The 72,089-nt window shown below is 40.8% G+C and overlaps 1 protein-coding gene across 1 annotated transcript; it reads left to right on the top strand.

The window, feature by feature from the left end:
• The first annotated feature begins 17,303 nt into the window (after positions 1-17,303).
• pwwp2b (PWWP domain containing 2B) lies at positions 17,304-27,447 on the top strand. Its single transcript, XM_012840455.3, has 3 exons — positions 17,304-17,712; positions 20,649-22,314; positions 25,494-27,447. Exons 1-2 carry the CDS (start codon positions 17,576-17,578, stop codon positions 22,312-22,314), a joined length of 1,803 nt encoding a protein of 600 aa, XP_012695909.2. The 5' UTR covers positions 17,304-17,575; the 3' UTR covers positions 25,494-27,447.
• The last annotated feature ends 44,642 nt before the right edge of the window (positions 27,448-72,089 follow it).

Genomic DNA, 72,089 nt, shown 5'->3' on the forward strand with positions numbered 1-72,089 from the left:
AAGCTTCTGCCGTCCCACAACTTACAACTGAACTATGTGGTGCATAGCCTGGGCGGCTAGTGAGAACGATAGTTGTTTCTGTCCTTCATATGACCATATAGAATCAACATCAGTGTGACCATGATACCAAAATCAGTTTCCCCATAAAACCACAATTGAAATGTAGAAAAGCACTGCATAATGTTGCTTTAAATTCAATATTAACCTAGACTTTCGGATTCCATTGTAAAAACCCATCGGATATTTGTCCAAGGAACCCGTCTCTAAAATGCTATCGCTAGCTAGCACGTTAGATAACGTTATCTGAGCAGCCCTATGCTAACAGACTAGAGTGGACTTAATTTCATTGTTAGTGGTCTTTAATTAATTATATGGCTAAACAAACATAAACGTCTACACGAAATACAAACACAACTTAGCCTGTGTCTTATATTTCAAGATCATGTTATGTAATTAGCCAGCTATGCTATATACCTGTTAACCTTAATTTAATGTACCAATCCTAACGTTAATTGGCGAGGTTAGCTATCCCAGCCAAGTCAGCCTTAACATCAGCTAATAACTTCTGTTAAACTTTAGTAAACGTTAGTTTCGCTAAACAGAGGAAGAAGTGCATAAACTGTTTCAGTCACCAACACCATAGAATAAAGTAGGTTCAAATTACCTTCAGGGAACTGGTATCTAAAATGTAGTCAGGAATGTGTTTAAGCTTCTGCCTTTTTAGGAAGAGACCATTAGGTAACGTTAAATTATAATCAGGAATGGTATCTGCCATAGCCATTTGCTAGTCCCAAATTGACTGTTCTTCCTCTAAAAAAGGTGACTAACGTTACCCTCAAACTGTTACCTAGGATACCTAATAGTTTTTTTTTTCTTTCAAGTGGCAACTACCACCATATCGCGTGCACATTGCGACATACTTCAACAACCAGTCAAATCGGGAGACAGGTGAGAAGTTTTAAAAATGAACAGAGAAACGGCGGCAGCAATGGATTACAAATCGTTGTCTTGAAGGTACAGTCCGTGATTCTAATCCAATACAATTGTTTTCAAATTCAAGTAATTGCTCCATGTTGTGTCTCTACTTTACTAGGATACTGAATTATGCAGAGTGTATCTGTATGCATTGTGCTATCTAGGCTATGGACTTTTATGAAGTGACCTCTTGCTTTGTATTTTGTATGCAGTTAGGCTATGTGTAGGCTGCATGTTGCTGTATATTTTGTACTGCATTTGTAATAATAATAATAATAATAATAATAAACGCTAGTCATCATTGCACACTTCAGTCTTTTTTCAGTCCTGTAAGGTTAAGGTGATCAGGCCAGTTTAAAGACAATATTGCAAATCTTCAAGGTAGCCTTCTTCATCAAAAAAATAGGCTAAATAATAGTAGCCTATTTATTCAGTAGCACACACTTCAGCAAATCAAGTAGCCTTGGCTAGGCTTACAGTTTACTTGATTTGGTTGAGAAAAGTAGGCCTTATCTAAAATTCAATAATAGGCTATTTAGTTCAGACAAGTTAATAGGACAAGAAATAAAATGTGAGTTAATTTTACTCAATATGCAGGTATCATATATATAATGGCAGAGCTTGTAGCACAGGGTTAAGCAGTTTAAGTGCAGTTTACTTTATTTTAATGGTTATTTTAACTTGTAGCTTAAGCTTGTACCACAAACTTAAGCAAACTAAAGCCGTTTAAGTGTAGTTGGCTAGATTTCATTGAGTTTGTTTTTTCACCCAAAAAGTTAATAATAGTCAGTTTAGACAAGTAAACTCAACAAAAAACAAAAACTGAGTCCAATGAATTGTATATTTTCAGTAAGGACAGTTGTTACGTTTTACAGTGCACATTGTTTCATCTTATCAATGTTTTCATGTTAACGTTACATGTACGTTACAATAAAGTGTAATTGTGGTGTCTGAAAACATTAGTGGTAAGCCTCTCAGCTAGCTCAGAAGTTGGAGTACTTGAATGAAGCTCTACAGTGGTTTATTTGCCCCACCTAAGTTCATGTAACATGTAAACAACAATCTGTGTTGATATAGACACTAATGGTCGCTCGGACATCTTTTAACCATATAAATGTTTTCATGCTACATGAAGCCTTAAGGTTCCGCCATCTTGGTCAGACTTTTGAGTTACTCACGCTTCAACTAGAGAATGTCACGTACCAAACACCACACACTGAATGATTGGTTCTCACATGGTTCTTATTTGCATTAAGTTGGGGATTCACCATATCAATTCCACTTGCTTTGCAGGATTCATTCCCATTTCTCCCCATTCAAAGCGAGCTTTGCCCCTCTTCAACCTGAATGAGGGCAAAGAGAAATCCTTTGCAATGGAAGTGTACTGTCAGACTTGCATTGGCATTAATTATGGGGAAATGGAAATGTTATTAGCCTTTACACACCAAGAATGCAATTCGGTATTCAGATTTGTCCTTCTTTGTTGCATGCAAAAATAATTACCATTTCAGGGTTCCACTGATAGAATGACAAGCAGAAAAAGCTGGCAAAATGGATGAGCAGCTTATTGATCTTGTTGCCCAACACCCCGTCTTATATGACTAAAGTAATACAGAGTATTTAGACTCTTAGAGCTCAACACTCCACAGTCCAAAGCCTGTCTGACTCTTTGAGGTAGTCTGACATGCCTTGATATTTTTGTATATTTCACCAAACTAAAAACATTGATGTCATATGGTTACATTGGTTAATGGGTAAGTGCCATATATGGTTATATTTTAGAAAACCTCATTAATAATAACGTAGGAATGTAGTAAATCAAATACCTAACATACCCTTACAAAAACCTACTTTCAGAGGTGCTCAGACTTAATTTTTTTTTTTTTTTAAACGTTGTAAAGATTTCTGGCCAAGACTTTTGAACCTTGTAAACAATACATTAGCTACACATAGGTGATTTCAGCATTCAGAAATTGTATGTGGTTTCAGTACTAAACATTAGTAACTTCAGAGTAACATTTTCTTCTCCAAAACCAATTCAATTTTATTTATATAGCGCAGAACAATAAAATTGTCTCAAGGCGCTTTACAGAGCCCAGAGCCTGGACCCCCTTAGAGCAAGCACAATGGCAACAGGGGCAAGGAAAAACTCCCTGTTAATCAGGAAGGAACCTTAAGCAGAACCACGCCACATAAGGGAGGACCCATCTGCCTGAGGTTGGCCAGGAGGAGATAGGAAGGGGGGATGGTTGTGTGGCAGAAGGGGAAGGGAAACAACAAGCGTTGTTCACAGCATGCATTTGGTAGATGTACATAATATACATGATACATAGAAAAACAGCTTAGTAGTGTGCTCATAGGGTTACTGCTACAGGGGTAAGGAGAGTAGGGACAGAAAAAACATGTTGGTAGTGGCAATAATACACTGCTCAAAAAAATTAAAGGAACACTTTGAAAACAGTTCTCAATGTGAAAAAAAAATATTTTGGATATCTATACTGATATGGACAGTTTAGTGTCTTAGGAACGAAAGGATGCCACATCTTTTGATGGAAATAAAAGTTTTAAGCCTACAGAAGGCTTAATTTTATGGACACCCCGAAAATCAAAGTGAAAAAATGATGTGGCAGGCTAGTCCATTTTGCCAAAATTCAATTTGTGCAACTCAAAATGTTTCTCAATATCTTGTGTGGCCCCCACGTGCTTGTATGCATGCTTGACAACGTCGCGCCATGCTCCTAATGAGACGACGGATGGTGTCTTGTGGGATATCCTCCCAAATCTGTTTAAGGGCATCAGTGAGATCCTGTAAAGTCTGAGGAGCAACCTGGCGGCGTCTGATGGACCGAAACATAATGTCCCAGAGGTGTTCTATCGGTTTAGGTCAGGTGATCTTGAGGGCCATTCAATTGTATAAATTCCTTCATCCTCCAGGTACTGCCTGCATACTCTTGCCACATGAGGCCGGGCATTGTCGTGCATCAGGAGGAACCCAGGACCTACTGCACCAGCGTAGGGTCTGACCATGGGTTCAAGGATTTCATCCCGATACCTAATGGCAGTCAGACTGCTGTTCTCTAGCCTGTAGAGGTCTGTGCGTCCCTCCATGGATATGTCTCCCCAGACCATCACTGACCCACCACCAAACCGGTCATGCTGAACGATGTTGCAGGCAGCATAGCGTTCTCCTTGGCTTCTCCAGACCCTTTCACGTCTAATACAGTGCTCAACCTGTTCCTCCTTGTGCAAAACAGCAGATATCGGTCCTGCTGATGGGTTGAGGATAGAGCATGGATCGGGCCGAATTTTTCTGTCCGAGCCCGACCCGCGTCCGACAGAGTAGTGCCCGAGCCCGGCCCGAGTCCGACAGCCATTCAAATATTTCGTCCAAACCCGACCCGAGACCGACGGAATCAATGTCTCAACTGTTCATACTAATGCCACATTTACGTACGCTTTTTATGAATAGCCTGGCTTTATTAAACTCGGGCATCAACAGATAAATGCTCGCTCACACAAACAAGCGCCGTCAAACGCACAAGCGTGCACAAGAAGGCCAATAAGCATGTTTAAATTAAATGATTCACATTGCAAGACCGTGTTGTAAAATGGTGCAGCTCCTTTAAGAGCAGCACGTACAGGGTTGGTGTGGTAGAGCTAGAGAGAGAGAACGGTGACACTTATGAATAGTTTGGATGTAGCTAGCGACAGAAGCTAAAAACCGTATGTGCTGTAACAATGTTAACCAGTGTGTGAAGAATACATCCTCAGAAAGAATATAGTGGGCATTTATTTACTAACCAGCAGCAGACGGAAAGGAACGGGAATTAACCCCGAAGTTAAGAACATGTAATACTTCGGCCCTGGAGAATTGAACTAAGTGTGAAAGAAATATGCTATATAATTATTATCATGAAGTTGATATTATGTTGTTAAATGGAAGTCTAAGCTGTTCCTTTGTTCTGATGAGAGGAATTCTGAGTTTGTGAGAGATGTTAAACTCAGACCTGTCATTTGATGTTTAGGGTAGGACTGAATTAGGAGACCATGTGTTTATGTGAACTCATTCTGGACTGTTGTGTTAAAGTCTGGGTTTGGGGGTCTTAGGTAAACATTCTTATCTCTGGGAACCAAGGACGAGATGGTACAAGATGGGAGTGTTTTCCTGTATGAACTGTGAACATCTTCTGTGAATATAAAGTCTGTTACATTTTACCAGAGAGTCAGTGATGGGCTGAACAGCGTTCTGAAACACTGCACTCCTCTTGGAGGAGTGTATGTTGATGAGCGGGCTGAAACCATGCACTCCTCTTTGCCAGAGTAAAAGTTTGTTATTTATTATATTCTTGGTTGTGTGAGTCTTAATTCTGAGGTTTAATACAGTCCTGATAAAGAGGGAAAAATTCCCTGACATTGAGCATTGAGTCTCCCCTGCAATCTCCAACTAGCCTACGGTCAGAGACAGACAGCAGGAAAGGTTAACAAACGGAATGAAATAGCCTACACATTACACACGCTATGCCTGAATAAAACTCACGTTATACACCAAAGGAGGCACAACAGACAAGTCTTACCATTGAAGATCTTTTTTTTTTCTTGCACTCCAACGTTCGTTATAAAACTATCTACATAGTCCAACCATCGAGGTTTAATCCATGTTGTTGTGGAGAAAGAGGATTGCATCAATCATATTTCATTAAAACTTCACACTTACATTGGACATATCCAACAGCCTAATTAGAATCCGCATCGACTACTAATCAGAAATATCTCCATACAGTAGATTTCCCTTCGTTTAGTATAGTTTTAAACTCTCCAGATGACCGTGATGCCATTTTGCCACCTGTAATCGCGTTGTCACAGCTAGGACATAAACAAATTCCCGCCACGGGAAGAAGGCTGTTATCCTAAATGTGATTTATTTTATTCTCAAAAACGAACTTCTGCATTATGTGAGGCAGACACGTTGACTTCACTATTTATTAAGATATTTGAAATATGGAATGTTCAATGCCTTATCGCGCTGATGTGTCCGAGCCAGATTATAATTCCTAAATATTTGTCCGAACCCGGCCCGACCGGTCGGGTCCCGTCGGTTTCCAACGGGCTCGGGTCGGGTATCCATCCTCTAGTTGAGGACCTTCTACGGCCCTGTCCAGCTCTCCTAGAATAACTGCTTGTCTCCTGAAATCACCTCCATGTTCTGGAGATTGTGCCTGGAGACACATCAAATCTCCTTGCAACGGCACGAGTGGATGTGCCATCCTGGAGGAGTTGGACAATCTGTGCAACTTCTGTAGGGTTAAGAAATCGCCTCATGCTCCCAGTAGTGATAATGACTATAGCTAAAGCCAACACTAGTGGAAAACCAGTCAAAGAGATCAAGAGGGAGAAACTTGAAATGGCCTCCACATGCAAAACCAGTCCTGTTTTGGGGGTCGTCTCATTGTTGCCCCTCTAATTCACCTCTTGTTAATTCCATCAACACCAATCTAGCTGAAACTGATTAACAACCCCCTCTGGTACTTTACTGACCAGATCGTTATCAGAGAAGTGCAATTGAATTCATGCCATACCCTGATACAAAATTGTTCCTTACATTTTTTTGAGCAGTGTATATATTGCATATAAATGCTAGCATAGGGTATGGGGTCGAGTAAGTGTACGGCAGTACGGTGGTGATGGGTGCATGTGGGCCGAGGGTTTCTACAGGTAGATTGGGTGGAGAGACTACAGCAGCGTCCCATAGCGAAAATAGTCTAGACTAGGAGAGGAAAAAAGACAGAGTGAGTGTGAGTTTGGCTGTCCATATGCGTACATGAGGAGTAGTGGTGGTGAGGAGCAATGTTTCCACATCCATCAGCAATTGGATCATGCTATAAGGGAGAGAAAACATGTTTATTAGTAGACATCAATTTGGGAAACAGATAAGAGATACTTTTAGGTAGTCAATTAACAGTAGGCAATATGGTCATTGTATCAGTATTAATGTAGGCATTAGCAATGTGATGTAAGGAAAGGGAGAGAGAGGCTGCCTTGGTAGGTTTATTGGAATATCAGACCTGCCAACATTGGAAAATGTGTTTGAGTACCACCCCTGGGTGGGGGTGCGACGCGGCGGGGGTTCGGTGTCAGATCATGTAAGTGCGCAAATAACACAATACTAGGGCTGAACGATTTGGGAAAATAATCTAATTGCGATTTTTTTACCAAAATATTGCGATTGCGATTTAATATGCGATATTTTTTTTTTATCCTCTTTTTTAACCAACAAAACGTAATGAATGATTTAAATATGACCAACACAATATTAGATACATTTAGTGTAAAATATTCTTTCCCACATTTTACAGTTTTATTTAACTGCTCATTACAGAAACAAGAACAACAAATCAGTGGCTTTGCCACTGTGCATTTAAGTAATAAAAAAAAGTAATTTTAAGTATAAACACTAGGCATGCACTTTTTAAACACTGTGTGCAAAATGTACCATCTTAAAAAAATATATTTTTTTTTTAGACCACGTTTTTTAATCGTGAACGTTGCGGTTAGAAAATCGCGTTCTATCATATCGCGATTAAATCGCAAATGCAAATAATCGTTCAGCCCTACACAATACACATTATATATTTTGAAAAGACACCTAATATATTTTCAGAACAGAAATTGGTCTACCTGAGAATGGAGGTAACTCTTGGAGGTAACGTAATCATTATGAAATGATAAATACAAATATTAAATAAACTGGGAAAATGATAGCAGCAAAATCCTCCATACAGGACTTCCTCAGTTTGCTCCAAGATTTTCAAACACTTGCAGTCTTTGCAGTAGAATTGGCTGCATAAGTAGCAGACCTGGCCTTTCTTAGCAATGTGTCACTGAAGCTCTCCATGTAGCCCACCTTTTCTGGTGACAAGGGAGCTAAGCATCTCTGTGCTAAGGCTGGCACGGTACTTAGTCTTGTTTTTTGTCACCAAACTGAAGACTCTTTCACAGTCTGCGTTACTGTGAAAAATGACAAGGACACCAAGCATGACAGAAGAAAGGCTTGCGAAAATGTTTCTTCCTCCTGTTGCCATCATACCCAGTTCTCTCCAAGCTTCATCAGACTCTTTATGAGGATACCATCATCCAAGGTTGTGGATTGAAACAGTCGAAATCCTCTTCAACAGCATCCACTGTGACTCCCTTGGGCACCAAGCAGGGGAACCTCTCCATGAAATACCTAGAGAGGAAAAGGTGACAGTTTGGCGTCTACTTATGTCAGCCACTGCAGCATGTTGCAGTAGTTCATCCCCATAGGGAAACTTGGAGACCATGTAATCAACTGCTGTTGTGAAATATTTCCTCACATCGCTGAAGAATCCTTCTAGCTGAAGGTTATCCTGACTTCTGATGAATGCATGTGTCTCATGGCCAATGGACAACTCGTCATCAGGCAGCTGGTATGCTCTCTTTTTGTAAAGAGTGGGCTGACATCCTCTCTTTATCTCGTCCATCATTTTCATCACATATTCTGGGCAAGCAAGAGTTTTTGAAGCTGAAGCTCTAACCCTAACCTTATACACGGTTCTTCCCTCTGAAATTTTGATTTGCAGTTTCAAACAATGGAATGGCCCGTTTTAAAAACAGAGCATATAGCTTTGACTGTGGATCAGTCAAGAATTTGTAAACCTTCTTTGGTTTTGTCAACTCTGTATTTTCTTCTTTCTTTTCTTTCTCTGCCTTTTTGTGCTTTTCTTCTGCTTTTCACCCACCTCTGTCTGCTTAAAAACTAATGAATTAAGGTCAAACACTTTTGGTTTGGCTTGGGCTGACTTTGTGGGGTTGGATGCTGCCTTTGGTTGTATGGGAGTGGCGTGGGCTGCCTTTAGTTGTATGGGAGTGGCGTGGGCTGCCTTTGGTTGTTTGGGTTTGGCAAATGCTACCTTTGCTTGTGTGGGAATGGCAGATGCTGCCTTTGACTGTATGGGAGTGGCGAATGCTACCTTTGGCTGTCTTGAGTTGACTGGTAAGGACGTGTTTCCACCTTTTGACTTGCTGCTGCTTGCTGTAAGAGTGGACGAGGATGTGGGGGCAGCTGGGGTTGTAAGAAAACGAGCTGAGGAGTTTAGTGGCATTGGCTGCTTCTTCGTCCCTGCTGCTTCCTCTGAAAAAAACACGGTCAGGGGTTCCCACTGCTGAAGTAGGCAATTCACACATTGGCCAAGGGATAGCCACCTTGTTGAGCACAATTTAAGAGTTTTTCTGACCTCGACATCACACATCATTTGGACATTACAGAGCACAGCTTTCCTCTTACTGCTCTTGTCCAGGTAGTAATACATTGTTATGAGCATGTCCTCAATGTCAATTTGTAGCTGTCTTGCAGCCTTCTCAGCAGCAATATGCATCAGGTGGCATGCACCATGTATATCTGGAGATTTTTGGCTTTGATAAAGCCTGCAACTCCCCTTTTTAAGCCCTGCATTACTGATGCATTGTCAGCCCTAAAGCTGACACAGCTGCTCCATGGTATTATCAGTGGTGTAGTCCAGGGTATACGTAGGTATACGGAGTATACCCACTTATTTTTTCAGTCAGCATTGCGTATACTCACTTCTCAAAACAGGGCGTTTACCTGTGCTGTATGGGCTGCTTTAAAGAATTGCAAAATTAAGAGTATACCCACTTCTCCAGGGACCACTACACCACTGAGTATTCCCCTTTTGCTTAGCTCGTGGTCAACAAGATCATAAATGCCCTCCCCAGTAGAGCTCCTGCACTCGACAAGTTTCAGCAGCACAACAATAATCTTGCCCACGCTTGGATCAAAGACTCGGACAACCAAAGGATAAAGTTTGGCATCATCCATGTCCGTGCTGCCATCAGTTGCTATGCTGTATGGGGATTAGGTCATAAGGTTGGTGATGGTCTGTTCATCATTTACCAACAGCGTATTGACTATGGCTGCAGTCATCGTTCTTGCACAGCCGTACTGCTTGGCTATTTGGCTATCAGGGAACATTTTCCGAAATAATGGCTGTGCATGTTATACACATATATAATCATACCATATATATATATATTTGTATCCCTAGTATGAGTATATATATATATATATATATATATATATATATATATATGTGTGTGTGTGTGTGTGAATAGATGTAGTACATACATATAGAATCTTTGATATTCTGAAGAAAAGAAACAAATATCAGTTTATAAATAACTTAAGGTCTTTATTGAATTGTACACAATGAACAATACATGGAGGGGAGGACATTAAAGACAAAGGAGCTCCAAAACAATCAGGAACGTGGCAGATGAAATCATACGTATGCGAATAGAACTTTTAAAGGACCCATCGTATGCCCATTTTACCACAAGTTGATATGGTTCCTTGGGGTCTTAATGAAATGTCTGTAACATATTTTGGTCAAAATACCACAAGGATCATTATTAATGGCATCCTTTTTACCCTGCCAAACACAGCCATTCTGTCAGCGAGCTGTTTTGAGCGCCTATGCTAATGAGCCAGCTAACCCCTCCTCTACGGTTTTGGGCTACTCATTCTAACCTTTTAGTTTTTAGCTACTCATTCTAACCAAGTTTAGTTTTGTAAAATATGGCGACTGGATACGAGATTGTTCAGACCCTGAACAAGAAGAGGCTCCCAAACAAGTTCGAGAATTTAGGGTACAACAGGACGTTTCTGAATGGTAAGTACACTTTGTTACTTCACTTGTTTTTACTTTGGCTAAGGTCATACGGTCTAGTCGGTGACGAGAACATCGCAATGCTAGATAATAGTGTGTGCATGTACGAGTATGTCACAAATACAGTGTGTTTATGTAAGTTACTGTTTGTGAAAAGTGTTTATGTAAATGCAAGTAACGGGAACGCCATTATGCCTGCTACACGAGTAAAGCTCCAGCTGTAAAGTAAAATGTTATCTGACAACAGTAATGGACCAAGCAGGTTGTAGTGGCTAAAGTGGCTTCCCTTCTTGTTATCAGGAATTCATTTTCAACATATTCATTCACTTAACCACTCTAGACGGAAAGAACGAGTCTCTACGCGTGTTTAGTGCGTTTAACAACGGTAGAAAACAGTGTTTTCGCTCCGTCTTTATTGAACAATGAAATAAATCGCACAGTTCTTATACATTCCATCAATGCGCGAGCAGACTACGTCGTAGCTCACTACCACGCGCACTCCAAAGCAACTCTTATGTCCCATGCATATCTGGTTATTCTAAGCAATGCATGTACACTAAACATATATTAAACTGAAATGCAAAACTATAAAATACAATTATGCAATCATTATAATGAGCAATCACTAAATATGAATCTAAACAACATAATATCTTAATCTGAGTCTAAATTACAATGTGGAAAATGGCACTAACACAGATGTAGAACATAACGTAACGTGTTTACCTCTGTTTATTAGCGTTCAAACATTGTTTTCTCATTATATCGTTGTATTTGTCAACTTGTGTCTGTAATTGTAACACAACATTCAAATACACTTCACCTGCAATGTTGTCACTTTTTAAAACTCTTTATCTATACAGGCGTATTTGTGCCAAGTGTGAGCAAATGCCTACAGAGCCTGAGAATGGATGCTGCAGGGAGATGCCACAGGTAAAATTATTTCTGAATGACATGGTAATTATGCAGTCATCTTGTTTTATATTCCATGATACTTACACTTTCAATATTCAAGGTAACAAGAAGACTACTGCAGCTTCCAAACCAACCAACGTGCATCATCCGGGACTTTTAGCTGTGTGATTGAATGTGTTCTCACTACAGAATGCATTCAACATCTATAGAGCAGACTATGGGCCTTATGTCTAAGGGGAATATAGCAGTAAGTTGTTTTGTTTTTTATGCATATGAGTCATCAGTGATATCTGCAATACAAATATAACTGGGGAAGAAAATACAATAAATTAATCTTCCCTCTGTCTTACTTTGCTTACTGCTCATCTTGCATGTGTCAACTGTTGACATGTTACATACCAAAACTGTTTCTATAGACTTGCTTCAAAGAATGCCACAGCGCTTTTTAAACATAGTTAATAAATGTACTGGCTAGTACATGGGTAATAAATACAAAAAAGACCAATTATAATAAAAACATTGATTACAAAATCACACTTTGTGCCATCAGTAGCCATACTGTTAACAAAGGAAGACTCAATAGATGTGTGTCACCATTTATTCTCTAAATACAATGTAAACTTTGCTCAGACGTTACAGGTATTTGGTGTACAGAAGCTTTGTTAGCTGGTCTTGGGGCTTTCTGGGACGGAGAATCTGGGTGGTCCTGCTCTCCTGCTCCAGATGCTGCTTTGGAGGATCTGTCTGACAGGCCACATGATGTAGCCTAGGACACTGTTCAGATGTTCTTCCTTAACCACAAGAGCAGCAATGTTATTCATGTTTTTTCCTGAATGTAATAAAAGGAAAATACTCCATACTGTAAATAAAATGTCATCTCACTGACCATTATCCTTGCACTGCAATGCATGAAACATGAACTAAAAGCCAATACATCTCTAGCATTTGAAGAAATGTTGTATTCCATTACACCTAATATCAGTTTCACAACACAGAAAAGTAGGTACAATAACATTGGCATACTACCAACCCGGCATTTTTCTCATAAATCATTATGAAATAATCATACAGTGAACAGTATTTTTAACTTGTGCTGTACTATACACAAAACCCTCAAATGCCCCACATTGACAAACTGTTTTGGTAACTGCAGGTGAGTCTAAGCTGCTTATCAAGTCGTTTATGAATGATGCCTTTTTAGTGCGAGAATTCTCTAACCTTAACAACGGGAATCATACATTTTAGCGATACATTATTATCCGTTGGTTATCAACTACTATTATTAGCTATGATACTGTCTTGAGCAATCTACAGCGCTGTGATATGTTGTGCTGTTGGACGTGACAACAGACGCCAAAGAAACCTAGATGTACAATTGATACAATCGTGAATAATTGCTGTGTCTTCTCTCTGCAGCTAAACTCTCCTGAGCAAGCTAGAGTGCTAATAGCTAGCGAGCTGTATAGCTCTTTTCTATGGGCTTTAGCTACAACTCGTTAGCCCATATTGACACTCTTGCTTGCTCAGGAGATTAGTTTTGATAAGACACAGCACTTATTCACGATTGTATCAATTAACCACCACTAAAATGTAGCGCCCCCTAGTGTACAGCTGACTACGCCACCCCTTGATCTCAATTTGTCTGTGCTAAGGCCAGAGCAAGGGGAACTCTGTCTCAATAATCCGTACAGACACAGGTTCTTGGAAAAGTATGAAAATAGTCTTTTTTATTAATACATGGTATTAAAGTGCTGGTTTGGTTGGTCGACAGTAAAATAAATAACAAGGGAATACAGTGGGGAATCGCCAAGCTAACGGCACAGGAGCCAGAGAAGACAATGAGAACCACAACTAGAAGGGTTAGGGTCCCAATCACACGTGATCACTGTCTATAGACACACTGCAACTAAATGTCACTCTGATAAACTTAATTTAAGGACTTAAGACTTCATGCTTCACAGCAACTTCCTGTCACACGTCTAAGCTACACATTAAGTGCAAGAGGGGGAACTAGGGAGATTGCCTTCTCAAAAGGGCCCTGTATGCTACCCTGGCTCCACCACCACCGAGGCTGGCTACACGAGAGGGAGGGGGGACAAAACAAAGGAATAAAGAAACCACTCTAGCCTGTGATGTACAATAACTGCACTCTCACTACATTACTCGTTACAATCAACAGGCTAGAGGAAAAACAAACCAAAATCTAGTTAAACAATAATCACCACCACAATCATACGTGTAGAGAACAGCAACAGCAACACTCCAAATGCTGGTTGCAGTTAAACAGTCTAAAAACATAAACAGACAATTAATACCGGTTGAATCACATTCCATTGGCAATACAATTCATGATCTAGATTTATTCATCACAACAAACAGGATAAAGATGCCACATGACAAAGTGGTCAATATAAAAGGCAGGCCTACTATTAAATCGCTATAAAGCGACCAGGGAAATAGCATCTATGCACATTCCTCCGGGCAAATGAGCTACACCACTACGGCAGAGCATAACTCAGAGACGTACCTGCCGCTCACGTTTACCGGATGCAAGGAACGCTACGTTTATCGCAGGTACCCACGACAGCCACAATACCAGCGGGTGCTGGGTGAAAACAAAATACACATCATATTACAATCTGTCAGTTAAAAACAGTGTACAACAACGGTTATGCTTGCCGTTACATTATCGTACCTTGTCCATGGAAATGATCACGCAAAACACTGGTACACCGCGGTTCAATCAGCGTCTGCTTCCCCATACACACTATTGAAACAAACATTTCTTAGCATGCTAACCCGCAGTGAATCAGAATCAAGGAAAACCGCTTTGACATACCTTCGTAGTTCGAGACAGCCACCCCATCATTGCTTCCTCACACCAGTGCCAGCAGCAGAGTGATAACATTACCGGCATAAGGACCCAGGTGTCTATATATATATACACGCCTACCTCTACGGCATTTAGGTGGCCTACCAGATGCCTACTCCACCCCCCAATTAGTGACGTGATTGGCACTGGGAAGAGAGCGCACAAAGGAGAGAGAGACTAATGGAGCCTAGTCCTAACCTGGTGCCCAGGCTACAAAAATAACACGGTTCATAAATCACTGTTTGAATTAGTCCCCCTACAACATGCTAACATCTTTAACCACCACACTGAATGGGCAAGTAACAGAATTATTTTTAAAAATACTTACATTTCCCTCGCCTGAAGTTCATTCAGGGACATTGCCTTCAAATATGAATTCAATCCATTTCGCTCGTGTCTTCTGAGGCTGGAACGTGATGTAGAGATCTGTGCAGCCCACCACAGCGCATCTTGAGTACTTAGTTTGCTTCATGCTGCTAGCTAGCTAGCTATTCAAAGTATATCTGAGCTTTGCAATAATGGCTTGCGCTCTGGCAAATATGTAATGAGTGTGTGGGGGGGGGGGGCCAAGGCCATGTAGGGAACCTCCCAATGTGTTGTGACAGGCCAACACACGGGAATCTCATTCGCAGACTCAATCATGACGTTTCTGACCTAGAGGAACCATAACAAAGATCGCCAATGGTTTTTTTCCAGCGTTTTTGGGTTGGTAGACACGCCAGATACCCAAATGAACGTGTAGAAGCACTAAAAAAGTGGAATTTTCATAATATGGCACCTTTAAGTTTCAGGTGTTGCGTAGCAACTCATTACTTGCTGACTTCAAATTACAATGAGTCTGTTATGTTAAATGACCGGACTACTTGCGGGATGATATAAAAGATGTGAATTAGAAGCAAAAAACCTGTTGCCAATGACAGCGGTCAATATCTTTTTGCAGCGGTGAATATCAGGAAATATTCACCTGCGAACGTTGGGATGGCCCATTCAAATCAACGGTACTTTTTGGAACATTCTGAAGAGCCGTATAATAATACAGCATAACCACGCTAAGAGGGTTTTTACCAGACCGTTATCTGATACACTGGACAAGATTTTTGAAGGCTTTAGCTTTGCTCTTGACTGACAAGTGTTAACTCACAACAGATAGTTGAAGCAGTGATCATGTTCAGGATGTCTGTGATTGAAATGAAGGATCTCTATGGTATACATAATGTGTCTTACAATGTCCACCTCTCTCTTCATTTAGCACAAAGTGTGAGAGACTGGGGTCCTTTATGGGTCATTCAGCATTCACATTTGAGTCATATAATCACTCCCTCTTCAAAATGAACAAGGGGTCCCTTTGCAAATAGCAAAAACATTTCAGATATAAAGGGCTCTGTCGCTGTGTGCTAAGAAAACACTGGCTAGTGCATCCTCTGAATGCATTGCAGCCTTTGATGATTTGGTCAATCCTACACAAAGTGCTGTAAGGTGTGAGGAGGTAATTGCGCTGGGAGGCACATGTAAAAAGATGAGACTTGAACTACGTGACTACCTGGCTCTCCACAATGTATCAGATCACATACAGAAGGGACTTCTGGTCAGTTATTGTTGGCGTAAGGGATGAGGTTATTCATTCACAGAGAAACTCAAGAGAGAGAAAGAAAAACTCGCATGTAGTAAAACTCATAAATAACAGTACTTTCAATGTTGGTGTATTTGTTGCAGATTTGGGAAAAGGGGACTGCTGCTATGCTATAGGTCCGTATTTGGAGGTGAAAGGACACAATTTCATTGCTGCCTTACCAAATGCACACCATTTTGTTGCTTGGCACCTTACAGCTGTACTGGCCTCAATTATCTATAGAAAGTGCTTATTTATGAATGTGCTAAGCCTGGGTTAATTACGTTTTTACATTTTCTAGTAGTTATGAATTGACAACTTGAAAACTATAACAGAATGTCAATATATTTGAGGTTTATATATGAACCACCTGTATGCATGAAATTATAACTGAATTTATATTGCTTGATTTGGATAAAATAAAAAGTTTGATAAAACAAGGTGATTAAATGCCTTAATGCTAAATCAAAGTGTCATACTGTTATTACAACAAAGACATAAATACATCTACAAATACATACAATTTGTTTACCATTTTTTTTGTTTTTACAAAAAGTGCTCATCATCAATATGTACATGCATTGCATTATATATGTGCAAAACAAATATGTCTGCCACATATTCACCTTTAATATATGTTGTTCCATATATGTGGAAAATAAATAATGGAATCTAGTCTATGTCATCTTATGTAGACTTTTATTCTTCATGTTTGCACATATAACTTAAAATATTTGAGACAAATATTTTAATCTCAAATATATCCATATATGTTATATGTCCCAGTATTTAAATACATATTTATATATATAGATATATGTTCTTATATGGCCATATATCAGATTTTTGTAGGGGGAAGACATTATGTTGATTCAAGGTGCAAATTTCAATGTTGATTTATAAGTATTCTGTTAACCTTTTTACAACCATTAGCAATAAACATTGTTTCAGCGTTTTTTCAACGTTGAAGGAACAGCAGAAATTATTTCAACCACATTTCAACATTGAAGGTCGGTCATCTGCCAGCTGGGATCTCTTATGTACAGTAGTTTTCCAAAGTGGAGAACCCCTTCAGGCAGCATGCTTTTAAAAAAAATTATTGTCACAAGTAGCAACTTGTGTATTACAGGAAAGAATGAGTTTAACAGTCCGAGATAAGACGTAAGAAGGTTTTTTTTTTTTTGCGTGAAATTCCGCTTTTCCCAGCTCCACGTTAAAGCCTTCTATGAAGCGGGAAATATGGGCGGGATTGAACACCAAACGGGCGTGCTGGTGTGTGTTGTGGGCGTGGTTGTGCGTCTAGCTCCGCCTTGTCGTAGGCCGCAGAAAAGAGTATCTGCAGAGTGGCCGTGTTGTAGTAATTGCTTTGGTAAAACGTTGTTATTCTATGGTCTGGCGAAGTCTTGCTTCTAAGGAAGTAAGAATAGGGATTTAAGGGTCACACAACCGGTTTTGCGGCCGGGTTTGAATTGTACCAAACAAAAAAAAAACACCCAGGGAATTATGGCCTTAGCCGAGGAGCTGCGGGCCGGCTCACGGATGCCGGTGACTATTGAGCAGATACTAAACGATACTTTGGTGGTCACGCTTACATGTCAAGAAAGGAGCTACACAGGCATTTTACTTGACTGTACCAAAAAGTAAGTTTTGTCTTCTCCTGCTAGCATGTCAATGTCTCTGTTCACACCTTTAACGTTAAGATATGCAAACCTCACGGCCTAACTCGGCTGACGTTAGCTCCATGTCTAGAAGGCCCGTTGCAAAATAACCTCACATAGCTGGAAGCTAAACTTTGGGTACATTATAAATATTAGCTACGATAACTATTTTCAACAAAGTAACGTTAAATGTGCACGTATAGGTAATGAAATACGCATCACAAGCTATTGTGTGAAATACGTAAAGCAGCATTGGTGGTCCTCATTGGTTAAACGTGAAGGTTTGCTAGACAAAGCCCGAGCTAGCTGGCTAGTTAACGCAATCGTTACCTAGCATATATAAGTAGCAGATTAACATTAGCTGTCTTATCTTTAAATGTCCTTGACTAACAGAATCGAGCTTAATTTAAAACGATGGGCCAGGAACTGAAACACCGACGTAAAACACATGCCGCAGTTCTGGAGATGACCTTCGTAGAACCCTTAAACCGAAGAGATTCATAGCCCATTGTCGGTCAAGCCAAATAGATAGTAAGCATCTGAAAATAACACGAAAAGGGCTGATGCCCTGAGAAATCTTAAATTTAACGATAGTATCATTAGGTTTCGTAATAACGTGAGGATTGTTAAAAGGCCCTGAAGATTGGGCCACTTTTTAGCAAACCATTTCTTCCAATAAGTTGTGTAGGCCTAATAATGGCAGGAAGTTGACACAATGACTGATTCACAGTCTGGTTTTTTTTTTGTAATTTTATTTATTGTATGTATGATTAGTTTTGGTAGGTGACATTAGTATTTCACTAGCCTATTGCAGGAAAGACCAGGCTGTTTTTACTCATAGGTGGAGTAATCATTTAGTCACAATTCAAGACAATCATTAAAGACACAGTTATGGCCTTATAATATTTAATTACAGTCTGCCATTGTTTGTCATCACCTTGCTTTTTGACATTTTGTGCAGCATACGCTAGTATACGTATGATGATCTTGATTCAGCTTTTGAAGGTCTTGTAAAATAAGCATTCCATTTATTGTTAAGAACTTACAATAAATGGCGATAAAGACTTCTATTCATCTGTTTATCCTGAGCTCTTGCACGTGCTGTAAAACTCTTTGGTTGACATATTTGACCTTTAAGCCTTATTTCCCCACAGGCACTGACTAGAGTTCATCACTGTGGGAGTATTGTAGTTAGGTTCAAGGTGAAAAGGGGTTTTCAATGATGAATTAAAAGTGTAACACAATGTAGACTTATGAGTTTTTTCTGTTTATTAGAATCTATCCGCTTTAAGTTTAATATTTTTAGAGCAACCACATTTAAAAAAAAATTACCTATTTACATAGGACACCCTCTAAAATGTCAGTTTATATATAAAAAAAAACACGTGATTCATGTAAAAAGCCACAGTAACTAGAGATTAATTTCTGCAAGTGTAATGCAGTGAACTTTATATTCAGACGTGAAGAAACAACAGCAAGGATAATCTTTTTCTGTGTCACTGAAAGATAACATTGTTCTGATTGTTGATATATTCCTCCGATGATAAAAACATGATTGGATCAGCTTCATGGTGTGCTGTTCAAAAGACACATTTGAATCAAAGATCACCCCTAAGTTCCTGGAGGAGGATTTACAATTTTAATTAAAGGAGCCTAACAGAGGGCGAACAATTTTGGCTAAATCTAGGACCAAAGACAACTTTCGGTTTTGTCCAGATTTACCTGTAAAAAGTATAAAGTAAAAATATAAAGCTATCTAGCTTGCTAACTGATGTATTTTGGTGATCTCTTTGGTGACCCAGTGTTTCCCCTGTATGCATTCAACAGCAGCATACAGACGCTACTGAATTAGTAGTGCTACTGCTGAAATTTACGTTTATTAGTCATGATGAAACGTACCGTTATGTTTCTTAACAAGCTAAAGACATTATAGTTAAAGGATACAGGCCTAATCTACGGGGCAAATAACTAATGCCAGCCAGAAGTTAAGTCAGTGAGTACTGTATGAGACCAGTGGTGTAGTGGGAATCTTTAAACACAGAGATATTAATGTTAAGTTGAATCACACTTCAGTGTCCAAAACTGACAAAACACTGCTTGTACAAGGAAAAGTTATCCACTACACAGTTCAAGACACAATTAACATTTTCTCAGCCATAGTAGCATACCAGTTTAAAAGCTAGTCTAAAAAGCCATTCCCAGACCTAGCATTAGCATCTCCTCTGATTTGTCCATGTGTTTAGTATGAAATGTTTATCTACCATAAATTAATTTTATTTACCTCTTGTTGCAGACCTGAAATAAACACTCAGTTTAGGTTGATGTAAAAAACAATGGACTTTCCAGTTTTGCGTTCCATGTCATATCTTCTATGAAAACATGATTTGGCAGTGCACCATTAATCAGCGTAGGTCGACACCATCGTACAGTTCTTGTTTTTTTTAACTGAACATGACGGAAAAAATCTGAGTGCATAGCACTCAGTACCGAAATGGTGATTTTAAAATAACACTTGGCTGTGTGTATCTGCTATTTACTATTTGTAAAGAAGGCAGCATTTTGGGTAATATATTATAATATACAAACATAATACGCATTGATTGTAATACTATGAATAATAAAGTAAAAAAGCATTGTCTAGTGTTGCAGACAAAGGAATTTTCAGTTTGGGAGAGAAAAATAAAGAGCATGTAATGTCATGAACTGAGATCATCAATATTGTTCACCCCAGAGAGTTAATACTTTAATTATTTAATTATGCAAAATATATCGTGCTGGTGGCCTAGTTATTAGGATTGTGTGTGTGCACGTAAGATCCCTCTCAAATGCTCCATGCCTTCAACTGCCTCAAGTTGTTGTTGCCCACAGTCTCAAGTTAATGTTTTTTAGTTGTTGTACTTGTGTTTGTTTCTTTGTAGATCTGGGCTGTTCTGCTTACCTGGCGTTACAGTGAATTCAGACAATCCTCCTCTGTCAAGACAGGAATTTGAGGTCCCAAACTGTGCTCCAGACTGTAAACTGCCTCCTCTGCTACTACCACAACCAAAGGATGAAAACAGCCTTCCTGAACCAGATGTTCCAGACGCTGCACCGGTTCCAGTGCCTGCTGGCCAGGTCTCATACCCTCCTTATTTTGAAGGAGCCCCTTTCCCTCAGCCCCTTTGGGTTCGTCACAGTTACAGGCAGTGGATACCCCAACCACCTCCTCGGCCAATAAAGCACAAGAAAAGACGAACTAGGGAGCCAGGAAGGCTGACTGTGAGCACAATTCGTTTGAGGCCGCGGCAGGTTCTTTGTGAAAAGTGCAAGAACACATTAAATGGTGGTGAGGACGTAGATGTAACAGAAGCCGAGTCAGCCAGGAAGGAGAATTCCCTGCAGGGCAGCATTGCTAAGGAATCTCCCTTAAAGGCATTGAAAAAAGAAGATGGAGTCTCCTTTAGAGAGACTAAAAGGAAAGGGGACATGCCCAGTTATGATGGCAAACGGTTCAGAAAGGACAAAAAAGAAGTTGAAAAATTCTCTGCTTCAGATATGGTCCCCCATAGTCCTGTGATCAAGATCTCATACAGCACTCCTCAAGGTAAAGGTGAGGTCATGAAAATCCCTTCCAGAGAACATGGTTCTGTCAAGCCATTCTGCCCAAAGCAGCTATTACAAAATGGACTCATGACTCATGGGCATCATGATCACAACCAGGTGACTACAAAGAACATGCACACCATGGATCCAACCCTAACAGGCTTAACAGTATCCATTCCTAAACTAAAGTTTCCAAGACCTCAAGAGCCAGGCCAAGATATATCTTCACCAAAGATTCACTTGAGTTCACATTGTGTTGGTGAAGAACAAGAATATGATTCTATGTATGAAGCAAAGCTGGTGACTGATGACCACAAGTGTAGTACAAAAGGTACTGGTCCTGAGCATTCACAGTTGGATAATTCAGGAGAGAAGAGCTCACTGGAGCTATGGTCAGACAGCTCGTATGAAGAAGCAGGGCGGCATGGTGACCTCACCCTGCTAATCAACTTCCATAAGAGAAAGGCTGACTCCTCAGGTCTGTCAGTCTGTAGCAGTGACAGCCTGGATGAGTCTAAATCATTCAGCTCAGATGGTACATCACCAGAGTTGTGTGACCTGGCTCCTGGGGATGATGTTGCTGTCTCCTCCACCTCACATGGAGAGAGTAAAACCGTGCCACCCCTCACTGTCCGTCTGCACACACGTAGCATGTCCAAGTTTATGACTGAGGAAGGTCATGCGGTGACTGTTGGTGATGTGGTTTGGGGGAAAATCCATGGGTTCCCCTGGTGGCCAGCAAGAGTACTAAGCATTAGTGGTAATTGTAAAGAGACAGCAAAATGTGAGACTGCTTGGCCCGAAGCAAAGGTGTCCTGGTTTGGCTCACCAACCACCTCTCTGTTGTCTGTCGCCAAACTTTCCCCCTTTTGTGAATTTTTCCAAACACGTTTCAATCGCAAGAAGAAAGGGATGTATCGCAGAGCCATTGTGGAAGCTGCAAAGGCCACTGGCCACGTGAGTCCTGAGATCACCGCTCTCATCTCTCACTGTGAGACATAGGTGAGTCATTTGCTGTGTTGTACCTATTACTAATTATTTGAACCCAGTGATTTTTCTTTTGTGCTACTTGGTTTTATCACTTCCATTATTTTGCATAATTTAAAAATGATTTTACTACATTTTAGATAAACTGATTTATTTGTACCATACAATGCCAAAATGACCACCTTCAGTTTGACATGAACTGTTTTGCTTGGCACTTGGATCATGACTTCAGAGTTGTGTGTTTGTGTTGTTGCAGTGTTATGCAGTTCACTGAAATATAATTTGTTGTATTCTCTTTAGCCTACAACATTTTAGTAAACTATAAAAACATCCTTCTTCTTGGTGCATAGGTTAATTTTGGCAAATTTCAAAGTCAAATTTTCACATTTTACCACCAATGAATACACAGTTCCTAAGATATAGTTCTTGCTTTTTTCCATTTTGTATAACTTAAATAGTATTAAATTGACATAAGGTATCAATGGAAAGGAGAAATAAATCAAAATCTGCCATTTTACTTTTAGAGCTATGTTTTGACCCTCAAAATTGACCTTGTGGGACATGGGACCTCGAGATGACCTTTATTGGAATTAATGGCTGGCATATTGGCAACATATCACATTTGGAGGGGTAATGTTTCTTCACACTTCAAATTGCAGACAAAACCGAACCAAAAAAAAGGTTTTTGAGGGTCAATAAACGTAATGCTAAGCAAAAATCTTTTTAGGTATGTTTTTATAGGCAACTACTTTTGGTATCATATTCAAATACATTTTGATGCTACAGTGGTGCTAAAAAGTTTGTGAACCCTTTAGAATCTTCTGTATATCTGCATAAATGTGATCTAAAATGGTATCATATCTTAATCTAAGTCCTAAAACTTGATAAAGTGAACTCCGTTCAACAAAAAAGATAGAAAACATTCTTCTTTTATAATCCATGCAAAACGATTCAACATTAAATGCCTTGTTGGGGAAAACGTATGTGAACCCTTGCTTTCAATACCTGGTGTGACCTCATTGAGTAGCAATACCCTCAACCAAACGTTTTCTGTAACTGTTAATCAGGCCCATAACACTGGGCCCATTCCTCCTTACAAAACTGCTTCAACTCATGGATGTTGGTGGGCTTCCGTGCATGAACTGATCTCTTCAGGTCTTTCCACAACATTTCTATAGGATTAAGATCTGGACTTTGACTTGGCCATTCCAAAACATTACATTTCTTCTTCTTTAACCATTCTTTGGTAGACTTACTTGTGTGTTTAGGGTCGTTGTCTTGCAGCAGGACCCATCTTCTGTTGAGCTTCAGTTCACAAACGGATACCCTGACATTCTCCTTTAGTATTTGCGGGTACAATCCAGAATTCATAGTTCCGTCAATGATGGCAAGCCGCCCTGGTCCTGAGGCAGCAAAGCGGCACCTGCCACTGTGCTGTTTTTTTTTGTGACCTCCTGGAATATTATACGTCTTGCTCTTGGAGTGATTTTTGCTAGACAACCACTCCTGGGGAGAGTAGCAATGGTACTGAATTTCCTCCATTTGTAGACTATCTGCCTGACAGTGGATTGGTGGAGCCCAAACTGTTTAGAAATGGTTTTGTAACCTTTTCCAGCCTGGTGAGCGTCAACTTGTTTTCTGAGCTCCCTGGGAATTTCCTTTGATCGAGCCATGGCACACTTCCACAAAGCTGTGCGGTGAAGACCCAGATTTATGGTTTTTCAATAGGCAGGGACCACTTAACCCTCTATACCCCAATATAATTCTAGAACACTGCAGCAAATTACTGCGAAAACCAGATAATTCCTTTATTTTTTTTATCCTGTAAACAAACAGTTACAGTTAGAAAACAAAAGAAAAATTACAATTACAAGTTTGTTTTGTTTGAAAAGGCATAAATTGTTTGTTAATATGATATCAAATATGTATTAGTGACATCTACCAATATTAAAATACATAGTGGCGGCTGCTATGGTGATTAGAGGGTTAACTCACACCTGACTGTCATCCCATTGTTTGAAACACCTGATTTCAATTACCCCTTCAAATGAATTGATTATCGTTGGGGTTCACTTACTTTTTCCAACAAAGCATTTAATGTTAGATCGCTTTGCTCAATAAATAAATTATAAAATAATTAGTTTGTGGTTTTTTTAGTTGAACTGGGTCCACTTTAGTTTTAGGACGTAGATGAAGATGTGATCACATTTTGGGTCAAATTTATGCAGATATACAGAAAATACTAAAGGGTTCACAAACTTTTTAGCACCACTGTATACGGTCATGTGAAGGACAGGTCATCAGACCCGTAGTTTCCACTAGCCTTTCAGGCTATGCATTATGTAGGTCTGTGATACGTGACGGAATACCTCAATGACGTAGCTTAAAAAAGGCTTAACCGCACAACAACTATTTTGCTAAAAGACAGCACTTACCAAATTATGAGGCATTTTTCATTGACAGCTGTGGTGTTGGCAAGTTGTGCACAAATCAGTCTCATAAATATCAGTTTCACATCACATCTGTCTTTTAAAATATATGAAACTATCAATTTGCAATTCTGATTAGTAATTAAATAATAATGACTACAACCAAAATGACATCACTAGTTGGTAAAGGTTGAAGGTCTTAGGAGTTTTGAGTAGAACAGGTTTGCAGCGTTCACTCTTCAGCAACATCAAATAGACAGCATATACAATCAAAAGCGTTTATTTAGAAAATGATCAGAAGTAAAACACACAATATGTAATCTAACTACTTGTATGTAATTAATGAACTAAAGGTGTGTGTGTGTGTTTTCGGGCGTGTTTGCTGGTGTGTGTGTCTGTTTTCGAGCGTGTTTGCTCGACTGTGAGCTGTCGGGTGCACGCCAGAAAGAGTGTGTGTGTTCCTTTGTTCGGTCTCTGTACTTCTGCGTGCATGTGTGTGCACTGTCGTGAAAATACATGTGAGGTGGACAAAGAACGAGACAGCGCGAGAAGCTAGTAAGCTAGCAGACTTTCCATTGCAACTGCTTGCACTAAGCTTGTTTACGCTCGGTTAGCAGTGCGTTCTTGGCTAAAGACAAATCTTCATACCATGAAACATTATGATGTTACATCCATATTGGTTTCTTGTTGGGAAATGCTGATTTTTCATTTTAATAATTTGTCTCTTACTTGTTCTTTTGCAATCTCTGGATTTATTTTCTCTAGGTTTACAAGATTTCTGAAGGCCACGTACAGAGGTATCGGTTCTCTCAATGAGTAGTCATCAAGCAAAAAGTGCTACAGTGATTTCCGCAAATACAATAGGACACTCAAGTGGCTGGAAATCAAAGGTTGCCAAATTGTGGAACTAATACTGGGTTTGGGAGCAAAAGGCCAATTTCAAGGTTTTCTGAAGGGCAAAGACGGTATTTCTTTTTTAAGGATTTACCATGTTTTATTTGTACATGTGACAAGACGGTATGAAACTGAATGTATTTATTATCAGCAAAAAACTTTACAATCCAGTAAGATATCTACATTGCTGCTTATTTTTCTTACGGGAGGGTGATGCTAATGTCTGATCCTTTTCTGACCCTTAGGTCATCTCTGGGTTTCAGTCTAAAACGTGTTCCTAGTCCTACTGTTTTCTTTTAAGGTATAAAAAATGTGAAATTAAAGGGGCATACAAGTTTGTAGAACATTAAGCTTTTTATCCATATCTTTGCAACCACACCGTTATGCATATGATGCAGTGGTAGAGTGGCCTGAGACATGGTGATATTTTCCCTGTCTTATTGATTCATGTGATTTGCAGCTACTTAGAACACCAACTATTCAATCAATAAAAATACACTGCATGAGTTTTTGTCAGTTTGCATCTGTATGAGTTACACAAACCGGTAAACTTATTTCAGTTACAAAGGCCTTTCCCACATTCTTCTTGACTTAAGACCGGTGACTTGTGAAGCAGGTAACTAATAACCAAAATGTCCATACAAGAGTATCTCTTCACAGGACAGTGGGCTAGAAGGATGGAAGCATATTTAACAGGTTTTAACATGTACATTCGCCTAAACAGTTCAGAAATTACAGTGATGCTAAACTAAACAAAAAATAATGCTAATTCTTTGTTTAAACTTTTACATATTGGTTAGGGATCTAAAGGCAGCTAACTAATTGCAAAACACGCAGAAGTCAATGCAGTGAAATGAAAATGGCTAATTCTCAAAACTTGTACTAGGAGCCACAGGCAAGCATTATAGGATTGATGTGGTCTTATCTCTATTTATCAGACATGAAGCTTTATATTCAACAAACATCTGTGTGCCTTTAAACAAATGTAGTCTTCATCTTTTATCCTCATGTATACTTTTCAACAGTGCTGTGGTTCATAGTACATTTCTTCTACTGTTGTGATATATCACTGTCACCTGTAAGAAATTTAGTTTGTTCCTTTTTAGTATTTTGTCTGTGAAATGACCTTAGAAATATGTATTCTTGGTATATGGACTTCATCTGTACTTGCTTTAATAATTTAACGTTGTGTAAAAAAAGCACTTTATCTGTACCTTTGTGGCCTGTCATTACAACCACTCCCTCCCCCCCTCCTCCCATAACCTTGGGAAAGATCATGACTTGTGGATGGTAGACTAAAAGGTTTTCAAGGGATGACTACATGCACTGTGTCCTTGTAATGGTGTGTTTTTCATTGTACATCACCACCATGCCAAGTTTCCTGAAGAGGAATGTATACCATATTTTGATCCTATGCATAAGACTTTGCAGACACTAAAAATTCCTCAAAGGATACTGTGAATTTAACTGATGTTGTAGGGATTGATGCTGTAGACTATTCATTTATCTGATAATTATCAGGAAGTGTGAAAATTGCTTGAGTGGGCGGGAGTTTCAAAACCGCACTAGTAGAAAGGAATGGAAGGGAATGCATTGAGTCTCAGTGCAAACATTCTGATGATTGCCACTACATTTACAGTTTTACAAATTTTTGTTTTTGGAATATGCCTCTCTTTAGCTGTCTATTTGAATGGAGGAGTTGGTTTTGACATGTGAGCCAAACACTATGGTGGTCCACCTCTTGATGCAATTTGTATGTGTTTTTTGTTTTTTTACACATGTACAGAAAGAAAATAAAAAGCTATTCTTGTGCACAATGTGCTGATATTTTGTACACTATTATTTGTCAAATTCTAAAGGAGAACTATGTACATTATACACTGCCCTACTCTGTCATGGCTTTGCTTTTAATGTTATGTATGACAATTTTAATGCCACCTTTGTTAGAACAATTAAATAGGCAAAGGCCTAATTGCATTCTACTTATTCTTGCCACCTTCGTTCAAATTTTGCATATCCATCTAATAATCGAGAAATTGGTTTTGCATTATTATGACTGACCATAGTTTGTCACTTCAATATTAATGGTGTGATTATTTAGAAATACTGAAAAGACAATAAGGCAAAGATTATGAAGAGTACATAGCGTTACTCAAGCTATATCTTTTTACAAAACTCCTGTAAGTTAAAACTGAACTCGGTGCTTTGCAGGGTAACTTTTATTTAGCCGTGGCCTGAAGAAGGACAGCCGAAAAAGAGCTAGCACGCAACAGTGACAATACTTACATTATATTTAATATAGGCATTTTCACTTTAAGGACTTACTATTTCTGCTTATAGGAAGGTAACATTAACATTTTATGATTACTAAAAGTTTGCAGATGGTGATACCATCAAACTGTGGTCTTTATCAATGATAACCAGAAAGTAAATTATAGCAGTAGCTTAGCGCATCAAAAATAATATTTATAAATAGACTTAAATACCGTCTGGGTGTAAACAGGGCTGTAGTGGAGGGTAAACGCACGTAAACGCCGTTTACGCACCTCTAAATATCGTTTACGCACCTGTAAGTGGCGTTTACGCACCTCAAAGTTCCCTGGTCCTTGTATTCTGCCGTTGAAATAAATTTGGTGTCATTTTAAAACACCTGAATTTCAAATTGTTGAACATATAAACGCTGTAGCCTGAATCATTTTCATCTGCGCTGTATTATGGTCTGTGACCATCCAATCGGTGGCTTGGCTGCGGCGGCGACACCAATCAGGATCTAGGAAGTATGTAAACACATACACGTTGTGGATTAGCCTGCCTGCCTACCTGTTTGGAATGGATTAATTAGCCATGGATATCAGGCGATTTTTGAAGAGACCATCAGTGCTCCCACTACCACAGATGCCCGCAAAAGGCCTCAAGTAGGCCTACAAAATAAGACTGCAGAAGATCAATTAACGTTTTTAAACGTTGTTTTGGTTCGAACAACATCGCATTAAGACAGGGACAAACTCTATTAATAACGTGCTTGCAAATACGATGATGCAGGTAACAAGCCAGCCTTCCCGGTGCCATCTAAATAGGCCTAATAAAACGTCAATTATTTCAGCAATTGAAGATGCATGAGTAATTATCCTCACGCTGTAGATTAGGCTAATTCATTGAAAATTGTAGACAGGTTGTTTGCAAACCAGTTAGACATAGCTAAGTGAAATGTTTTAGCTTAGCTATAGAAACTTCAATTCTCGCGGTCAAGGTCAAATATAAGTGTAGCAGAAAAGAAACAGCCGAACAAGCATAGATCGGTGAGGCAAAGGTACTGTTTTTTTTAATGTCAGATCAGCAATACTAAGTAGGTTCTACGCATGCGCTCAACCCAGTTTGTGAGGGAGGCACAGTCTCCCCTGCCCGTACGTCTTACTATAGCAATTGTGTTGTTGGGTTGTGTTGACATTGGATGTTTCTCCAATGTTTAAAGAAGAGGGGAAGTGTTTAATTGCAGCATTATTTCTTTTTATATTATACTTTTCAGCTGTAACACCCAGGGCCTGTTTCTAGAGGCCTTACATTTTTTTAGGTCCTATAGAGGTCTCCCCCTCCACCCCCTTCATTGTTGTGAGGCCTACACATACTTTTCTTTACTGTTTTCTTGAAATTGAATAAACTACAAACACATTTATTCACTGTCATTTATTTAATATGACTTTAACTGATAACATAATGGAATATAGCCAGGACAGCCTTACAGAGTCGCGACGCTTTGAGTTGCGTTGCTTCGCGTCGAGGTCTGTCTGATCACAAAATTCATAGTTTACCCACCTCTAATTTTACCACTACAGCCCTGGGTGTAAATAGTTGTAATTATCATTGAAACTAAAGTGGAGGCCATGCTGAGGTTCCTTCTCTTGCAGTTCAGTTCAATTTTATTTATACAGCGCCAATAAGTACATATGTATTAATAAGTAATAGCGATGAGAAACAATCAAAGCCATCACCTTGCAGGCAAAGGTTAGTATCAGACACAAAAAAATATTTTTCATGCTTATCTCAGTGTCTGCGTAGTTATCCAAATTCAGTATCCGTAATGCCATGGCATGCCAACCTGGTATCGCCTCTTTTAATGTCATAGTCAATAATGATTAATCTATAGATTTGTGCTGAACAAGAGCATGTATTAAAAACAAAAAACTTGCTCAACAGCACAAAATATAAACCAGTGCATTTCTAATACAAAATTCGTCTCGCACTGTTTTCAATTACCCACAAGGCCATCTGTCAAAATTAGAGCTTTCATTACCTAAACAAAAACAAGACATGGAGGGTACAAATTTCAATTAGATATAAATTAATAACAAAGTATGCCTTCATGGCGAAACTCCAGTTGAACTTGATGCTTTGTGTGGGATAAAGTCTGGTCCTGTTCGTTTGTCCGTCATCATGTCACTGCGACATCGCTAACTGTCTGGTAAGTTGCAAAATAGCTCACTCACATTTTGATAAAAGCCACCTATATATATTCAATTCTTTTTATTGGATTTCACATAAATGTATACAATGACACAATAATAACTGACAATTTTACATTAAAGCTGATCATGTGATAATTCATACCGATGAAATTAACATACAAATCTACAAAATCAACTCTAATAAAATATACAAAATAAAATGTAATAAAATAAATAAATTAAATAATAAAACCAGACAAGACATCAAGCAGGTAGGGGGAGGGGGAGGGGGAGGGGGGGGGGGGTAAGGCTTCAACTGTCCGAAGAGCAGTTATTGAAGTAGTTTAAAAATGGCTGCCAAACCTTGTGGTATTTTCTACAAGAGCCTCCAATGCGGAACCTCAGCTCCTCTAGTTTAAGGTGTGCCATAACATCCTTTACCCACTGGCCATGTGAAGGTGGGAGTCTGTCCTTCCACTTGAGGAGGATGCATCTACGGGCTAAGAGAAATGCAAAGGCAATGGCCTGTGATTGACTATTTGAAATTGGTATATCCTCTGGCATAACACTGAAGATGGCAGTCAACGGGTTTGGGGTAATGGCATGGCCACACATTTGAGAAACTGTATCAAAGACTGAGGACCAGAAGGGGGCTATTGATCGGCATGAGAAAAACATATGGGATAAAGTGGCAGGGGCACTGAGACATCCTCTGACAGGTGGGGTCTGTGTCGGGATACATTTTGGCCAGTTTGCTTCTGCAGAGATGCAGACGATGTAGGACTTTAAATTGAAGTAGTCCATGTCTCACACAGAGAGAAGATTTATGCACCCTCTCAATGGCTTCCTGCCACATGTTATCTGAGATGACTAACTGTAATTCTTCCTCCCATGTACTTTTAACATGACTGAGAGAGGGGCTAGAAATACCTTGAATTGTGTTGTATAATTTGGAGACACACCCTGGCTGAAAGGGATCAAGGGAGATGCAATCGTGTTCAGGGCTGCTGAGTGGAGCTGATGGGAAGGATGGGAAATGTTTCTTTGCAAAATCTCGGACTTGTAAATATCTAAAAAAGTGTGACCGTGGTATGTCATGTTCCTTAACCAGGGAGTCAAAAGATGTAAAAATCGTTTTGTGGTACAGGTCAGCGATGCTTTTCAGGCCTTTCCGGGACCAGAGATGAAACGCAGAATCAAGAAGGGCAGGTTTGAAATGAGGGTTGCGAACTATAGGGATGAATGGAACTGTGTGTTTGAACCCAAAATGAGTCCTAAATTGTGACCATATACGAAGGGAACCACTAACAATGGGGTTGTTGGGGTGGCATCTCCTACTGAGTGGCAAAGGAGAGCAGAGCAGTGAAGCAGGATCAACTTGCCCACACGCCTGTCGCTCCATGTGGCACCAGTCAGGCCCAACTCCATCTCTAAAAGATGACATCCAGAATGCCACTTTATGAACATTAGCAGCCCAGTAGTAATGCAGGAAATTAGGTAATGCAAGACCTCCATCCGACTTGGACTTCTCCAAAAATGACCTGCGGATACGTGGGATTTTCTTACTCCAGATAAATGTAGAAATATGCTTATCCAGTTCTTTAAAGACGGACTTGGGGATAAAAGTAGGGACCGTATTGAAGTAATAAAGTAGTCTTGGCATAATGACCATTTTCACTGAATTAACTCTACCTGCCAATGATAAGGGTAGAGACTCCCAGCGCATGAGATCCTCTTTTGCCTTAGTAAGGGCTGGTTTCAGATTCGTATTAAACAATTCCGCATATTCTCTTGTCACACACACACCAAGATATGTAAAAGAGTCAGTCGCCACATTGAACGGCAGTTGTGTGAGAGGGAGTTTGGAGGCACTTGCATTGACTGGGAAAAGAATACTTTTAGTTAAATTAATTTTATAACCTGACACCATGCCAAAAGAATGTATGATGTTCAGAGCAACAGGTACCGAATGGAGAGGATTAGAACAGTACAAGAGCAGATCGTCGGCATACAGAGACAGTTTGTGCGTAACCCCTCCTCGCTCAATGCCAATAAAGTCATCCCGCTCCCGGAGAGCCACCGCCAGTGGCTCAATTGCTACGTCAAACAAAAGGGGCGATAGAGGGCACCCTTGTCTTGTACCTCTCTGTAGGGGGAAATACTTTGAAATAATTCCGTTTGTACGAACTGCAGCTAGTGGTGCAGAGTATAAGACTTTTATCCAGGAGACAAAGCCAGAGCTGATACCAAATTTACGAAGTGTTGTAAATAGGTAATCAAACTCAATACGGTCAAATGCTTTATGAGCATCAAGGGAAACAACAACCTCTGGGGTGGGCGCTGAATTTGAGTAAATTATATTATAAAGGCGGTGGAGATTTCCAAAGGACTGCCTTTTCTTTATAAAACCTGTTTGATCAGGGTGGATGATTTTGTGTAAGACAGTCTCTAATCGTCGAGCTAGGACTTTAGCAAGAATTTTGTTGTCACAACAAACCAGACTTACTGGCCTGTATGAGTCACATAGTTTAGGATCTTTGCCTTTCTTTAAGAGGACTGATATAACTGCCTGCGACATGGTGGGGGGTAATGAACCTAACTGTAGCGCCTCTGCATAGACTTTGCACAGCAAAGGTGAAAGTTGTACAGAGAATTTTTTATAAAATTCTATTGAAAAGCCGTCCGGGCCAGGGGCCCTGCCACTGTTCATCAGTGTGATTGCCTGAATAATTTCAATCTCAGATATGTTACCATCGAGGGATGAGGCATCCTCTGAGCTAAGTGCCGGAAGCTGGAGAGACTGAAAAAAATCTGTGGAACCGGAGCTAGTAGGTGTGTCTGAAGAGTATAGGTTTTCGTAAAAAATCCTAAATTGGTTGTTAATAGCCATCTGATCGGAAGTGGAGTTCCCAGTAGATGTGGTGATTTCTGTTATTAGGCCATCTACTGTGGACTGTCTCAGCTGGTGGCAGAGTAATTTACTGGCTCGTTCGCCTTGCTCATAGTGGGTCATCCGTGACCTCAAATAGAGACCCTGAATGTGGGCAGATGCCAAAGAGTCAAATTCTGTCTGCAGTGCAATGCGTTCCTTATACAGGTCAGCAGATGATGCTTCTGCATGTCTTTGATCAATATCTTTAATAAAATGCACTAGGTCATTCATGCGTTTTGTCCTAACCCTGTTAGTACTAGCAGTGTAAGATATAATTAGGCCACGGAGGTATGCTTTTAAAGCCTCCCATACAGTCCCTATGCTCGTCCCAGACTCCATGTTTATTTCCAGAAAAACATCAATATTCACAGACAAATTTTATAAAATCTTCATCCGATAAAAGGCCTGTGTTAAGCCGCCATGCTCGGTGCGGGGGTACAAATTCAGGAAAGCAAAGTTGCATTACCACTGGGCTGTGGTCTGAAATGACTATGCTCTCATATTCAATAGAGTTAAGAATAGGAAGCAGTTTTTTGTCTAGGAGGAAATAATCTATTCTAGAGTATGACTGGTGAGCAGGGGAAAAAAAAGAAAAGGTTTTTGCTGTTGGATTTTTAAATCGCCACGGATCCACAACCCCATAGCTATCAATGAAGGAATTATTAACTTTACCAGAATTCGATAACGGTTTTAAGTTGACAGATGAGCGGTCGAGGGAGCTATGGATAACACAGTTCCAGTCCCCAGATAAGATTAACTGATGAGAGTTTAATACCCCGTTTACACGATGGGAAAACGCATATATTTTCATGCGTTTTGGCCTTTCTTTTACACGAAAACGGAGGTTTTATCACAGAAAACGATAATTTCTAAAAACTCCGGCCAAAGTGGAGATTTCTGAAAACTCCGTTTTTGTGTTTGCGTGTGAACTAGGTCAAACGGAGTTTTAGGTTCTTAAACGTCACAGTATGCGACTAAAAATGCATCACATCATGTGAGCGTCCTATTGTTTACAGTTAGTTTGCTGTTAAGGTAGTGCTCATTTATACGTTAATGCAAATGCCTGTTTGTATTTACAAACACAACTACTTTTCTATATGGAGGAGCAGAGCCGAAGAACTGCACGGAGGTCAGCAGTCTTTCTACTGCTTTCACTCCCAAGACGTAGGTTGCATTGCCTGCCAACGTCGCCACCGACGGTTTTGGATCCGACCAGGGCGAACTGCTGTCTGGTGGGAAAACTTCGAGAAAGAAGTCGTCCTCCCGGACGAATGTCGCGCTCATCACTACTGTCTCTTTCGGAGTTACTGCATCCCTCCATAGAAGGGCGTATTTATGCGGGCTCATGTAAACAGAAACTTTTTTGAAAACGAAGGGGCAGAAATATTCGTTTTTGTAAATACCCGGCTATGTGTAAATGTGGTCTAAGTCTGGTAGTACTGAAAAGAAATGCTTAAAAAAGTCAGCATTGTCCCAGTTGGGGGCATAAACACAAGCCAGCACAACTGGTGTATTGTACAAGCGACCCTGAACAATGACATATCTCCCATTCTTATCAGTTATAATGTTAGACTGGACAAACTGTACCTGTCTGCGGATCAATATTGCGGCCCCTCTACATTTAGCCTGAAATTTAGAATGAAAAATTTGAGAAAAACCATCTCGCTGAAGTCTAGTATGATCTTTCTGGCAGAGGTGTGTCTCTGGCAAATATACAATGTCAGCCTTTAGTTTTTTTAAGTGAGCGAACACTTTACTGCGTTTGACTGGGTGGTTAAGGACCCTGACATTCCAGCTTACAAGGGTTGTTGCAGCACTTCTAAACTGGTATGGCTTTGTCATGGTAGATGATGGCACACAATATGCCTTACTGGGGCAAGAGAGCTGAAGTAGGAGGAGGAGGAGGGGGGAGCAAAACTTAAAATAAAAACACTAACATGACACACAATATAACAACTAAAATCAGAAAACAGTGTAGATTTAGGATTCAGTATGATAATCTGAAACATACGTCCAGAACCCAAACTGACATAACCCAAATCCTGCCGGTCTCTCCCCCGTGGAGAGACTGCATCTAACTCCACGGAACACTCGTATCCCAAAGACAGCTTACCTAGCGAGGCTGAGCTGCACCAGAATCGTATTAAACTTTATCTTAATAGAACATGTATATTAGCTATATTATTCAGAATTGCAATGTTAATGATTACTAAATATCTTCACTACTATAAAATGATGAAATAACAAGAGAACGTCAGATAAACAGTGCCCACTGCCAGGCGTAACATCAGGAACGTGATGTGAGGAATAATAATTTTATTTATTTTTATTATTTTTTTTAAACCGTCACGTTTACTGCTAGTAGCTAGCTAGCCTTATTGGCTACGCTAAATAGGCGGGAGCTAACGTCATCAACAACGCAGGCTAACAATATTCCTCTAATATCAATCGTTGGCGATATAAGATTACACTACGTACATAAACACAGTACAATAACATGTCAGATAAAACAGAGAATAAACTAATTAGTCCATGCATCTTGACAAGATGATGGACGCTTGGAAATACAGCTAGCTTAGGGCAAGCTGCAACAGCATACAGCTACCCAGCTAGCCAACCAGCCCAGAACGCATTACCTTAGCAGCTAGTCAAACTGCGCAGCACTAGCACCCGGGAGAGTCAGAGCAAAGTCCTTCGCCTTGATCGGATCTGTGAAGCTGTGGCGCTGGCCGTTAGACTTGGTGGTGATTAGCAACACTGCTGGGTACCTCAGCCTGTACTCCACACCGTCACAATCCCTGAGGATCTTTTTGACATCTCTGAAAGTAGCACGTTGCTTTACCACAGCCTGTGTGTAGTCCGGGTGTATACCGATTTTATCACCGTCTGGTGTTGTCAGTCCTTTAGCCTTGGCTGCTTTACGTAGGATCGCCTCCTTTTCCTGAAAGTAGTGGCACTTAATCACAAAAGCACGGGGTGGTTCCTCATCTCCTGGGCGTTCGCGTAGGGTCCGGTGTGACCTGTCCAGTGTTGGCGGGCTGTCCAGCCCCAGCGTGACCTTCAGCAACCCTGCAATAAAAGCTACAGGTGCTTTCTTCGCCTCCCGTCCCTCTTTCACTCCAGTGATACGGAGATTGCACCTCCTTGATCTGGCCTCAAGATCCTCATTTTTATCCGACACTACTTTAACGTGCCTTGTCAGCTGCTTAACTTGCTCTCCCAATTCAGCGATTATATCTGAGTGGCCATTGCACGCTGACTGCAGGCTCTCCACCGTGCCCTCGAGCGACCTAGTCCTGCTGCTAACATGCTCAATGCTACTCATCAGCTCCTCTCTCAGCTGGGAGATTTGCTGTTTCAGTTCCAAGGACTGCGTCTTGGCATTGTCGTCCATTCTTTTCAGCAGGTCGTCCCTTAGGCATCGGATCGCATCTAGAATGGTATCAGATGATTCGCCTCTGGTCTCCTGGTCTTGAGCCTTGTTAGCATTAGCGCTGGATTTAGCCTTAGCAGTGGCATTAGCAGTGGCGCGTTTTTGTTGAGTTGCCATGTTCAGATGGAAAAACTAAGATATCGGGCGCAAAAATGTAGTCGTAGTGCTTCCAAAATACGCAGAATTATTTAAAGTGAGAATATCAAAAATGTACAGTTCAAAATATAGCTATTATATACAAAATGAACGATTCTGATGAGGAGCTCAAAGGAATGTGACCTCACTCTGCACCGCTCATACCGGAAGCCGATAAAAGCCACCTAACATAGTTACGAGCAACTAGTTAACAGTAACTATTTGTGTCTAACCAACGTGAATCAATGAATATTTGGTATTGTAGCTTATTCCTGACGGGCACAGCCATTTAGGTGGAAAGGCTTTTGCACTGGATGTATGTGAAATAGGCTGAATTATTTTGGAAACTCATTTGGTAGCCCCCCCCCAGCTTGCCATTTTTGCTAGCCAGTTGATGTGCTACAGTAGCCTGACGATGTCATACTCATAATTCTAGTCAGAATATGAGTCTGATATCGCTCCATTGGGCTATGATTATGGGGCGTGTTTCAACCGAACCAGGAGAAAAAATGCCTCTTCGCTCAATTGGTTACCTACAACCAATCAGAACAACGTAGTATGTGACCAGGGGCAGCTGATACATTACACTTTTACCGGATCCCGTAGGAAGGAAGGCAAAAACATCTTTTCGATTGACAAATGCCTTAATCGCGTTTCTCTGTTCCTCTTTCAAAATGAATGCACTGTCAATGTCTAAATGGACTCGAATCTATACATTTCAGCTCTCCAGCGGCAGCCATGTTTGTTGAAAACAAATTCAACTCGTGTGTTGGTGACGTGGTTGGTTACGTTACTGTTGATCATCTGTCCATCATCGTATAAAGCCCGCCTTAACAATTTGATTGGTACGGCCGATATCGAGCCGCAGATAATTTCTCCTCAATGGAGTAATGCCAGACCGAACTTCCCAACCAAAAAATGTGTGGGCGGGGCTAAGTTCGGTCTGGTATCCAGGCTAGTGCTACAGTGCAAATCCAGCGGATCTGGAAGGCTAGTGCCTTACTACCAAATGTCAAATCTGAATTGTTGTGAGGTATTGTAAAGATGTGCCATTGTAAGTAAGTTACTCTGTTATATGTGATTGCAGTAGACCTTTGATCTTCAACCGGGGGTCTGCGGAGGTACTGCAGGGGGTCCGCCAAATAATTTCATCTGAAGCATTTTTTCCCTCTTCCAAAAATTAAAAACGTCCAATAGGCTGTTAGCTAAATTAATGTAATAAATGGTTTCTGGTGTTCTTCCTACCCAGTGCTCATATCATTGGAATAAACAGTACTTTGATTTTTTTTAAACTTTTTTTGCAAGAGAAGAGTTTTTCAGGGTTGGATATTGTTTGAAGGCCGACTTTTTCCTTTTGGACCCTCTTTTTTTTCAATCTCAATCAATCTCAATCAAACAGAGAAATGCTTCAAGAGACTTGCTGTATGACGTGATATGTATAATTTCTTTGTTATTTAGTTTTTCAAAATGTCTGCCATATGTAGTTCTTGAAGATTGACCTTAAACTTTGAGAGAAGAGAGAAAGTTATTTTGTCTTGTGTATCAATTTGCACCTCTAACAGTGTTAAAATATTTAATACTTTGAGTTTCTAAGTTGAAGTATGGGGACACTGTATGTTTGTATATATAATTGAGGTGTATTGTTAAAATTGTGTTCACACGTTAGACATTCGGATGGAATCCATTAGTGGTAGTGCTGGGCAGGTTGAGACAGTTCATGGTACAATGGCTGCTTCAGAGTCTCCTTACTTTATTCCTGGACCGGGAGTTACTTATAGAAACCCTGTTCCCGTGGCTGAGATAAGCTCTCTTTTGAGTGAGATGTCTGCAGGTAAGATCCAGAGAGTGAGGAGGAACATGACGAACCTAACCTTGTTGGGAGTGTGATTGGAAGGCTTGAGTCCAAAGTTTTAGGGATTCATCAGATTGTCCATGGGCTACAAGCTGAAGTGGGAATACTCAAAAATGACATCTGGGGAAAGCGCTACAAATAGAGAGGCTGGACTCAGAGAGTATATAAAGCGGTGGTTTGAAGAGGTAGAGGAGCTGATTAGGCAATCTGTAAGTCAGCTAGAACAAGGAGTGATGGAGTGCCTGCTGAGAAGGGACGAGACATGGAAGAAGGAGGTCACCCGCCTGAAGGCTACCACTCCGATATCCAGGTCTTCCTTCTTTCCAACCACCCCCGCGGATATAGAAGCACCACCTTCTATCCCACAGGCTTCATATTCTAAGCTGCCTATTAACTTGGAATTCCCAACCTTTGGAGAAATGAAAGAAACACGTGATATCTTAGAATTCACCGACCATCACTTAGACCAGTGTTTCCCAAGCTTTTTTCAGTCCCGTTTCACTGAGGTGCGTTGTTATGTCGTGTTTGACAATGTCTGTCACACCAAGTTAATTTGCACACAATAAAGTTAGTAGCTTGGCTAGCAACAACTGTACTGCTGCTAACATCCTGATCTGAGGTAGACTTGGAAGAGCAACCTGGGTTGCTGTCGCCAGCAGGTGCATCCTCGATTGTAGGCCTTCTACTAGTAGTAGCGGTTGGTGTCTCTCTGTACCGGGGATTAACTCTTTTTAACCATTTTCGTGCAGCAACCGGAATGAGCTCCTGCTTCAAATCAATTTTTTTCAAATCAAACCCCCCCCCCCGCTTACACCCTACGTCCCTTTGCGTACCCCTGGGGGTACCCCAGTTTGGGAAACACTGACTTAGACCAATCACAGACCCACAACTTATGGCTACTCTTAATGTCCTGCTCAGCGGTACGGCTAGAAGCTGGTGGGTGGCAGAGAACAGCAAAACTCATATCTGGGCTGGACTCAAAAGAGCATTCCAGGCAGCATTTTTACCTACAGACTACCTCACAGAGGTGGAAGACCAACTTAAAGCCATGGTTCAGGGACCAGACCAGACCAATGTATTCGAGACTTTGTATATGACTACAGAGCAATGTGCTTAAAGTGGAAAGCTGGAGTGGCAGAAACAGAAGTACTGTGAAGAATTCTCAACAATTGTAATCCCTCGCTGGCTGGAAGTTTGAGAGGCACGGTGTATACAGTGGAACAGCTTGTAAAAGTTGGGTCAATGATTGAAAGGGACCTCAATTTAAAAAAAAGACTATTGGGCTAAGGTAAACCAGCTTAAGGCTCAGAAAAAAAAGGAAAAATCCAAAACCCCACCACAGCTCCTCAAAGCCCCCTAATGACCAGTCTCAGCTTTTAGCCATAGGTCAGATTGCTTCCCCTCAACATATAAACCATATATTCAATTTGATTTATATAGCGCCATAACAATACAATTGTCTCAAGGCGCTTTACAGAGCCCAGAGCCTGGACCCCCTTAGTGCAAGCACAATGGCAGCAGGGGCAAGGAAAAACTCCCTGTTAGTCAGGAAGGAACCTTAAGCAGAACCACGGCACATAAGGGGGAACCCATCTGCTTGAGATCGGCCCGGTGGAGATAGGAAGGGGGGATGGGGGAGGGTTGTGTGGCAGAAAGGGAAAGGAAACAACAGCATGCATTTGGTAGATGTACATAATATATACCGTAAATCCTCAAATTGTGGCCGTTGTCTTTTATTTACTTAGGCTGCACAGCGCACAGGCCTTTATTTGGGGCAGGCTTGTATTAGGGGCAGGCCTTTATTTCTTACTTATTATACGGCTCTTCAGAATGTTCCAAAATGTTCCGTTGATTTGAATGGGCCACCCCAACGTTCGCAGGTCTGTAATTTCTTGATACGAAAAGTTAATGACCGCTGTCATTAGCAACGGGTTTTGTGCTTCTAATTCACATCTTTCATATCATTACGCAAGTAGTCCGGTCATTTAACGTAACGGAAAGTCATTGTAACTTGAAGTCAGCAAGTAATGGGTTGCTACTCAACACCTGAAACTTTAAAGTTCTATTAGCCTGAAGAATTTTTTTTTTTTGCGGAAATCACTGCAACAAAATTATTAAAAAGCGGTATTTTGGAGGAATGTCTTCTATCGTTTTGGCAAGTAACTGTATAATAACAAATTCGCCTAGTAGGCTTACGTGGGAAAATGTCTTTTTTTTTTTTTTGCAAACAGCCCATGAAATTAGCCAACAACATTGAACATGAGGAGAACATGTATTTATGAAATGCATTAAATGAAATTGTGATGTCTGCTTTGTGCTGATGGACTGATGCTGGTAGGCTAATGTAAAATAGGCTACCTTATTTTACCCCCGGCCTTTATTTGTCCGTATCGACCACGCTCCCGGCTACTATCTGAAGCCCGGCCTCTAATTGAATCCCGGTCTTTATTTGAGGATTTAAGGTGTATATATATATACAGCGATCAGGTGGTATATACATGATGCATATAAAAACAGCTTAGTGGGTATACACTGTGCTCATAGGGTTACTGTTACAGGGGTAAGGAGAGTAGGAACAGAAAAACATGTCGGTGGTGGCAATAATATATATATTGCATATAAATGCTAGCATAGGGTATGGGGTAGAGTAAGTGTACGGCAGTATGGTGGCGGTGGGTGCAGTGGGCCAAGGGTTTCTATAGGTAAAGCGGTGGAGAGACTACAGCAGCGTCCCATAGCGAAGGTAGTCTAGAGTCTAGACTAGGAGAGAAAGAAAAGACAGAGTGAGTGGGTAGAGTTTGGCTGTCCATATGCGTAGATGAGAAGTAGAGGTGGTGAGGAGCAATGTTTCCACATCCATCAGCAATTGGATCATGCTATAAGGGAGAGAGAACATTTTTGTTAGTAGACATCAATTTGGTAAACAGATACTTTTAGGTAGTCAATTAACAGTAGGCAATATGGCCATTTTATCAGTATTAATATAGGCATTAGCAATGTGATATAAAAGGAGAGGGAGAGAGAAAGGCTGCCTGGCTAGGTGTATGGTATATGGCCATATAGTATATGGTTTACTATTGTTGATGAATAGTTTAATGTTCATTTATTTATTTACAAAATATATGATAAATACGTATTAAAAACATTAAGAATATATCAAATTAAATAAATATGTTTGCAGTACTATTCAAAACTTAAGTCCAAAACGGACCTAGTTATGAATTTGAACTTTAGGGTCTATTTAAAGCTATGTATTTTGATATTTTTAGATGTTACTTATACATATTTGACATCATATTAAAAAACAATACATTTCCTTTCAAACAAAATAAACTTGTTATTGCCATTCTTCTTTTGTTTTCTAACTATAACTGTTTGTTTACAGGATGAAAAAAAAATTAAGGAATTCACTGATTTTCTCAGTAATTTGCTGCAGTGTTCTAGAATTCTATTGGGGTATAGAGGGTTAATGCATCTTTGAGTACCTAGAAAAGTGCTATTTAAAATGAAAGTATTATTATAATTATTATTCCTATTTATCATTGGCAGGAGGCCATTTTTACCATTGCTACTGATAACAAGTATTTTCAGCATTTGGTCCCCTGCAAATTATGTAATTTGCTTGTTTGTGTTTGTAATTTAGTTTGCATTTCTTGTGCAATACTCTGGCAGGAGGCCATTTTCTACAGCTGCTGTATTTGCAGTATCTTAGCAGGAATTGGTTCTCTGCAAGTTATGTGTTTTGTAGTTTTGTAGTTTGTAGTTATCTTATGGTACACCACTGGCAGGAGGCCCCTACAGCTGCAGCTAACCAGTGTTTAGTGTCAGCATTCAGTCAACTGCAGTTAAAGCAACAATACGGAGTTCTGTTCCAAAACTAGTAAGCTAACTACCTAAAAGGCATGCAAACACCTTGCAAACACCACCAACAGCCCAGCTGACACTGATAGAAGCTTGCCAACACACTAACTGGTGTCTTTTGGCAGTTTAGCTGGCGATGTCATGCGTGTGAAAGCTTTTCTTCCATTTTTAAGGGTGTACCAGCCCGTTACACAGAACGACATAGGGCATATCCTGGATGGCTAGTGGGGAAGACACAGGTGTTTATCTGTCCTTCACATAACCATATGCTATCAAAATGAATTTGAGGATGGTACCAAAACTAGTTGCCTATAAAACCATATCTCAAAAAGTGTCAAATTGTTGCATAGTGTTACTTTAAGGTGATTTGGTTGTTTATGTGTTTGAGTGTGCAGCCCTCCTAATTGTATGATAATATGTATTCCTTCTAAAGCCTAAAGTGGGAGAGGGGGCTGGTTTCTTCAGGTGGAAGTATCCCCTTTCCTGTGTATGGTTTTCATCTGTACATCACTGGTCTTGACCCTTCACCGTTGTGTATGGATGTGTGTGCACGTGGGATTGAGGGGTGGCTCTTTTTTGGGATGCCTCCTTTCCCCCTAGCTAGCAGTATGCCTTCTCACGGTAAGCCTCAGCTCTTATTTATGTGCAGAATGTGTGATTGATGGCTCTTTTATTATTGTTTGTATTCTTTTGCTATTTTTGTGAAAAGATTATTAATGGGTGGAACCATGTCTTCTGCTTCTTAGTATAACAAACCTGAATGCCTTTTGGGTTATTGGAACTGGGGTACAGGGTGGCGTAGTCAGATCTTTTGCAAGGATTACAACGCAACCACTGTCATTGATCACATCACATTGTTGTGTGGGTCAACATGATTTAAAACACCATGAAATAAATACTGGGGGGGGGGGAAACATGCAGGTGCATCAAACAACCACAAGATGGGGGCAAATGCTTAATCTGTGTTTATGTAAGCCTATGAGTGTTGGGAATATTGTGGCATCTGTAACACTGCTCATTATCTCAAATACTGGTGTTAAACTAGCTGCCTCGTTAGTATGGCGACAAACTTAATATTAAGTAGAAGCAGCAAAAGAGAAAAATAGTAATAAAACACCAAAATTAACGAACACGCATTTTTAAACTAAACACCCAAAAGCATACACACAAAATGCATCTGTAAATGCAAAATTCTTTTGAAAATCTAATGTCAAATGACACATTAATTACACACAATTGCAAAAAAAATCTGACACACATCCGTCACTTCACACTTTCAGAGTTACAATGTACTTCATAAAGCATTATGACCAAACATCTTACTGAAGAAATATGAACACACAAATTCAGAACTTCAACAAAATTATTTTTGTCTAGTTTTCCAAAGCGTGGGCCAAATTGTTGAACAGTGGACATTTTAGTTTAGTTTGCTATAGTGTAGTCTAAACTGTACAAAATAGTTTGGTAAGTCTACAAAAATATATTAAGTGAACAGATACTGTAGATACAAGGCTGAGGGTGTTTTCACAGTAATAAAAGTGTTCTATATAGAAAAAACATCACATACAATAACTGTAGTATGTAAGTACCTTGCAAAAGTATTTAACCCCCCATAAAAGTCATCACCATTTTCTGGTTTACAAAAGATACCAATAGACTTTTCCCAATTAGTATTTTCATTGTGAACACTTAGGTTCTAGTATATTTCTAAAGGCCAAATAAGTTATTTGTCTATGTCAATAGAATTAAAAACTAAAATATTCTACAGGCATAAGAATTTAACCCTTATACATTAATACTTTGTAGTAATACTTTGGTGCAATAACAGCCTTAAATCGTTTGAAGTGAGACAGTACCAGCTCTGTACACATTGTTCTGCAGTGTTTCCGCAAATTCTACTGGGTAGAATTATTATAGATCTTCTAGGTCATAGATTCTTAGTAGGATTTTGATCAGGACTTTAACTGAGCAAGTCTAGAATATTCACTTTACTGTTTTTGAGTCACTCTTCAGCCTTGTGCCTTGGGTAATTATCCTAGGGATAGGTAAACCCTATTATTAAATCCTAAAAAGTTTCCCAGTTCCTGCAGAGGACAAATAGCCCTACAGTATGATGTTACCACTGCCAGATTTGACTATAGGGATAGTTTTTTGAGGCATTGGAAGCGATTTTGCCATTTTGATTTATGCCACATGTAGCACTTTGAGGATGAACCAAAAAGCTCTGTTTTGGTTTGATATGACCCTTAACATTTCTACACATCTTAAGCAATCTCCGTACATGCTCTAATGCAGATCTTCTAAAATAATACACCTTACACCTGCACTCCAATTCCATCTTCTACCATCACCATGTACATTTTTCATGATGATGGCTGGACTCTAGTGGCCTCCCTCAACAGTTAATTTCCTCCTCGTATGTGGGAACAGCATTTTCTCCAAAGCGTCTGGGTGGTGTGATGCAACTTCCACTTTCTTCTTATGGATCTAATGGTGCGTAACTGGACTTATACACTGACATTTTCTCTGTTATTTCACAACCTGTCTAATGACCCTTAGATTAATTTGCTATCTGTCTAAATCTACAACTCAAACGCACAGGGGGCTGAATACCTATGCAAGTAGAATATTTCAGGATTGCATTTATTTCTTTTTAATGTAAGCAGACGTATAACTTACTTTGCCTTTGAAAATATACTACAACATGGTTGCATTATAAATGCTGATTGCGAAATTATGTGTATCGTTTGTAATGGTGATGACTTTCAGGGGGGTTGAATATTTTTGCAAGGGACTGTTAAAGTTTCTGTGACTGGGTAATTGTATCCAGCTTCCTGTTTGAGTCTTGCCACAGCAACGTGTCAACATCACACAATTTGTCACTTGCTGTGATAGGATCCAAACCTGAATACAGTATTTATGTAGCACATACAAATGGTAAATAGTGTTGACGATGATATGTTTCCATGCAGACCACTGAAATACTGTGTTAGTAAGGTATTGTAAAGTGTTGCTGTTAATGTTGAGTAAATATATTTCAGTTTTGTGTAAAGAACAATTTTATCAAACAATTATTACACACTGTGGCACTGGAGATGCAAAAGGTGCACTGTCTATGCAGGGGCGGAGATCCCATTTCGTTGTAGGGGGGGACAATACATGGTAACATTTCAGAGAGTAATTCCTGGGGGGGACACACAAAAACTGCTGTCTGGCCCTATCGCCCTCTCTCTATGCTGTCCTCGTACTGCATTTGCTACCTTGCAAGACTAGACAGCTAGATAACACGTTTCTTTGTAGAATAAAGATGATGAATTTCAAGTGAATCCACAAGTCTTGTTTTGCTTGAGTTTACTGAAGTTATCAGCATGCACTTATTCATACAGGACGTTTGATTTTGTAAAACTGTCTGGAACAGACAGAAATAAAGAGACACATACATTTCACGTCAAATAATGTGGCATAAAGGTAGCAAGATACCACAAGAGCTAGCATAACTTAGCTGCTAAATACCGAATTCTCTTATAACATTTACGAACAGAATATCTACTCACAGACAAATAATGTCAAAAGTTCAAACGCAAATGAACGCTCTTCAAGGAGGAATTCAGCTGCATGTAAATTAACGTCTTCTCCATTCTATTCCATCAAGACCATACCCACACGCTTGAGTTTAGTGCTTATTTATTTATTCAATGCCATTTGCAATGTTCGTGTAGTGCTTTTATTTATGTTACGATGCCTCGTAGAATCATTACTTTAAATGTGAAACGTAATTGTTTATGATACAAATATTCTCGTATTTATGCTAATGATTGTTGACAAGCTCAAGTTTGAGCTTTTGGACAAACCAGGAGAAATGTCACTTTTCATGTTACAATGAAAAGGCTTTTACTTGTAGAGGATTTACTAGTGAGGCTGCTTTCCTCACAATTTGACCGTGTACTGAGCTGATAGATTGAAAGCTGCCCCGCTCGTTGGAAACAGCATGTGAACTAAACCACTTTGAGGAATAGGGGGATCATGATTTTTCAACACTTAAAAAGCACATTGTTTTACGTTTATAATTAGCACCGCTTGTGTTGTGGTGCTTTTATTTATTATTAGTATATTGTATAAAATTGTTTATGTGTGTTAACAATGATTGTTGGGGGGGACAACTTTATGGTAGGGGTGGACACATCCCCCCTGTCCCCCCCCCCCCCGGGATCTCTGCCTATGTGTCTCTGTGCAACAATGTGGCAAATCTGAGTACTGTATCTGTGTGTTTAATGAACCTATGTGTTTTAGATGTATCATTCCAGTGTGCAGTTAGTGAAGTTTACCCATATGAGTAGCTGTATTTGCCATTTGATGCAGGGGTAAGATCTTTTTCTCATTTTAGAAAACATGTGTAAGCAGTACTTTTTTGCCATTCTGAAGGAAACTGTTTTCATTAGTGAGGTATGTGATCATTAGTATGTGAATAATCATTTCAAACAAAACAGTTTTGTTCTTGGCAGTAGTTAGCAGTTGGCAGTTGTTTGTGACTTTTTGATCTTCATAAATGAAGGAAAAGGTTTATTGACAGTGTGACTTATTACTAAGCACTGGATGCTTTGCATTGATCAAATGTTAATATATTTGAAAAACTAACATAGCCAATCATTCAAAAGTCTTACTTGATGTTTGATTTGGAGATCAAGGGGAAATAAATGTATAAATAATATTTATTAAATAAATAATAATAATTTACTATAGTGACATGATAAGTCATGTCACTATTTCATCTCAGTATTTGTATGTATATGTATTGTATTTGTGGTATGTCAGTACTAAAGTATAATTTTCCTTATGGTGAGAAACAAGCCAGCATGAAAAAAAAGATGGCTGTCAGTATATCTGTAATACTATGGCATACAAAGTGATTTCCACTTTGAATTTTTTTTTTCCTGTCTTCAGTATTTGGTCTAAAGAAATTTGGTTGCTTATGTCGGTTGTTACTGTTCAAATACTTTTAAGGAAACAGCACTTAACTTAAATACACTTAAATACACTTAAATACAATGGCAGCATACTTTCAAAACAGAAATCATTGTTCTGTACAATTCAGTGATTTGTGCATTAGATGTTATTTCATTGTTTACTTTTAATTAAATTGTTCTACTTCTTATTAAAAGCCATTTTTCATGCTCACTTGTGCATTGGAAACAGATTACCAATTTTTTTGGGGAAATAAATAATCATTCCTAAACATTTCTGGTAAATTAAAACACAAAGGTATGTTGACTTAAAATGCTTTATATGTTAAAGAAACCCAATATTTAATATTTGAAGGTAGATGTATATTTAGCTCAGAAAGATCAGTTCTCATGTTCATTTCAGATATTTATTTTGCCTACATTGAGGCTGACATGGAAACCAAACCTTCAGTAGCATGGTTAAGGTATACAGCAGCTAAAATGTAAATTAGACGGACCTGCCCTGATCACTCAAGTCCCAACCCCCTTGTTCCAGATCATTAATATTTATAATCAGCTGTGCCTCCTAACAACCATTAAAGTGTATTCATAAAAGTAGTACCATGTTTCCTCTTCTGGTCATGTCTCTTCTGTAATACTACAATGCACATGCAGGCAGGCCTGCTAGAGGAGCATTGCAATAGACAAGCCTAGTGATTAGCAGACCTGCATCAGGAGTTGGCTAGCATATTGGGTGAAATTCAGTTCAACTTCATTCAGTTCACACAATTTCATTCATTTATATTTATCACCTTTGACATGGTCTTCACAGAGCCCCAGGCCTGAACCACCTAGAGCATGCAAAAAGATGACCCTGGCAAGGTCAAATTCCCTTTTATATGCAGCACTAGGTGTCCTAGTAGGTTACCTTATAGTTGTATAGAGTGGGGGAAATAAGTATTTGACCCCCTGCCGATTTCGCAAGTTTGGCCACTTGCAAAGAAATGCGTGATCTAAATTTGTAATGGTAGGTCTATTTTAACAGTGAGAGACAAAACAAAAACATCCTGAAAACTGCATTTTATAACAGTTATGAATGTATTTGCATTTGATTGCGGCAAATAAGTATTTGAACCCCTACCAAACAGCAAGAATTCTGGCTCCCACAGACCAGTTATGTGCCCACGAGGCACACAGATTAGTCCTCATTAGGCCCAACAAGGTACACCTGGGGGGTATTCGTCGTAGCTCGCTAAGCGGTTTAGCGAGCTAATTTTCAGGCTAAGATAAAAAACGCCCCTCTTTTTGGTTCGTGGAAGCAACTTTTGATAAATCACCATAGTAACATATCGATTAGCACTAACCTGCTCCAGTGCAGGCTAACTTAAGTGTAGCTGGATAAGCTTGCCACACCCCCGGAAAAAGGAGGGATCCCATTGACCAAGGACTGATATTAGATAGATTAGCGGAGGGAGAGAGTTCTTTGCGATCGCCAAGATCCATTATTCTTGTATGAGCGCTACAGATTCAGCCAACAAGGAATCATTAATTTACAAGACCTTCTCGAGTCATTTATTGCAAACACCACAGTCGAACATTGACTGTCTTGCACTTTTTTGCGAGTGGTACATTTTTGTAGTGTCGGTGATGCTGAGAACAAAGCACTCATAATTATATGAGCGTTATAGTACACCATAGCACATCATTATTGTAGAAAATGATTAAGGTGGACTCATGATAAGAATAGAGAGAAATATAGACAATTTATTTTCACTGCTTCAATTTATTGCATTTGTTATTAATACATTTAGTCATTTAACAGACACTTTTATTCAAAGCGACGAAAATGTAAAACTATATCGAGGAAGGAGGTGAGGGGATTCGAACTAGCAACCTTGCAGTTCCGAACCGGTAGAGGGATCCTCTGTACCAATTGACACTTTCTGTCAGGTATTCATACATAGATATCACCCTATAAACATCCCAACACACCTTGCGCTCACAGCGGTGGCGGTGTTGAATTTTGCCATGATTATGGTCTTGTATTCTTCATAAGCATAAGCCCTTTTCTTTGAGTTTAGAACCATTATACCGTTAGAAAATCATTGTTTTGGTGATCGACCTTTCCTGCCTTTTGAAGTAGGATGTGCACGCGCAAATGCCATGATAAGTTTAGCCTGGTTGAAATTAACCACATGATTTGGATGCGGATCAGCCGTTAACAAACCGATATTTGCTGTCCTCAATCAGCTCTTAACGGGCTAAAAGGCCAATTGATTAACTTAGCTTCAACTCTACGACGAACGGGCCCCAGGTGTGGCAAACGGTGGCGGGAAAATCCAGGAAGTTGCAGAAGGCAGGTGGGGACAAAACAAGAAAGCACATGGCATCACAAACGAACACAATGGCAGGTAATGCCATAACAGTCCAGCAGGGTAGGTAGAGTCCCTTGGCTTAGCAGAGGGGATACTAATACATGTTGTGTACACAAGTGTAATGTTTTTTTTAGGTGTGTTCTTGTAAGATTTATGTGGATGCTTCTGGAGAGACACTTCCTACGCTCTACAGGCCACCCTCTCTTCGAGAGGGCCAAAGAGTTCATACTATGGACAGTCCTGCTGAGGGTGCCTGCTGAAAAACGACATAACCAGGCAGAGACAAATCGGGGAGGATGTGGCAGAGCCCTAACGAGGAACCTCATCAACTGACGCCGTCCACCTTCCCTGTTTGAGGGACAAATCTTCTATATGGCAGTAGACAACAGGTAGACTCTGAGTTCAGAAAGTTGACTTAATTGAGTTTGACTGCTCTCATCCATTTATCAAGAGGGCAAATTTATATGGCAGAATGCACTCAAAATGCAGTATATCAAAGAAATTCTCTCTGATCTTCTCAGACAACAAAATACTTCCATTGTTTGTATTGACAGCAACCCCCATGCATTGGGTGCTATCAGGCACACCATGGCCTGGTCGCAGTTTAACTAATGACCATACCCTGCATCCCTTTAGGACCTGCTTGCTTGTTTCAACTTCCTATCCATGAAACCTGATGAAATTGTACATTTACCCAAGATAGAAACTTGCCTGCAAGATGTAAAATCTTGGATGGCTAACAACTTCCTGCTCCTCAACTCTGATAAAACTGAGTTATGTTTGTAGGCCCCGATCAATTGAGAATGACACTATCTAGCCATCTATCCACACTCGATGGCATCCCAACACCCAATACTAGCATCAAAAACCTTGGTGTAACTATCAACCATGACCTCCTATTTGACTCACACATAAAACAGATCTCAAAGACATCATTTTTTCATTTACGCAATATTGCCAAAATTAGAAAAGTCCTATCCCTCCAAGATGCAGAAAAACTAATCCACGCATTTATTACTTCCCGACTAGATTACTGCAATGCTCTCCTGTCCGGATGCAGCATCAACTCAATAAAGAGCCTCCAACTTATACAGAACGCTGCTGCCCGTACACTCACCAGAACAAAAAAATATGAGCACATCTCACCTGTACTTGCCTCTCTGCATTGGCTCCCTGTCAAAAGTAGAATTGATTTCAAAGTACTCCTGCTAACTTACAAAGCCCTAAATGACCTGGCTCCAAACTACCTTAAGGAACTAGTTGTCCCCTACTGCCCTCCAAGACCGCTGCGTTCCCAGAGTGCAGGCCTCCTTGTAATTCCAAGAATATCAAAAATCACAGTAGGAGGCAGAGCCTTTAGCTACCGAGCCCCCCTCCTCTGGAACAATCTCCCTGCCTCCATCCGAGATGCAGACACCCTACCTATATTCAAATCAAGACTAAAGACATTCCTCTTTAGTGCATCCTATAGCCACAAGTAATTGCGTCAACAAACCCATCACCTGCTGGGCCAGCCAGTCAGCAAGCATAACTAGACATAACTGAACACATAAGAATAAAAAAAAAAAAAAGTATATCACTGGGCTACAGACAGCGTATGTTGTACCCTGCAACCCTAACAAAGCTTAAGACTAAAATCTCCATATGTACCAAACCAAACTAATTGCTAAATGGCAGCATAACTAAACATAACTAATGCTAAACCAAACTAAATGCCAAACCAAACTAAATGCTAAATGCCAGCATAGCTAAACACATCTAAAACACATGCAATACCCCCCTAATCAACATAACTGGGCTACAGACAGCGTATGTTGTACCGTGAAGGAGTGTGGAAGATCCCGGGTACAGCACACGGCGCGTATTGCGACTGTCGCCAGCCAACTAAATATTAAATAAAATCCCCATACACCCAGCCAGGCAGCCTCTTTCTCTCTCTCTCTCCCTCTCCCTCTCCTTTCTTGCCTATAATAACCCACTCACTCTGTTCTTTTTCTTTCTCTCCTAATCTAGACTATCTTCGCCATGGGACGCTGCTGTAGTCTCTCCACCCGGTCTACCTGCAGAAACCCTCGACCAATTGCACCCACCGCCACCGCACTGCCGTACACTTACTCTACCTCATACCCTATGCTAGCATTTATATACAATATATATTATTGCCACCATCGACATGTTTCTCTGTTCCTACTCCCCTTATCCCTGTAATAGTAACCCTATCAGCACAGTGTATATCCACTAAACTGGTCTTGTCTGTATCATGTATTTACCACTGGATGTCTGTATATATATTATGTACATCTACCAAATGCAGGCTATGTACAACACCTGTTGTTTCCCTTCCCCTTCTGCCACACAACCCTCCCCCCTTCCCCCCCTTCCTATCTCCACCCGGCCGACCTCAAGCAGATGGGTTCCCCCTTATGTGCCGTGGTTCTGCTTAAGGTTCCTTCCTGACTAACAGGAAGTTTTTTCTTGCCCGTTGCCATTGTGCTTGCACTAAGGGGGTTTCAGGCTCTGGGCTCTGTAAAGCGCCTAGAGACAATTGTATTGTTATGACGCTATATAAATAAAATTGAATTGAACTTCCCCCCATTGTTTGTTGCTGCTAACAGAACTTGGTTGTACAGAGTGTTGGCCATGAACTGTAAGTTCTTGTGAGTTCTACACTGTCGGTTTCGCTATCAGCCTCTGTGGGCACCACAACCCAAAATGGTCTTAAGATGCAGAAACTGTCTGTTTTTTCTTCTTCTTTTGAGTTACAGTTTGCTTCCGTCCTGTTGTCATCCGACTGACATCATATCTTAAAAAGAAAGCCTTTACTTTCTGTTTGCCTTCAGCAGGTAATCTGTTCTGATCTGCTCTTCTTTCTTTCAAATGTCAATATCACTACACCTGGTCTTTGTCCTCGCTGCTTTGAAAAGCCCAGATTCGCCTGTGCAGCCCTTTGCAGCCTGTATTTCTTTATCATTTTCCCAATTGTTTTTGCAATTATTTGCCTCTCCTGTTCCTTCTTGGAGTTTTTGTTTTCATTTTTGATGTCCTCAATTATTCATTCCTGCAACAACAATCTTCTCTTAATGGTGTTAACTAGTGGTTGATCGATATGGGTTTTTCAATGGTGATGCGGATATTTAGAGAATTTAAAAGATATTTCTTTGTGCTCTCTTCTCTTTCACTGAGGTCTGACAAGTTGCATTCACTTTATCAACAGAAAATATTTCTCTTTGAAAAATAGTGTGGCCGCTAGACTGGCTTTACAGGCGTCTGGAACCCACTCCTCGGGAGCTCAAGCCAGTCTGTCTTCAGTTGCTTCTGGTGAGTTTAAAAAGGCTCCTGATTGTCTGATTAACTCAGCACACCTGAGGGATAACCAGAGACACCTGGGTGGGGAGGAGTTCCCTAGATTGTACCGCCCATCCAACACCACGTCTCTTGGTTGCCTGTCTAGCTGTTCTTAGCCATGTGGGGCACTGCTCACCAGCTGGGCCATCACAACATACTTACAAATACATACATACCCTTTAAACTAATCTATTTTGAATGTATATAAAATAAATGCATAATGAATTAATAATAAATACCAGTACATCCTGGAAATACTTCATCTAGCTCTCCTACATCCAGCCCACTACTGTTTTGTCCACTCCGTTACTGTGCAAAACAGTAACTGTTTCCACTATAAATAAGCATAGAGTGTTATGCTTATTTATAGTGGAAACAGCAACTGTTTTGCACAGTAACAGAGTGCATCAATGAACCATTTTAAAACATTGAAAAAGTTGATTTATGAGTGATACTCTGCTTTTTGTCGATGATTTCCCTCAAAAAATGGTAATAAGCGTGGGGTGATGGTTGCCTGTTCTCTGGTGCAGTATAGGTGGAGGTGTATGGACTTCTACAGTCTCCTGGCACTAGTACTAAAAAACAGCGTTACAGGTATGTTGATGCAACGGGTGGGTACATCATTAAGTAAAATGTCCACATGGTAAAGTTTATGACTTTTCGTTACAGAGGCTTGTTGGCTGCTGCTTTGCTGCGTTTGTCTGCCATCGTCCTGTGCTGCTTTATCACTTTGCGACGCTGCTTTACTGTCGGCTGCTTTCTGCTACACTGCTTGGCTTCACTGCTTGACGATCACAGTGTGTTTAGCCCGACGGAGCTACCCAACGGAATAAAAGTCTGACAGGCTGGGTGGTGTAGTTGTGGCGTGTCTGCGGTGCGTATGGTTTATTGTATGCTCGTGGTGTGTAAGTGCGTCTGTGATTTTGAATATAATTAAACGTGTCTTGTTCTTATTATGTGATGCACTAACCACACTGTCGGAGTCATTTTAGTTTATTTATTGTTGGTGTGTTGTAATCCCAGAGTGATAAGTGTGCTAGGGCCTTGCTGAGTTAGTATTATAGTTTTGACGTTTGGTTTTACACTCAAGGATTGTGTTTGGTGATGGAAGCACTGATTTATTTATGGTTTGATTTTGAGTTGGATCATATCATTTGTTGTGCTTGTGTGTTTGTTTTGTTTCTGTTTTCTCTTTTTGTTAGGTTAGACTCAGTAGGCCATGGATGCTTAGCTCCTGGAAAGTCTGCACATCAAAACCCTCCTATCAGTACCAGTGCATTTGTAACTTGTCCTTTTCCTTTAAACTGTACTCAAATAAACCTTATGCTTTAGTGGAATCTTGCATCTCTGTCTGTCATTCAGTTGACTGGCCTGTGTTACATGCAGTGTTGTGCATGTTCACACCGCTCATGAACTAGTTCAAAAATCAGTTCATACAAGTAAACATAAATCGTTCACGTTCATAGTTCACCATTTAAATTCTGAACTAGTTCATAGTTCAGTTCATTTTCATTTTTTTTTTTTTTAATTATTGCAAATTTTTCAGGAGGACATAATTTGCACAGAAAGGCGAGATTTTTACTGTCGGAAACTTTATCAGACAGTGTGTAAAAATCCCGCACATAATAATAAGGTGGATCAGATGTACTCGCTCGAGTTAGTTGGTTTAGGTATCGCAGAAATTATATGGGTAGGCCTACTGTTATAGAGGGGGTTCGGGAAATGTGTAATCACTGAGGGTCATCCGAATAGAATGGAAAAGAATGGAGACTTGGATATTCAGTTTGATTCTTCACTCTTTGTATTGCATTAACAACAATGAATGGGATAAATTGTAGGTGGGTGTATGTTTGTATGTATGTGTGTGTGTGTGTGTGTGTGTGTGTGTGTGAAAGTAAAGTACAAACAGAAAATATACATTAATACACAGCCCTGTAGTACCATTTAAATAATGAATTATACAGGGAACTAAAGGTAATCATTTAACCTCTTCAGCAATGACATGCTACTGGCTTAATCTCAGATCAACAAGGGCATGTACACTAAATGAAAGACCGCTCAAAAGTTAGCATAGGTAAACCCTGTAACACTCGTATTTGTACATTAGCAGCTTATGCTAAGCGAGTTCACGAACAGTGCATCATGCTAGATCAATTAAGTGACAGTGCTCGTAACAATTATGAGAAAGCTAAACAATAACAAACACATAATGACAAGGTAGGCTACAAAGTCAAACTCACGTATACATGGACGCACACAACTTCAACAAAGTGCAACGTTTAATTATGTGAAAATATGCCCGAAGTTAACTCAAAGTCAAGTCAAAGTAGCTTTATTGTCAATTACTTTGCATGTTAAGACATACAAAGGAATCGAAAAAAACGTTTCCCACTCTCCCACGGTGAAACATATAAGTGCACACGCACAACAACAGATAAGACAAGACATATAGATATACATATACATATAGTTATACACATACAGATACCTGTACAGCAGCATAAGTTTACTTTAAAGTGACAGGTAGTGCAAAAAAAGGCAGCAAAAAGACATCCTGTGAGATGTATGTAACACATTGGCAGTGCAAGTATAACAGTAAGTGGTAAAGTGATAAAAGTGCAAGGGACAGTTTTGTTGCAGAGTCCTGAGTTATTGTAGGGGGGGGGGGGGGGGATTTCAGCCTCCTATCAGACTGACGGATATGGCTGGGGGAGTGAGGGGAGAGAATTTAGCTTCCTGACAGCTTGGTGTATAAAGCTATTTCTGAGTCTGGTGGTGCGGCAACGGAGGCTCCTATACCTTCTTCCAGAGGGTAGGAGGCTGAACAGACTGTGTGCGGGGTGGCTGGTGTCACTCGCAATCGAGGTAGCTTTCCGGGTGAGGCGGGTGGTGTATATGTCTTGCAGGGAAGGGAGTGGGAGTGGGGCACCAATGATCTTACCAGCTGTGTTCACTATGCGTTGCAGTGCTTTCCTGCTGTGTGCAGTACAGCTACTGCCCCACACAGTGATGCAGCTGGACAGGATGCTTTCAATGGTGCCCCGGTAGAATGCGTTCAGGATGGGTATGGGAGCTTTCACTCGCTTGAGCTTGCGGAGGAAGTAGAGGCGCCGCTGGGCTTTCTTCGCCAGTGATGCAGAGTTGGTGGCCCAGGAGAGGTCCTCACTGATGTGCACCCCCAGGAATTTGGTGCTGCTCACACGCTCCACAGCAGCACCATCGATGGTCAGTGGTGGGTGTTCAGTGTGGCTTTTCCTGAAGTCAACCACAATCTCCTTTGTTTTGCTGACATTCAGCAGGAGGTTGTTGTCTCTGCACCACGTGGTCAAAAGGTTGACCTCCTTCCTGTAGTGGGTCTCATCGTTCTTGGTGATGAGACCCACCAGAGTTGTGTCGTCCGCAAACTTCACCATGTGATTGGTGCTGTGGGTTGTTGTGCAGTCGTGAGTCAGCAGGGTGAAGAGCAGGGGACTGAGCACACAGCCTTGAGGGGCCCCTGTGCTGAGTGTGATGCTGCTCGAGATGTTGTTGCCGACTCGTACTGCTTGGGGTCGCTCACTGAGAAAGTCCAACACCCAATTGCAAAGGGAGGTGTTGAGCCCCAGCTGGACCAGTTTACAGATGAGTTGTTGTGGGATTATTGTATTAAAAGCTGAACTAAAGTAAATGAAAAGCATTCTCACATGTGAGTCTGCTTTTTCCAGGTGGGTGAGGGCTGGGTGGAGAGCAGAGCAGATTGCGTCCTCTGTGGAACGTTTGGCCCGGTATGCGAACTGAAAGGGGTCCAGGGTGGGGGGGAGGATGGACTTGATGTGAGACATGACTAGCCGTTCAAAGCACTTCATTATGATGGGGGTCAGTGCCACAGGGCGATAGTCATTGAAGCAGGATGGAGCCGGTTTCTTTGGCACAGGTATGATGATGGAGGTCTTGAAATGTGATGGAACAGCAGCTTGACTCAGAGAAGTGTTGAAGATATCCGTGAAGATATCCTTAAGCTCCTCTGCGCAGTCCCTCAGTACACGGCCTGGAATGTTGTCAGGGCCTGTTGCTTTGCGGGGGTTGATAGTGGAGAGTGCCCTCTTCACACTTGCGGCAGACAGGCACAGAGCCTGGTCGTGGGGGGGGGGTGGAGTTTTCTGTGGGCTTGTGTAATTTGTTGCTTCGAACCGTGCATAGAAGCTGTTGAGGTCGTTGAGCAGAGAGATGTTGTCGTCGCAGGTCTGTGATGCAGGCTTGTAGTCCGTTACCGTTACCGAACACCGTTTCCGACGTCTTTTAATCGGGGCTGTAGTCGCAGTCGGGTCGGTCGAGTCCACAGTAGGGTCCGATGTAATCACGGGCTGGCGAAGTAATCCGAGCTCCTTGATGGTTGTCTCTGTTGTAGTATCCAACACGTTATTAATCTTGCTCTTGCAGATGTCTAGCAGAGCCTGTTGACTGTACTTGTAATCCGATGCATACAGACGAGACGTACACGACAAACTTTGTTTCTTTCTTCCCCTCGTATTCTAGACTTTGCTTAATCTTCGCTGTGGGATGCTGCTGTAGTCTCTCCACCCGATATACTGGTAGAAACCCTCTGCCCACATGTACCCATCTCCACCATACTGTCATACACTTAGAACTGTCATGGTAAGGATGATTTAAAGAGGTTCATCATACAAGAAAAAATGATGGGAACTTTTATACTGAACTACTATTCAAAGGGGCAATGAGAAGAGATGGCAAATAAAAAGCAATGAGAATATATAAGATATTGTATTTTCAATTGAATTGTATGTACATAGCGTCAAAACAGTAGAATTAAGCAGAACCCCGGCACATAGGTCGGGGGCCATCTGCTTGCGTTGCAGGCGGTGTACGGAGCTGTACGGTGGCGTGTGGACTTCAGTTTGCAGGACGGGGGAACCACCCGAGTGAGAGTCGGGAGGGACCTTTGAACTGTGGGTGCACGGCACGTCTGACGGGAACATGTCAAGTGGGTGTGATAAATGGGGTTGTGATAGTGTCTGATGATTGGTGATTAGTTAGGGTATAAAGAAAGTATATTAAATGATTGTCTTTGGGTGAAGCCATGTGTATTGCTGTAGAGAAGATATGTAGTGATGTTTAGGTTGACTATGTTAAGTGCTAAGGATAATTGATTATTGCAATGTGTGTATTGGTTCAGGCCAGAGTAATAAAATACCGGCACAGAACAGGTCTCGAGAGAAGAACTGTTCTTAGGGGAACAACTTCCCACCCCTGTTGGAGACAAAGGTAACATGTTTAGTTTGGAGAGCGACCAAGTGTCGAGTTAACTCACGATTGTGGAGAGTGACTTGTGCAGTTTGGAGCCGAATTGTTTAGGGCTTTATTTATTTATTGAAAGTTATTGTTTGGAGTTTTTGTTTCTTTGCATTTTGTTTTCTCCATTCTGGCGTGTTTTTCCTGCTACCACTGGACAATAAACATTGCCCATTTTCTAAGAACGTCTGAGACACTGCCTCCACTTCATTTTTACATCGCCGCGAGGCCGGCCATCCTACAGGTGTTGTTAGGAACCGACCACCCCACATTTTGGGATTTGGGCGACTGGAGTCGGACGTGAAGTCGGGAAAACATTGGCGGCCGCCAACGGGATTTCACCTTCTCACAGGTGTGAAGGATTCTAGGATCCTAGATCTAGTGCAGAAGGTTGTGGGGGTGTTACTTAAGAGGTTGTCATAGTGCATTCTGGAAGGGCTGTGGGGTCATGGAGGGGGAGGAGACTGTGATTTTTTTTCTCTTATTGTTCAAATTTAGTTTTTTAAAAAAGGTCATGAAATCGTTACTGCTACAGGTTGTAGGAACAGAATGTTCGATTGTATTGTGATTTTTTGTTGGTCTAGAAATGGTGTTAAAGAGACATCTTGGGTTGTTTTTATTATTTTCAATCAATAGTAAGCTGATTTCGCATTAGAAAGTGCTCTTTTATAGCTTACAAGACTATCATTCCACGCCAGGTGGAATACCTCAAGTTTGGTGGAGAACCATTTTTTTCTAGTTTCTAGAAAGTCTGATCAGTGTACCATGGGGCGAGTGTTTTGTGTTTTCTTATTCTCTTTTTCAGTGGTGCAACAGTGTCAAGGGTTGAGTGAAGCACACAAATGGCGCCCTCTGTTAGTAGGTCGATATGAGGTGGGGATGTGCTTACGCCACTTTCAGTGCCAGGAGTAAGAGCTGAGGCAAGTGCGGCTAGTAGTTTTGACATGAATTCTGCTGTAGTCTTGTCGGATAAACGATGGCTGTAGAAGCGGGTTAATTCCGATGTTGAGTAGAGTTCTACTTGCATGTTGAAATTAGGTGGTGATCTGAAAGGGCAGTATTCTGACGTAGAACTATAGGGTGGTCAATTTCTAAGCCATATGTTAATACAAGGTCAATGATGTGGTTGTGGTAATGAGTTGGGGTGTTTACATGTTGGGAAACCCAATAGAGTCTATATTAGGGGTAGACTCATTTAAGGCTAGGAATTAATTTGGTTTTAGGCCAGGTTTTGGTTAGGAAAAGTATTTAAATATGGTTGTCTATTATTAACTCATTTACAAGTGCAGCTTTTGATGTTAAGGACCGTATGTTAATAAGGCCCAACTTTAGGTTATAGTTTTTATCTTCATCAGATTTTCCTGAATAATACCTCAATCAGTGTGATTTTCAGTGAGCTTAGAAGTTCTGGGTAAAAATACAGTTTCTATATGATTAAATATGGGCAACGATTCTATTGGTGCAGCAGAGGTTAGTATAGGGTAGTAGTTCTGCCTCCTAGTGTTAATTGTGGGTCAGCAGTCAGCCTTGGCTAGGTGGTGGGTTAAGTTTTTATTTATGATTATGATCCTTCCTGTGTTGTTTGCAACGGGTAACTCTTTTTCCTGTGAAAAAGTAGCATGAGGTGGACCCCTTCTTGTTTTCACAAGCTCAGCCTTTTTTTTGCTTGCTTTGAACACATGAATAGTCTATTATAAGTGTAGGCTGCACACCTCATCAGCATTAATGAGAGCTATTAACGCATTGCCTACCACTTAAAATATAAATATTCTATTTTATCCTGACTTGTTGCAGTTATGGGTCATTTTCAGAACTGTAGCCCATATGTAGGCTATAATAAAATAGTTTTCACATATTTTGCTAGACTAATATATATGACAATTGTATGTGTCTTTTTAATCTCAGTCATATTAAATTAAAGGAGAGTTCGAAGGACAAAATAGAGAAAACTATCAACTTATGAATCTACTCTGTTGGCAAAGCGCTGCAAACAAGCCTCCCTGGCATTTTAGCCACAAATCATGCATTCATCTGGTGAAAAAAAAGGGGTGTGTGAGCCACTGAGTAACACCAAAATCAACTAACCAATATCTAAATCACTAAATCACGTTTAACTGTTTGTCAACCCTGACTTCCCTTGATAACCATGAGTTGAATCTGAGTAAAATTCCCTTTGTAGTAAAGCCTGCAGGTGTCCCCTTGCTCATTCATCCTGGTAACTTTGTACATAGTGACAAAGATTTTTCTGTAAAAATCGACATGACAATGTGACAACAGTGCTCTCTAACTGGGGACTGCGCCTCATAATAGAAAGTGATGTGAGGTTGCCCTGGGGTTTGTTGCACACATCTAGATTAGGACTTGTTTGGGACAACTAAATGTGTTTTATTCAATTAAATGGAAGATGAAAATACGGCTGACATACCCTTTGTCTAAACTAAGTTAACCTTCCCTAAGTACTTACTAGAGGTCAGCCATCACTACAAAGTGCAGGTGCATGTGCAGTTGTAATGTTTTGAAATGTATGTGTGTGTCAATAATTATCACAGGTGCTTTTATTGCACATTATTTATATTACCATGGTATTATTGATATTACATTGGTTGTGTTCACAGTGATATATCAGGGGGGAGGGGAGGTTTATATTTTACCCTGGATGGGGGGTTGACCCCCCTGTCCTCCCAGTGATTTCCAACCGTGACTGGCATACTCTCTACTTTTTGCATGAACATTCCCAGCAGTAGACCTCAGATGCAGCCCCCAGGTGACCTGGGGTTTATATTGCCCTGGATTGGTTTAGTGGGGGCAGTAGAAATGCTGGATGAAGAGTAAATCAACTCTGTCGGTTGAGGGCCGCCCTACATAGATAATAATGCCATTTTCTCCTCTCCCCAACACACCTTCACCCCCACCTCCTCAAACCCTCCCATCACTTTATATCATGAGGTGCAGTCCCCAGTTAGAATGCTGGAGTGAAGGTGAGTCTGTCATATCGATCTTTTTAGCACTAAAATATGAGGCACTTTAGTGTGCTCTCTAGCAGTGATGTGAAAAATAATAACTCGAACCCAAATTAAAAATATTGATCACTTCACGTGTTCAGAGCAAATAAACACTCACTGAAGGATTTTTCATCCTCTACCGCATTAACCTCCTGCCCATCAAAACACACACACACACACACACTGTCAATAAATCTGGTTGCCAGTTGCCCCACTCAGTCCCACCTCTGGTTTACCCTCTCTGTATTTTTCCCTCTGCATCTCTCAGCATCCCTCTGGTCACTTCTCTAAGTTGTTTGCATTCAGCTCTTCCTTACTAAAAAGAAAATGGACCAAAGAAGTAAAAACAGTGGTTTGTTTACTGATCATATTTTGACATATAATTTTTTTGTTGAAACATATCATGATTTAATGACCCTAATGAACTTGCATATCTGCTTGAGTTTATACACTCTTTGTAAGTAGGCAAACTCACTTGTACACCACGTGTGGGAAGACGACTGCCACAAGGTTAATTTCATTACCAGCAATGCATTTGAGAAGAAGCACGGGGGCCCTCTACCCAGTTGGTGATGAATGGCTACACTGACCAGCTGCGGATAAGAGCGAGGGTGGATGAGGCCACTGGTGAGAGACATAGTCTACTGCCAGTTCAAATTGAGGTCCTGTGACATGATTACAGACTGCAATATACACTTCTCATTAATTCTAATTAACTGCTTAAGTGTGAGGTCATATTGAAGCACTTTGATTTTTCTTTGGTCTTTGAAATTCACAAGAACATATTGGTAGTGCAAGCTGTAAGTGTTCCTGCAGGTCATCAAGGAGAGCAGATGATTAAGCAAGATGCTAACAGCACTGAAGTCTTCTGATTCAGTTGATTCAGTTTCCAAATAGTGCATATTGGTGTAAAATGTGTACCCTACATGAACCGTCAATTTGTTAAGACAGAGCTGTATGTGGAATGAATAAGTGTTCCTGCTAGCACAGTAGCCTCCTCAAATGGTGATTTCTAAATTTTGACAACTTTAGCTCATTCAAAGGCTTAGTTTTTTAAAACCCATTTGCCAAAACATATAGGGGCAAAGTATATGAGACACCATAATCAGATATTAAACTTAATTTAATATATGTTTATATATATATATATATATATATATATATATATATATACTGTATGTATATGTATATGTATATGTATATGTTTATTTGTACATGGGAGAAATTTGATGTTTTTGTATCATTTGCATCATCATCAAAACTGTAATTAACAGCCAGCATTATTGGATGAAAGGAACTCCTTTCATGCATGTGATCCCATTGAGGATGGTTTCTGCTCTGGTGCCTAGTGAACGATGTACATGATGTATTAGCCCAGAAATGGGCTACGTGGTTCAATAGCTTATCTCAAATGGCCTACCTAATCTAAAGTTAGACACACATGTTTCTCTTTAGAGTGATGCACAGTATAGCCTGCACATTCAGAGCAGTCTGCTTTTAGGTGTGCTCTGTTGGTACTGCCTATCATAACACTGTATGAGATGCTACTCTAGCCTACATGTTTGTGACGTGGCGCCGCCTGGAGTGGCAGCCTGTCTTAGCAGCTCTCCGTTTTTTCTTCGTCTTTCCCCCTCTTTTCACGACTTTTTCGTGACTTAAATTTTTCTACGTTTCTTAGTTGTTTGTATTGGGGTAGTGCGCTGCTCTACCTAATTGTGGTAATTTTTCGTGGTCTTGCTTGGCCAGTTGGACGTGATTTGAGACCAGCCGGAGCAACGGACATGACCGGCATTTGATAAACTGAATTGGTTGCCATGGCGCAGCGAGTGGCAGTCTGTTTGCGCAGCCTGTTTTAGCTGCTCGAATGCTAAAAAAAAAAAAAACTCTTCTGTTAAAGTTTTTATAGTCTTGTTTGGTCAGGGGACGTAATATTAATTTAGTTTTAGACCGGCCAGAACTACAGACACAACCGGCATTATTTTAAAATAACGTATTTGGTTGCCATGGTGCCGCCGCGAGTGGGGGCCTGTCTTGGCGGCTCTCCTGCGGGTGGACCATGGCCTGGTGGTCTGGATCGCGGACTGCCTCGCGGACTGCCTCGCCGGCTGACCAAAGTGCCTGGGACTGCGGACCGGCCAGTCGAATGTACTGGTGAGCAGCACTGGCGCTGCCCAGGGAACTCCATCGTTCTCCATCGCCGGCTGCATCGGGGACGACAGCGAGGCGGAGTCAGAGCTCTGATGGAGTGTTTTGTGGGGCGGTGTGTCACCGATCGCCTCCAGCTCAGCGTCGGAAAGACCAAGGAGCTCTTGGTGGACTACCAGCGGAACGGGAGAAGGAGGCCCCCAACTTCTAACTGGATGGTCTAGAGGAAGTTGGCGAGGAGAGAACACGGAGAAAGCTGGACTTTTTTTTTTGTGTATGTTTGATTCCCATTCCTGTCCTATTCACTTCATAAATCTTGCTGCTATGACACCTGAATTTCCCTAACGGGATTAATAAAAGTTTATCTTATCTTATCTCATGTTGCAGCCAGCAATATCAGACCAACCAAAATTATTGTGTGTGTGTGTGTGTGGGGGGGGTGGTGGTGGGGCATTAAGGTATGGGCCATTAAAGGTTCAGAAAGTCTCCAAAACTACCATCAGACGCCACCTACATCACCACAAGTTGTTTTGGAGGGTTGCCAGAAAAAAGCCTCTGCTGTCAATCAACAACAAACTAAAGCGCCTACAGTTTGCCCAATGTAAGTCAGACTTTCAATAGGACCGAGTTATACGGTCAGATGAGACCAAAATAAGGCTTTTTGGCAACAAACATCAAAGGTGGGTTTGGCGTAGACAGAAAGATAGCCATACAGAAAAGCACCTCATACCAACTGTGAAGTATGGTGGCGGATCTTTGATGTTGTGGGGCTGTTTTTCTTCCAAAGGCCTTGGACATCTTGTTAGGATACATGGTATCATGGACTCCATCAAATACCAGCAGATATTAAATGAAAACCTAACAGCCCCCTCCAGTGAGCTTAAAATGAGCTGTGGTTGGACCTTCCAGCAGGACAATGATCCGAAGCACACCTCAAATTCAACAAAAAAATGGTTCACCGACCGCAGAATAAAGGTTTTTAATAAAGGTTTTGCCACATGTGTAGATGTAGCACTTTGGGATCAATGCTTTTAGATGGGTAGGGAATGTGAAAATGTTTAGGCCTGTCAAACTACGTCAAAGGTACCTGACAGGCCTCAGTCTCCAGATGTCAGGTTTGTGTTCAAAAGAGATCAGACCAAAGTGCATGAGCTCCGCCATGAAAGCCTTGTACTGTCCTTGTGAATGTTTTGCGTGAGATCTTTGTGGAGAAGGTAGGCATTTGTTGCAGCAATATCCAGGAAGTGAAGAAAGAGTTTCCTGTACCACTTCAGTTTTGTGCTGTGCTGTGTAATACAAATCCACACCTCCCATGAAGTTGTATTCTACCACAGGTGAGGGGCATGAAAAGGACTGTGAGGACCAGACCACTCTTATCTTTGCTGCATCCTCAGTGTAGGCTGCATAGATGGTGGAGCAGACAGACAACTCTCATGTATCCATCCATTTCACATAGACAAAAGGACCATCCCTTATCCAGCGGTACATTCCTCTAGGGGACTTTTTTGTCAGTGCTTTGACATCACTGTTTGGGCAGTCCCTCCAGGAATCTCTGTATGTTCCACAAGCACCAAACTAAGAAGCAAACAAGTCCTTGAAAAGCTTGAAATTCTCTATGTTCACATGTGTGTATCCAGACCCCAAATCCTTCTGTCAATCACTTATATGACAGTCATAAGAGAGAATTTGCCCTGTGGGAAAGTTGTGCTTTCCAGTGTATATAGAGAAGTCCAAAGTGTACCCATTGCTGGAGTCTGCTAGCACAAACAACTTGAACCCCCACTGAGTTGGTTTTTCCTTCATGTACTGCCTCCAGTACATGATATCATCGATATAAAAATTGTCTACCGATTATCAAAATTGACTCCTTATCTCTTGCGCCCTCCAAAGCAGCCAGAATTATCATTATCGATGACCAACTAACATTTACAGACCACATTGCCTCGGTATCCTGCTCGTGCCGCTTTGCGATATTCAACATTTGCAAAATCAGGCCGTATTTAACCTAGTATGCCACCCAGCTGCTGGTATAAACCTTGGTGATTTCCCACCTTGACTACTGCAACGCCCGTCCTAACGGGCCTGCCGGTATGTGTGGTAGAACCACTACAGATGGTCTAAAACGCAGCAGAGCGCCTGGTGTTCAACCAACCCAAGAGGGGACACGTCAACCCGCTACTCATTGACCTCCACTGGCTGCCTATAGCTGCTCGCACTAAGTTAAAGTCACTTATGCTTGCTTACAGAGTGATTGATGGTTCTGCTCCCACCTACTCAAATTCTCTTGTAAACGCAAATGGTACCCCTCGGATGCTGCGCTCGTCTAATGAGCGTCGTTTAGCACTGCCGTCTGTGCAAGTACAGCAATCTAGACTATTATCATTCATAGTTCCTGTTGGTGGAACGAGCTGCCTAGCACTACTAGAGCAGGGGCATCCCTCTCTACCTTTAAGAAGCTCTTGAAAACCCAACTCTTCAGAGAGCACCTCCCTTCCTAACTTGCACTTCCTCTCCCTTCCTCTTCCTCTAATGCTATTTCCCCCAACTCGCACTTACAGTACCTACATTTCTGCACTTTTTTATTTATTATGTAAAGTTGTATTTATTGTTACATTAGGTCTCTTTTGCTTGTATTTTGATTGTTCTCTCCTTTGTACGTCGCTTTGGATAAAAGCATCTGCTAAATGTCTAAATGTCTAAATGTCTCCACAGCAATGTTCCTGCGGGGATGATAGAATGAACAGTCTGTCATGTGCTGAGGTTTCCCGTTTGGTATCATTCACTCTGTCTTCATCTGGGCTGCTCCTGTGCACATTCCAGGATATTGTTCGGTATCTGCCTCTTGCCATCACCTCTGTCGGGAAAAGGTGTGAGAAGATGGTGTTTTACTGTAAAGCACCTCAGGGAAGAATGTGCAATCTATACCACCACACTTTGTTGAACTCTTAACATGCAGATACGATGACAATAAAGGCTTTTCTATTCTGGCTGCCGAGTGGTGAGTCTTGCATATGAGGTAAAACGGTATGGTGATACTAAAGAAACAAAAAACCAAAGACTGTTAATCCACCACATACAATGACCTATTTCATGTGTTGCGGCTGTTGCCAGCCAGTTATGCACAGCTGTGTATCCTGCCACGCTTGCTATCCTTAAATTTTAAATCCCTAAAATTTGCATTCACCATGTCAGCCAACCATAACTAAACACAACTCATCCAAACTAAACATCAACAAAATTCCCATACACCTTGCCATGCAGCCTCTCCCTCTCCCTCATATTATGCTAATACTGATACTGATAAAGAGGCCATATAGTAAGAGGCCATATACAATTACTGTTAATTGTTTACCTAAATGTATCTCCTTATCTGTTTATCAAATTGATGTTTACTAACCAAATGTTCTCTCTTTTATAGTGTGACCTTTGCTCAAATGGCTGTGGAAACATTGTTCCTCGCCACCATATTCATTAAGTACAAATACACATATAAGGCAGCCAACTCTACACACTCGCTTTGTCTCTATCTTCCCCTCCTTGTCTAGACTATCTCCACTGTGAGATGCTACTGTAGTCTCTCCACCTGATCTACTTGTAGAAAACCTCAGCCTACACCTACCCACCCCCATGACACTATCATGCACTTATTTTACCTTATACTCTGTGCTAGCATTTACCTGCAATGTAAACAATTGCAACCATCAATATATTTTTATGTTGCTCTACTTACACTTGTAATAGTAACCTTGCGCGTACACTGTATACCCACTAAGCTGTCCTACATTACATTTACCACATGTACCATGTTATGTTTGTGTCGTGTCACGTCTACATGGGTTATATGAAAATTACATGTGTAAAGTGATATGCGAAAATGTGTGTAAAGCGATATGCTGTGTGGTGCATGTTTTGTCATTAACGATGATTGGGTGTGATTGCTGCTGCAATGATCACACGGTAATGGACTTTGATCATGGACACCTGTGGGTAAAGGGGAAGCTTGCAGGCATTGGTCATTTAATTGATTGTCTCCACCTGGCGAGGGCTACTTGAGGTGGGGATGCGTTAATGCGAGAGGGACTCGGTTCACGAAAAGGAGACGGAATACGGAATACGGAATGCGGAATACGGAATGCGGAATGCGGAATGCGGAATGCGGAATGCTGGGGAGCCGGGGAGCCGGGGAGCCACCGTCATTCACACTGGAAATACATCTGCAGGATTGTAGCGGCAAGACTACGAGGAGACCGAGAGAAAGCAGAGAACCCATCATCAACGCACGATAAGTATCCCTCGAAGGGAAGTGATACTTTCACCACCTACCCCTTGCATGTAATGGTGCGGTGTATGCGACACGTAGCTTATAAGTGTTTGTGCTTCACAGTTGGTCTTGTGATCGCTGGCCCGTGAGGCAACGCAAGCAAAAGCAGAAGAGGCAGTGGACTACGCGATCGTCGGAGGCGGTGCCTGCTTAACATCAGGACCAGTGCGGAGGAGGATCCACTCCAGCATTGGGCTCACTGGATTTCCGCAAACTGACGTGACATCCTCAGCGTGGTGACTGTCAGAGCGTGTGGGATTATTTATTTTATTATTCTGGTCGGCTCGGAGAGGCCGACCAGTGGACTCTTTATCTTGCATGTTTGTCTTGCGTGTTGTCTGTCTTGTCTGTTGGGCATCATGGACCCGGCTGCAACGTAGCGCTGAACAGGAGAACAGTGGGTGAGCTGACGAGGCGTAGTGACGCAGTGTAACCTGAGTGGTGTGGTTTTAGACACTGGAGTGCAAACTATCTTTACTGTCATTTAAATGAGTGTATTGCTGTGTGTGTGATGAATTTGGTGTGGGCTTTTGTATGCCTTATATTTATTCACCTGAGTTTACTATTTATTATCTGAGATATATATTTTTGTAGTAACTTATCTACCTGCTGTCTGGGTCTGTCTCCTCCCCATCAGGGGGGCTCTGTTTAGTGCAAGTAGACCTATAGTGGTGGGTACTGGGATTGCCTGTTTATGAGCTGGGAATTATTAATAATAAAAAGTTGACTGTTGCCAAGCTTCCTGTGTTTTGTGAGCCTGGGGGAGTACGCCAACCTGTAACCTTTCGGGCTGTGACATTTGTATGTGTGTGTAATGGGTGGCCTTTGTAAACTTAAGTGTGCAGTATCACGAGTGTTGTGGATGTAAACAGTGTTGTAGTGGTATAATATAAGAGTGCTGTGATTGTGTGTACAAACGTAACCAATGAGCTGTAGTGTTACCGTAATTCACAGGTGTTTGATGTGACGTGTAGTAGGACTGCCCCATTGCCTTGTTTTCTTTCTCTCTCGGTCTGCTGTCCACTGATTGCTGTCCTCTCCCTCCGTTTTAGCTCCACCAATCCGAGAACCTCAGACGTGATTGAACGCAGTACTTAATGCAGACGGGAACTTATCCATGGCAGAGGCGTTTTGTGAAGGGAGCACCGGAATCCACGAGCGGCCTGGTTGCAATTGAGTGGCTACATCGTTAGATGTTGGTATAAAGGAGTTTTCCTCCGTGGCGATTGCGCCTCCCAAGCCAGCTCTGCTACAGGCTTGTATTCCGTTTCAGGCTTCGACCTCCGAAGGTACTATGTATGTGTAACTGAGCATCGGAACCGGCCTAGCTGTTGTTATTCGGGCATCATTGACGCTGCCGGTTCCCGTGAGTAGCCTGTGTGGTTGCCAGGTTTGTGACTGATCCTCGTTAGTCGCATTGGTATGGTTGCCAGACATTGAGTTTAGCTGCTATTAAGAACACCGCTGTTATTTATACTATTTATTGCCTGTACTTATTTATTGGGGACTAGTGGACTGCCCACTGTCCCTTATTGGTATTTTTGTATCTGTTTTTACTGTTTGTAACATTAAATTGCAATTTATTAGACCATTGTGTGTGTTTTAACCAGCCACAAGCTTTAACGAACCTGTGCTAAATTTAAGTAATTATAATTACTGCCCTTCTGGGCTGGCGTAGTCGGCTACTGTCACTATTCCCTAGTGGTAAATCTTAGTATAGGCCTTTTCGTGCTGAAACCTTACTTTTTGTTTTGTGATAAAATCAAGCAAATACTTATGTCAGCATCAGCCACAAAGAAAACTGAAATATTAACCCAGGATGTGCTAGCACAGCTGGACGAAGCAATTAATAAGGCACCATGTTGGATCTATGGCTTAGCTGTAGATGAGTCCACTGATGTGTGTGACAATGCTCAGCTGTTAGTTTATGTAAGGTTCTTCAACAAGGAGAAGAAAGAGTTCTGTGAAGACTTGTTAGGTGTTACACCCCTTCAGACCAGTACAAGAGGAGAGGACATCTACCTGGCCATAAAGGAAATGTTAACAAAGAGGGGAATAGAGCCGAAACAAGTGGAGCCCCTGAATTGTGCTTTCTTTAATTTTATTTGACATTCAGTTGTTGACTACATACAGACGTTGATACATACTGGGCTACTTTAATATATATGGGTTAGGTTTATTTAATATATATGGGTTAGGGTTATATAATATATATGGCACTGAATCATATCGCAGGTTAGACATTATGATGTTTCGGACCTCTGCTTGAGGAAATGTTCTCTAACTGTACCTCGTTGAATTTTAATTGAATACCCCTGATATAAAATGTACATGTATGGTACGTAGCTACTTTCTTATTTCTATACCACTATGTAATCCCTGAGTCATTTGCCTGTGTGTTTGTGTCTGTGAGCAGAGTGGTTGGGTTTTGTTTAGTGTAGTGTTAAAAGCAATAAACATATGGATGAAAAAAAGAATGCAGGACAGTATGTTTGTATACGTTAACTGGGTTAGGGTGGGATATTTGGGGCCCATCAAACCCTAATCTGTTTTTTAAATGAAAGTGATGAATGTCTCACTGTGAGTTTTCAGATTCGATTCCTTTGAGAGGGAGCTCCATCTTCAAGAGATACATTTTGTAATGCCCTAGTTACTTTACACACTATATTGTTTTTGATGCCTTAGTTACTTTACACGCTATTTAGTTTTTTAATGCCTTAGTTACTTTACACACTATGTTTTTTGTCCAAAATAATTGTGAGGATGTCAGAGGATACTGAATGGAATTGAAGCAAAGACATAGCTGTCTAGCCAAGCCCTGTAGGGTACTCCTAGTTCTGTAAGAATGTCTGGATGTTTTTACCTGCAAGCAGAAAGCTGTACCAATGAACAATGTACCAATGTCAAAAACAGAGAGGACAATTCAGCATGCATTTAAGATTTTTTTCCCAGGCAGGCTGTGTTAAAATTTGGTGATAAATTAAAAGGCATGGATTCTGGATATGGGCATATTCTTGCATGACATTTGTATGCACCAGCCACAAACCATCACTGCCCAATTCTAATTGATCTATTTGGAGAATAAATATCACATTCCATTTATTGGAAGAGCCATTATGCCTACATAGTTCTATATAAGGAGCATTCGTTCTATTATGGGATTCTACAATTACTCTGTCTCGGATATCCTTGAAAGTTACCACATATCCTGTCAAGGCTTAAAAAAAAAAAAAAAAATTTGTTATAATAGGGCAAACCCCTTTAAAGACTTGATTGTTTAGGAAGAGGTAGCCTAATTTGTCTGACTTGAATGAAATGCTCAGTCAACAGTAAACAAATGCAATTCATGATGAAGGCTAAATACACAACAATGACTTGTAGTTTCTATTTAGGTGATTGGACTACAGCTTGTAGTTTCTATTTAGGTGATTGTACTGAAGCTGCAACAGAATGCAGAACGAGATTGCATTTAGGTTGTGGTCCAGGTGTCCTTATTCATCAACAGGAAAATTTCTTACAAGTTCCCTTATATTCCCCATCTGTTTTACGTATAGGGCTCTTTCCAGGGATATCACTGAGAAGCGTAAGTACTGTATACAGTGCCCTCCACAATTATTGGCACCCCTAGTGAATATGAGCAAAACAGGCTATAAAAAAATATGTCTTTGCTGTTTATCCTCTTGGTCTTTCACTCAAAATATTCACACAAATCTTACCTTTTCATTGAAGTAAAACTATTGAAAGAAAAAAAAACTGTTGACATTAAATAAATATTTTTCCCCAAAACATGTGTGCCACAATTATTGGCACCCCTTAATTTAATGTTTTGTGCAGCCTCCCTTTGCCAAGATAATAGTTCTGAGTCTTCTCCTATAATGTGTGATGAGGTTGGTGAACACATGGCACGGGATCTGAGACCATTCCTACATACAGTATCTCTCCAGATCCTTCAGATTCTTAGGTCAACGCTTGTATACTCGGCTTCAGCTCTTCCGACAGATTTTCTATGGGGTTTAGGTCGGGGGACTGTGATGGCCATGGCAAAACCTTTATTCCGTGGTCGGTGAACAATTTTTGTGTTGATTTTGAGGTGTGCTTCGGATCATTGTCCTGCTGGAAGGTCCAACCACGGCCCATTTTAAGCTTCCTAGAGGGGGCTGTTAGGTTTTCATTTAATATCTGCTGGTATTTGATGGAGACCATGATACCATGTATCCTAACAAGATGTCGAGGGCCTTTGGAAGAAAAACAGCCCCACAACATCAAAGATTCGCCACCATACTTCACATTGGGTATGGGGGTCTCTTCTGTATGGCTATCTTTCTGTCTACGCCAAACCCACCTTTGATGTTTGTTGCCAAAAAGCTTTATTTTGGTCTCATCTGACCATATAAC

The sequence above is a fragment of the Clupea harengus genome, chromosome 13, assembly GCF_900700415.2.
Source record: "Clupea harengus chromosome 13, Ch_v2.0.2, whole genome shotgun sequence".
Classification (NCBI taxonomy): domain Eukaryota; kingdom Metazoa; phylum Chordata; class Actinopteri; order Clupeiformes; family Clupeidae; genus Clupea; species Clupea harengus.

Excerpts from the sequence above, each read along its gene's own strand:
- pwwp2b (XM_012840455.3), top strand. The coding sequence starts at position 17,576 with ATGGCCTTAGCCGAGGAGCTGCGGGCCGGCTCACGGATGCCGGTGACT. Across the intron at positions 17,713-20,648 it reads TTACTTGACTGTACCAAAAA|ATCTGGGCTGTTCTGCTTAC; the intron begins GTAAGTTTTGTC and ends GTTTCTTTGTAG.